The 60,948-nt window shown below is 36.7% G+C and overlaps 1 protein-coding gene across 1 annotated transcript; it reads right to left on the bottom strand.

Annotated features, from left to right (window-relative positions):
• Positions 1-1,583: 1,583 nt before the first annotated feature.
• MYPN (myopalladin) lies at positions 1,584-48,570 on the bottom strand. The gene is made up of 19 exons (XM_005153676.2): positions 47,660-48,570; positions 37,929-38,104; positions 36,742-36,793; positions 34,719-34,854; positions 33,120-33,191; positions 32,775-32,916; positions 31,816-31,839; positions 29,670-29,786; positions 28,578-28,947; positions 25,761-26,348; positions 23,299-23,446; positions 11,175-11,396; positions 10,576-10,725; positions 9,578-9,657; positions 8,954-9,080; positions 7,253-7,460; positions 6,403-6,568; positions 3,962-4,095; positions 1,584-1,792 (listed from the first exon to the last, which is right to left on the bottom strand). The coding sequence occupies exons 1-19, from the start codon at positions 48,568-48,570 to the stop codon at positions 1,623-1,625; spliced, it is 3,993 nt and encodes a 1,330-aa protein (XP_005153733.2). The 3' UTR covers positions 1,584-1,622.
• Positions 48,571-60,948: the final 12,378 nt, after the last annotated feature.

Below are 60,948 nucleotides of genomic sequence, written 5' to 3'. Positions count from 1 at the left end.
TTAGGGAACCAACAGTTGGAACCCACATAAGCTGTATTTGTAGAAAACCCAGTGAAGGACTATCTCTTTCTCAGTCTCTGCCTATATCCGGTATCCTTTTGCTCTAAAAAGAACTCATTATTTTCTTTGCATATATAATTTTTTAAAGTTACATTTTTAATTTGAAAAAATCCAGATAAGGTCTAAAATGAAACTACCTGTTAATTTTTCTTGTACTCTCTGTGACTTTGATCAGGACTTCATTGCGTTCTCTAGCCATGGTGAAAGAAGTAACTAAGAACTGCTTGAAAACAATGTCCAAGAAGAGGGATAGCAGTAATTTAAAGGTGCAGGAAATAATCTTAGTCACAGATTCTAAGTCCTGGGAGGTATTAATGCAAGTGTGTATAAGCTAAATATGTTTCTATCAATCATTAAGTGTTGTCACTTAACACCTTCTGTTGCACTTTCAATAAATTGCCTTATTTATTACTACAATCAGTTATAATAGGGTTTTTAGCCCTTTGCACATAACTGTTGCTTAACTTCATAACTTTTGTATATTAACAGAATTTTCTCTTTATAGAAGGCACCACATTTGTGATAATTTTCTTAATGATGGTGAAGATTTAAATTCCACCAGGTCATAATTCACTTTTGGTTAGTTAAAAAATGAGCTAGGTGGCAGATACATTATTTTTTTAGTCATGTTAAAAATCAGGAAAAAAGGTATTTTTAAAATGATATTAAATGGTATTTAAAATCCACAAAGCTACAAACTTGGTATCATCTGTGTTTGAAGTCAGAAAATCATTAACATTTCAAAGAAAAAATATGAAGCACATCTGGAAAACAGTTTCAGCTATGGGCTCCTGAGAACATGCTTCAGACAACAGGAATTTTGGTTTCCTATGTTAGCATCCTATGCATGTGCCCGGTCCCTTAATTTATGAATCCTTACACCGTGAGTACAGTTCATGGAATACACACACACACACACAAATATAAATATATAGAGTATACAGCTGCACCTACATTAAACACCATATTTATCTAGTCTTGAGTTCAAAAATTCAAAGATTATTGGTATAATAATATATAAAAATGAGTTACATCTTTTCCCTGTAACTTGTGCTTTGTGATTATCTGGCATGTTTTTTAGCATTACATTCAAAGTCTTGTTGTTTACACTCATTCAGGATTATTGTTGTTGTAATTGTCAATGTTTTCACTGGCAATACTCCAGCTAATCATCAGTCTTTAACATGGCTTGCTACAGTATAGTAGCTTTAATTCAAGCAGTAAAAGTGGTATTGGCTTTTAGGTGCTGAAAACTGTTTACTATGTAATTCTTAGCAAACTACACAGTACTGAATTTATTGCACGACACTCCATACCACAATTATCCTGCAGTAAAATAATATGTAAAAGTCTTGTATGATCTGTTACTTGCAACATTTGCTGCAGCAGTACGCTTAATTACAAATAAGTTGCTTGTAAACGTTGAGCATCATGACTTGTACATCTTTTTTGGTTTGGGTTTTTTTTTTCTGTTTAGGTTTGTTACCCCTTCCCTTCCCACCCCTCCCCACCCCCCATCCCCATTCTAGTATCTCTGCAGGTGTAACTGGAACAATTGTTTTTCAGAGTTCTTCACTCTCCACCACCTTTTGGGTTGGTGATGAAAACAGCATAGGGCTTTCAGTAGTTGGGAAGGAAGAAAAAATGTCAAGTCCTTGACCTGTAAGGCTTGCATACCGGCTGCCACCAGGTCGAAGCTTTATTGGTTGTGGAATTTGACGATGCCACTGAGCTGAAGCAACAGAAACAGAATAGGCTGTGTAAACCTCTCATTAAGTTAGCAATGAAACAACAGAAATCAGTGCACACAACTAAAAGCTGATTTCAACATCCTTGGACAGAGCACAGCATTGTGACTCCCTGTTTTAAGCTTTGTTTCTTCAAATATTATCATTCATGTAGTTTATATGTTGAGTAGTTTTCTTGAAGTCCACAGATGGAATTTCATCCGTTTCAGTTCAGTGATAATCATTACATGGATTTTACTAAGTCCAAAATTCAATCATTTCATCTTTGGAACCTTCTCCAAAGCTCCTGCAATCATAACTAAAACCATACTATAGCATGAAGAGAGATGAACATGGCTTTGATTTTTGGTTTTGTGCTACTCTGTCCTTCAGGGGACTTCTTGATTTTTTTTGGTGTTTTTTTTTTGTGGGGTTTTTTTTTGGTGGTATTTAATTTCAAAGTAGTAATATAGGGATTTTATTTAAAGAAGTGATCACAATTTTTATTTCCTTCCACTACTTATGACTAGTAACAAGTTTCCCAGATATTTTTAAAGATATTGAGAGAAATGTAATTCAAACACATTCAGCAATTTAAAAATTACATTCAGCATGTTCCCATATGAACAAAGACTGTTATAATTTTGTATGAATATCTAGCTACTATATAATATGTAATAGTTATAATTCTTAAAACACTTCAGAAGGGGAGATTGATATTATCAGTGCTCCTGTTTATCCATTCAAAACCTCCATGTCTGCACACAAATGGGTCAAACGTATCTGTGAGCAATTGAAATGAAGGGGTAGTTCAGGCTAAAAACTCCAAGAATAATTGGTGTTCTTGGGACCCACAGTCTGCTTCTGAAGCATTGATAGGAAATGTCTTTCCTTGCTGAATTTTAACCCTGTCTGTCTGGAAATACTTGAAAAAGAGCCTCCTTTTTTCTTGCAGCCCCCAGTTTGTTTCTGTGTAAACAATACACTCATTATTTACTGTACTTTCTCTTTGCACATGGAATTGCAAATATCAGACCACTCTTTAGATCCCCCAACCCCATCCATTCTAAAATAGCACAAAGAAAAATTATTTCTGTAACTACTTTTGGTGTATAAGGCTTGTAGAGCCATTAGAAAATATGGTTGGAAACAGGAAGCATTTCATACTTGCCATCTTTTTCCTGTTTCTACCTTGAATTCTTCGTATAAAAATTGAGTTTATATCTTGCAATATTTAGGTATCTAAGGAATTATTTTTCATTTTATGTGACCTTTTCTGGATCAGACTCTGACTAGCCCTCTCTTGAACATTACATTACTATTGTCTGTATCACCACAAGGTGGCAGAAAACTGACAGAGATGCTCTGTTGAGTTGTGATTATCTCTGATAATTGAGGTATGATTGTTTTTTTTTTTAAATAAGAAATCTAAGGTTGAAAAGATGTTTTGTTTGGTTTTGATTTTTTTTTCTGCTTTGAGGTTATAGTTATAATCCAAAAGTCTGGGGAATAGGTTTTATGTTTTATTATGTTGTTTAAGCGATCAAAGTATTCTATTGGTCTATATAAATTGTCTGAACTATTATATTTTGCATAGATACAGAGTAATCAAGTAATGTGCTGTAGTTCTTGAACTGGGCTGTGGCCTTCTGAGTCCTAAACAAACATTAGATGCGAACTAGCCTCCATTAATTAGGCATAGTTTGCATCATGCATGCCCCATAGAAGAAGGTGTCTACTGTCTTATGTGCAATTTATTGTTCCACCTCAGGTCAGAGCTGTAGCACAGGCATGTGCCAAAGGGAACAGAGCTAAGGTGCAACTTGAACACATTTATTATATTTTTAAGTGTCTAGGGAATTTGGAAGGTGGAAAATGGGAGTAGAAAATATTGTGTAAAATGCTTCTTCTGTTGGTGTTGGTTTTGGTTTGTTTGGGTTTTTTTACTTTTACTTTTCTTTTTACCTGCCTTCAAACTGATGCAGGAGAGCTAATTTGGCCATTTAGCTGTACCGTTATGCATCCTGATAACCATATTAATCTGTGATCATTGTGTGACACTAATTTCAAATCCGTGTCAAAACCAGCAATTTACAGACTAAGAACTAGATGAGAAGTGGAACCAGTCAAAGAAAATAAATTCTGATTTGCTTGATTTACTAGCCAATACCTACCGTATATGTCAAGTCTAGCAGTACAAGAGACAATACCAGCTTCATTTTTTGCAGACAAGGTATACCAGCCAGCATCTGTTTTCTTGGCAGGTTGAATGAGGAGGCAGACATAGCCTGTTGTATCTTGATGCATGCTGGGAAAGTAGTTGTTTTGGAATTAGTATTTCTCAAGAACATAGCAACTTTGAGATTTTACAATACATACATTAAACGTATATATAGATAGGTGACAGCTTCTATTCTCAGGTAGCATTCCGAGACATTTTTAGTCAGTAGATTTGTTTTCAGTATGGCCTCAGCTAATGACAAGAGTAGTTGAAATTTATTCTTCCTCCTCCCAGTTGTGCAAAGCCGTCTTGTGACAGTGTGAGCTAAATTACTCTGTGTGTTTTAATATTGGAATTTCTTATTGAACTGAATGAACTAAACCCATGCAAGGCTGCTGTGAAGTCATCTTGTATTTTTTCCTAGTTCAGAAACTAGAAGAATAATATAACAAAATACCAAGCACATTTCTAGAAAGTTGTGATATTCTTCACAACAATAACCGGAGCCACTCATAAACTTTCTTATGACACCCTTTTCCATGAGAAAATGACTGAGTGGCAGAATCCTAGATTTGTTTGGCCAACACTCTAAAAGAAACCTGCTTCATTATTCCCTCCTCTTCTTTTGCTCTTAAGTGATCTCAGACTTCCTGGCTGCAATTTCTGGGAAAAATTATTTGGTGGTATATCAGAGAACTGAGGCTCCTCTGCTCTATAGGCTGTGGATGGTTCTTATTATTAACCCAAGTGGTTCCCTCATTATTAGGGAAGAGCTGGGAGATGAGTACATTAAAATACTTAAAATGGCAGGAAGTTCTGAGATTTGAGGTTTTCTTTTCTTATGAACTAGAATGAAAAAGCAAACCAAGAATTTCAGGCTAAGAGGGCATTTTCTGCTTCCAGTAGCCCTAATGAAAAAGGGAACATTCACCATTTGCTCTCTACACTACATAATTTGCCTTATGCTGGGGGTGTACTAGTATAGAAGCTTATGGAGGTCCACACCATGATACAAAAAAGGGCTCTCAGCTTTAGGCAGGAAAATAATAGTGAGCCAAGTTAGGGACAAACAAGGACAATGCCGTCTATCATTCACATGAACCTGTGCAAAAGCACTCGAAGCCTTTGGGGGCAGGCAGCCTGGTCATAACTGGCCAAAATAGCAGAGTTGTTACAAACCTGATGTTAGCTCCTGGCTTTGTGAGGTGTGGGAGATTTCCCTTAGATATTTCTCTGCTAAGCTGAAGCAAAACCTCCTTTTCTAATATATATATTCTAATAAATATAAGATATATTTAATTTCTTTTTGTGAAAGAACTGGAAATTAGGCTTTTTAGGACAGTTATTCATTTTACATTAACTACAGTGTTTCCAATGTGTATAATCGTAATTCCTGTGAAAGTACCAGTATTTGAAATATATCCTTGAGTAATATGCTTAGAGGCAGAGGAACAGGCTACAGGCTGTAGAAGATCAGAGTCAGGTGAACTTTTTGGAGAGGGGCAGTAGTCTCTGCATGGGGACAGGGAGACCACTGAAAGATTTTCAAGTAAGCTTGAAACACACCTTGTGATAGGTGTGCATTCATAACAAGTGCTACTGTGGAGCTGGATTTCTTTACAGAAAGCCTGCAAGATATGCATGTAAAAATAGAGTACTACTTGAAGCTGATCTCAGAGATTCAGTGACTCAAAATCCAATCATTAGCTGAAGCCAAGTGAAATAAAATATTAAAAATAAGAGTTATGTTGAAGTAGAAATCTTTAAAAAAGAAATGAAAGCAATTTATTTCTCATTAATTACAGACAGAAACATTATTTGATCAGCTTTTCTTTTGCAAAACCTAAAAAATAGTGATGCATTTGAATGCAAGATCTGATCCCAAACATTGTTGTATTTTGTCAGCAGGGATCTAAGTCTTTGCCTGTGTTTGTGACTAAACTTTGTTATCAGCCTCTGTATCTGATATGCTAAACTCTCTATTTTTCCATTCTCTGGGGCATTCACAACGATGTTCTAACTGCTTTGAGTTTGAATTCATTCATAGAACTAAACTGATGAAAAAATAATTGAGAGAAAGAATAAGTTGCTAAAATGCCTTAAAATACTCTATCATAGTATCTTTAATAAGAAGCTGCATATGCTGTATCAGGCCAGTGGCCTGAAAAGTCTATCACCACTCTCCAGATCCATGGCAAATTATGCTCCATGCCTTTGTTCTCAATCAAGGAAGTAGCTATTGTTCACCTCACAGTGATGCCAGCTTTTAAAACTTTTTGTGGGTGAAAGAAGTTGCTTTAAGAACACCACCACCTGTACTTATAACACAGGTCTTCAAGGAAACAATTAGTCCAGACACAAGAAACTCCAAGCATGGGTATGATGGTGCAGTACCTCATCCTCTCTCTGTTTGATGGGATGGTCTCATTATCCTTCTTCCAGTAAAATATGGGGGGTGGCATTCCCACAACTCTGCACTCTAATCTGACAGGGTACCCTTCAGGAATACCACAGTTCTGAAGCTTCTCCAAAAACATGGGGGCTTTTTTCACTTCCTTTGCTGGAAAAGTAAAAAGAATTATTGAAAAACAGATATTTTATTGTTTGTTTCAGTTGGAAGAACATGACCAAAAATTATTCTCATGATATCAAAATAGGTTGTGAATTTTTAATGGGATATTGGAAGGAAAATGAAATACCGTGACATAGCCTCTGTAAGGTAACATAAAGAAAATAATAAACAGAACTGATGTTCATAAAGAATGTATGCATATCTAATGGATCTAAATGTACTACCATTGCAGGAAACTAATGTCAGATATATGAATTTCAATATCTCACATCTTGTAAGGCTTTGCTAAAGAATAGTATTCAGATTTGTATTTTTCTATTTAAAAACATTTTTAAACTAATAAAATCGGGACTGAAATCTAGCAGACCTCAACATGTATTATGAATTCGAGCCCTGTGCACTTTCTGGGGAGAATTTTGTTGTCTTGCCAAGGGAAGAGCTAAAGTGATGATGAGACAGAATTACAACCATCTGTTAATAACAGGAGTGCATCTATTGACTGAGCACCAGGTCTGTTTCTTTCTATCGATGAGTTTTATAGCTTTTGAACTCCTAATCTCAGTGGATTAACTATTTATTTATACTTCTCTGTAGGGAAACTAAGCAAGGTACATTTGAAGAAATACGTACAAATAACTTCATCATTGTGACTAGTTTTTCAGTTATTCTTACCTACAACAGTAAGCTCCAGACTAAATGAATTTTGTCCTGTTTTATTAGTGGCAAGGCAAGTATAAGTTCCAGCATCATTTTGTGAGAGAGGATCAATAAGAAGAGAGTGGACTCCAGTCTCTCTGACCAGCATCTTATGAGTGCCATCTGGTAGCACAGGTTTGCCGTTCAGAAGCCACGTCAGATCTGGAGTTGGTAATCCACTAACCTAATGGACAATGAAACAAACAAAGACAAATGTTAAAATGACAGACAGATTTTAGTAAAACAATAGGTAAGCCTTTTTTTTTTCTGAATGATGTCAAAGTCTAGAACAGGGTTTTGTTTGGTTGGGGTTTTTTTTATTTCTCAGCTTTTGTTTTCTGCTGATTAGTTCCAAAAGGAAGAAATCCAGAAAATAAACAAGCAAAAAATATGTGAAATGCCTACCTTTTTCTTAGTTGGAAAGGAAGATACTTGGTTATATACCAGAGTCACAAAACACTCCTGGTAATCTGCTAGTTTTCTGGATTTTTTTGTAATGCTGAATACAAAACCCCTGGACCTAAAACACTTCAGAGTTTAATAGAGATGAAGTGTTTTACACAAATTACTTTGTTTCATAAATTTGATGAAGAATGATATAGTTCTTTGTAGCTGCTAAGCTTACATGCTTTAAACCATTGTAGATTAAATATCTCTTAGAATGTTTATTAGGCTGTATTATAGTCTTAAAGATCTTTCCAATAGATAGAAGTACTTACTCATGTCTAAAATACTGCTTACCAAACAATATTCTACAAACCAGAGAAAGAGGGAAGTGGAACTTGCCTGAACGAACACTGCTGTCTTCTAGGTTTGTGCAATACCAGACATGCTTTAAAGGCTTCATTCATTCTGCAATCCTCGCAGAGCTAAGAATAACAAAATTCTTTGGCATGCTCCCTAGTAAGCTTTTAATTATAAATTAGTAGTAATGAATCCTGTTCATCTTCAAGTCATTAACTTGTGCTTCAGAGCTTCTACCCTCTTCAGGGTAAGAGGCATTCTGGAGTGTGGAAGAGGTCAGTCAGTGTCAGCACTACCACCTTTGCTGCACTACTGGGACATAGAAGTACTACTAAAATACATTGGAGCAGATGATTTTCTTAAAGCTTTCAACAACAGGATATTTCCTGCATGTACTCTAGCCTCTGACAACTCTCTTGTGTCAGGATTTGAATCTGTAAATGGAGATGTTTCTGCATCTGTGTATGCCAGGGAAGCATAAAATTAACTGGCCTCTGTTCCCTCTTTTCAGGGAGTATTAACCTTCAGTAATTCAGTCCAATACAATGGAAACATTTGTTTGAACAGAATGCAACATGCTGAATCCTCTCTTTCTCATGGTTTTATGCTATTCTGTGTTATGTTCAAGAATCTGATAATGGAGCAGAGTTCAGACTGGTAAAGGACACAGTGTACCTGTCTCGTAATTTGAACAATCTGGTAGGTAAGACTTCTGTTTCTGGGGTTGTGTTTTCTATGTTCTTCATTCCATATAGCATGTGTTGAAAAGAAATGCCATGAATCAGCTCAGATACAGTGGCAATAAGAAATAATTTTTTTAAATGTAGCATTAAAACTTTAACAGGAGGTGTTCACTCATGCATTAAAAAATGTGAAAACACCTAGAAATCTATGTACACAGACAGAGAAAGTAGAAATGAGCAGAGGATATACCTTACAATCCAACCTACAAAGTCGACCTTCATGTGCTACCATGTCACCTGGAGCTTGTAGAAAATATGGCCTGAAAAAGCGTTCTTGAACTGCCTCTTTGTCTCCTTCTGGTGCCCGAGATCGTGTTCTGCAACACAAAAATTGCATGTATGTGTTTGGAAGGCAAAGTTTTTTTCTAATGCTTAAAAAAGGAAGAAATTGTCAGAAAGGATGAACAGATAGAGGTAAATAAAAGGGTAGAAAGAAATGGACTGATTGAAATCTAATACTTGCATATTTTCCATTTAGAAAGATTACCAGATTAACTAAATCATGTAGTATCATTGGATTCCCAGGCTATCCTTCACTTCTTTTTGCCTTCTTTTGGCTGAATTTCATCTTGCTAATCCATCTGTTGCCTTTACTGCAACAGGTAAATAGAACAATACTTTACACTTAAACTTCCCTGTATTTGAAGATGACCTTTGAAAATACTACATTCTGCAAGTGACCTTTTGGGTCACTGTTGCTTCCATTTTATCATTGAGAACTGAAGTAAGAGTGCAGTGGAGTGCAGTAGTTAGTTATTTTGAACACCTTCAGTGAGAAGCATAAAGAGGATCTGAAGCATTTGTCTTTTTTTACCTGTGAGGCTGAGCTGTTGATATTCGGCCCCGAACAGGTATACTCTGAACCATCAGGTGGCCTGAACAACTGATTCTCCCCTACAGATTACAATGGAAACAGAATTAATAGTTGGTTAATAGCTCATTTTGTGTAACGTATAAATATTTATCAATCATTTTCAATGCAATAGGATTTATTTTATAAAGTAGCTGAATTATAGTATAAATACTACTTTTTCAAAGCAAATGCTATTATCATGTGGTGGAGTGCAAGTGAGGCAGGGGTTTCTTTGCGTGTCTAGAGCAGCGTGTTTCTCAGCCTTTTCAAGGCTATAGCAACATATTTAGCAGTGGTGCTATGTAAGCCAGCCTGAGCAGTGTCTGTCCCTCCTTGTCCATTCCTGCCACTGTTTCTCCACAGGGACTAGCATACATGTTCGTGCAGTCACACAGAAACTGGAAAGTAGTTGGGCTGAAATATAATTCAACAAAAAAGGAAAAATTCAAACTGGAACAAGTTGCCTGATTTACTTAAGTGTACTGGTAAATAAACAACTAAGTTAACACATAGGGTGAAGGAGAATGGTATTAGGATATGAGACTATTTGCAGATCCACATTTTTGCATCCCAGGAATAGAATAGTGTTTAGTAACACTTCCAAATTTGGCGTAATTCTTTGTTTCCTCTTGCTCTATTCTTTCTGCATGATATATGTCTGTCTTCTCACCACATCTCTAAAGGTAACTCTCAGCAGCAGGAATGGTGGGGTCAGAAGATAGGACAGGAGTTACTGATGTGAAAAAATGTATTTAATGATTGTGACTGGGATGTGTAAGAATAGGGCAGTAGTTTCATCATTCTTCATTACATGGTTTCCTCTCTTAACCTCTGAAGCAATTTGATTTTTGATAGTCACAATTCAGTGTCAGACTAGGTGGCTCAATCTCTGTTCCTTTTAACATATATTATAAAAAGATGAAACAAGAATTTTTATAGTGGAAATTCAAACACCTTACTTGTGGGTTTGCAGCCATAATTGTATAGTTGCCATCATCATCATTAGTGGAAGCTTCAATATGTAAAGAACATGTTCCGTCTTCTTCTCTGTTCATTTTGAAATGCGTGTTTTTCTTTGAAATCTGCTTGCCATCCTTGAACCAGTATACCTGTAGTGATCAGACAACCCCCAGCGACTTAACACTTGCTACCTGTAGTCAGGAACTTGTGAGACAGTCCGTACATTACATCAAGGCCTGATACATGCTCAGAAGAGTATATTTTTATTTTAGAAAGTAATTAGTTTCTAAAATAAATAATATATTATTTGTTTTAGAGCTCTTTCCAGAGAGCCATATTCTTAGGAATGAGGCTTTCCAGAGGGATGTATAAAAAATAGCATTTTTACTCCTTTACCGCTAACAGTAAGAGTGACAGAGCACTGGAACAGGTTGCCCACGGGGGTTGTGGAATCTCCTACACTGGAGATATTCAAGGCCCGCCTGGACAAGTTCCTGTGTGATGTACTCTAGGTTACCCTGCTCTTGCAGGGGGGTTGGACTAGATGATCTTTCGAGGTCCCTTCCAACCCTTGGGATTCTGTGATTCTGTGACCTACCTTGGGAACAGGTATTCCAACTATTTTGCAAGTGAATGTAATTGGAGATCCTTCCATTACCCGAAAGTGCTTAAGTCTCTTATCAAATATTGGTGCTATGTATTTGCCTGTAGGGATTTCCTCGTGTTGGACTTCATCATCTGATTCATCCACAGGGGTACGTTCAAGGCGAAATTCAATTTCATTCATCAGCCTCTGCTCAAAGCTTGAAATCCTATATTCCTGTACAGTGAGAGAGGCATGGTTCTGAACAAGACAAGTTGTGTTCTGTAGTATTTGCAGTTTGCCCTTTTAGACTAATTTTAAAATCAGTGAAAACAAAAAAGCCTATATAAACTAGGACATACTAAAACAGTTTGGATTTCATCTGCTGACACAGATTCTCGTAACCTCTTAAATTTGCTGAATGTAACTAATGAAACTGAGTTTTTTCAAAGGCAGCTAAAAAATCAATCATGCAATTGCTCCACCTCCCTATGAAAAAAATACACTCTTGCACAGTGTTGATCAAAAAGGATTATTAAGATATACCACATTTTTGAGGATTTAATGTTCAAATATTAGTCATCTGCTAATTATAGAAATGAAAACTGCTATATATCTCAATTCAGAATTAAATAAGAAAAACTATACCTACAAAAAGAGAAAGCTAGGAAGAAAATGAAATATTTTTGGGTAATTTACCCTCAGGTTAAAACGTGACCAGATTTCTAGCTGATTTAACTGAGAAAGCAGAACGCACTGCATTTAAATCCTTAGAAGATTAAACAGATGATGCAAGAAACTCAGTCTATTCATACCATAAATGAGCATTTCCAGGTAGTTTGATGTGATTATGACTCTCCTCCTAACCCCATGAAGTCAGTTAGACACCTTTCTACTTAGCTGTTTTGCATGAGGATGACTTTTATCTAGACCAAGAGGCATTTGGCCAAATGTCTCTTGCTGTGACATGTGAAGCTTCAGAACAACAGCCGCCTTCAGGTTTTCACACCAAACAAATGTTTATCCTGGGAATGGTGGAGCACTACAGATACACCTGAATGGACCTCTCTGGTAGCAGGTGCTGCCTAGGTACACTAACATAGACAGCTGCAAAAATGTCTTGCTTAAATGATAATAAACTGTCTTACAGGGAAGCTTGTATTATGATACGTAGGCCTGTAGCAGTAACCAAATCAGTTTGCTCGTACCTGTATTTATGCAGTTTGCAAGTCCAGAGCTTGCATTCCTGCTTCTATTGGAGGACACTGACATCTCTGTGAGCAGGCTTGTTTTATTCTGCTGTGGCGAGCTTGGATCTTCAGAATCTCACTTTAATCTTTCAGATACTACTATTACAATGGGTTTTGTTGCTTTATTATAGGAAGGAAATGATCTGTGGCTTGAAAGATAAATACTTGAGCAATTCTGAAAGTCCAATTCTCATAATTCTAATTTTTTAAATAAAATTTTACAAACTGGTTAATAGTATATAAGGATGTAGCCTATCCTTAGATATATTCCATTTGTTGAAAAAAAAAGAACAAATTTCAGAAAAAAAATCATCTGAAATGTTATAAAAAGAGAATCAGCAATGATTCCTAATCACTGGGACTTACATCCCTGATCGTTTACTGCTGATTATTCTCTTGACCAGTAGTTTTGAAATAGTAAGGAGCAAAAATGGAGAGGCAGCATAAAATTATCACTGCCAAAATCTTCTGATTTCTTCAGGAGATCAAGGAAACAGAAGTAGCAAAAGGTTGAGAGGTTACAAGGCAGCTTTGAGAAGAAAGGGATCTGTAAGACTTGGGGGTGAGAAGAGAAAAACATAGCAGCCACAAAGTAAAAAAGGTAGAAATTGCATGGTGAAATAAATATCCTGGTAATACCTGATATTGGTACTGTAATTAAAGATGTTGAATATTGGTCTCTTAATCTAAAATGTTTATGGAGGTGTGTTGCTGTAAGGTCAGCTCTAGCAAGGTCTAGCTGTGGTGAGAAAATGCAGACAACTGAGTAGGAAGGAAAGGACTTTGATGAATGAACTCCCGTTACTGGAACCTGCGTCCTCCTTTCGCTCCTGCAGTGTCTGATGCTGCAGGGGCTGTCCCTTCTACACAGCTTTGGAGCAGTGCTGTTAATTACAGGGTAACAGGAATGTTTACAGGGAGCTTAGATCGCTCAGTCTCTCCTTCAAGATACCTTTCTTACCCTTAATGCTGTACCTCCACTCTGACAGGCACGGTCTGCTCTCTGATGCTTTCGTCAAATTACCACTGCAAATACAGCTTTGCCAAGCAGTTTTTGAGCTCGCAGGCCTGTAGAAGTGTGCAATGCATGTGCCAAAGGGTGGGAGCTAGCCACTAGGTGGTACCATCCACTTTGTTAGCTGGCTTTGTTTGCTCTATAGGCTGGCCAACAGCTAGCTGGTAGTTCGCAAACAGCCTTATAAAGTTTCATCTTGTTGAGCTTTTTTCTTTCACACAGCATGTCTCAACAAATCACTTTAATAGATCAAATTCTAATCTCAGTTAAGCCAGTGTAAAACTTGAGATTCTTGGATATCTGATCAACCAAAGCTATTATTTTTCAGTTTAGATGGTGAGAGCCAGTTTTAGTCTTCCAAAGGAAAGTTAAGCAATCAGTTTTCTACATTTGATACTGAGAAAAAGGCCTGTGTATTTTTAGGAGGGAAGAATCAAGTAAAATGAGTTCTAAGAAGCAGCCATGTAATCAAATATTTGGAGTTTTGGTTTCCTTCTACTTTGAGAGCTTTCAATAGTTTCCTTCGTGTTGTTTTAAGTAGTTAGCAGCAGAGAGCTGAATCTGTGGCAAAGAAATGACCTACTGAGAAAGGATTACTTTGGGTGTTTGTATTTTCCAGTAGGACCTGAAGCTACTGTATATGTAATTCTTTTAAGAATTAAATTGTTTTCAGGAATTTCACGTGCCTTTGGAAATGTGGAGACTAATTAGGATTAATTAAGGTAGGGCTTATCTATTTCTCTCCTTCCCTTTCCATCATCTAACAATTTGGCACATGAATAAAGGTCAGAGCAACATCGCAAGTATGGTACTGAAAGTCTCATTTCTGCCTGTTTAAACATGTTACTGTTTATTGTGTAATGAACCTCTCAAAAATTATGTAATTTCTGAACATTGGTTGTATGACAACATCATTATAAGTACAGTTTTGCATACATGTTTCCCATTTATCATATTTGAACACTTTTGAGCACTGTTACTGCCTTTGCAGAGATAAGCCATTTTTCAAGTGTTACGTATATTTAGAGGGCAGCAGGGCTGATGGATGCAGTAGGTGAAGTAACTTACAAATTGGTTTTCTCCAAAGCTAGTAGCAGTAAGTCTGTGAAGAATTTTTACTTGGAGAGGACAACTCTGAACTCAGATTAGAATAAAATGAGTAAGGATGAAAAGTGTTAAGACTTCTCATAGTCAGATATTAATCTGGAAGCAGTAGTCTTAGAAGGCTAAAAAATGGAAGGGGGCTTTTGCAAGAGCCAATAACTTTTAGATTTAAAGTACAACACAATAAAGAAAAAAGGAAAAAAGAAATAGGGGGCCTACATCTGCTCTCTCATATGAAACTGTTCAATTTGCATAATCTGTAAATCAGCAGACTATTTACTGCCCAGTGAACCTTACCAACAATTAACATCATTTTTTATGGCAGTATGTAAATCTATCACTGGACTATCTTAGTTGTATACAGTCTTGAACTTTATTGAGTTATATGCATGTTTCATTAGACCTACAAAATGTGTATGTGATGACTTTTTTCAGAATTATGTAACTAATCTCTAGATCAAGATTTTCTTTAGTTCAGTTTTGTGGTGACTGTGTCAAAAGCAGATTTTGGAAATGAAAATTGCTAATGACAAGAATAGTGTTTGAAATTAAAAAGGCAGTATTGTACTTTAAATGCATTCTCAATTGCATGTGGAAGATGAGGGAATCATTGCTTTGTCCATGAAGTGAGCATGATATGGTGCTCTCTAGCAGAGGGAAGTAATGGGGCTAAGAAGGCATTAGCATTACACTTTGAAGGTATCCTGTTACTGAGTAAGGTGTTGACTCCAGAACAAAATGCTACAGAGTGGAGTTAAAAGGCAATGAAATACTTCAAGCTAATGGGAGAGTCCAGTATTGTTTATAGTTGAGTTTAGTCAGCAGGTTTTCATAATTTTTTTTTTGCAGATTCACTGCTGTCCTAAAGAAGTTGTGGTATATAATATTAATAGTGTAAGGTTGTTGTAGTCATAATGGCCTACAGATGAAACCAAACAATGCTGATAAAGATAATTAATATATTTTATTTCCTCTACTCCATAGGTAGCATGAGGTGTCCCCGCCTATGGCAGGGGGGTTGGAAATTGATGATCCAACCCTAACTATTCTATGATACAGGTGTAAGTTCTCTAACCAAGTAACATAAATTAAACTTTAGAGCAATTATTTTCAAGCTGCAATTCACCTACTGTTTCTTGCCTCTGTTTTGGATCTGAAAAAGTGTTATGTGAGCAGTGTATAACTTTTTTCCTGACTGATGTGCTGAAGATACTAATTTCTTACAAATGTCACTTCATTAAGAAATATGGGCAGTTCTTCCTTTTCATGCATCTGCTTGCAGAAGAAAATATGATAGTGGAGGAAATGCATTTCATGGGGCCACTTTGAAGTTAATCATGGACAGGTTTTCTCTCACATTTTTTGAGTGCATGTGACTCTGAAAGTAGGTACATGCGCAGAAAAAGGTATAAAATAAAAATTGCAATTTGTCAAAACAAATGCATATTGCTGCACTACCAACACTGGGCAGTCAATTCTGGTGACTGCTTCTCTGCCAATGGAAGACACAAGAGTCACTGTGTTTCCACACAAAAACCACAGGCCCTGCTAGGAGCCATGCAGTCTGACTGCATGTTGGAATTGGCTATTTTAAGGAGTTATGATCAAAATTACATTTTAAATTAGAAAATATTGAAGCTAGGGTTCCCACAGCCCCAAAGTATTGCCTGTGTGTTGTGCTCATACTTAAGTGTTTGTCTTTCTAACTTCATTGTTTAGTGTGCATATATACACTTTATGAATTACAAGACTGAGTTAACATTGCTTTGAAAATGTTAATACCAGCACACACAGACTGAAGGTGTTATACCAAATTTCTTATAAAGAACAGGAATCTCCGAAATAAGTGGAAATACACCATTGTATAAAGAATATAACATTGGATGTTTTTCCTTGTTTTGTAGTTTATCTTCTAGGATTAGTAAGAACAGAAAATAGTTGTTAATACAGCTTTCTGAAGAACAGTCTTTATCACATAAGCTATAAACCTATTTCTGAATGTGATTACATAAGTGGAGTAGGGCAAAGTGTTTGTGGTTCAGACAAATATTTCGTAAAGTGTCACACAAAGAACAAGTAAATGTGATCTCTGGGTACAGTTTTAAAACTAGGCTGCAGTTCAGCATTCTGAGGAGACTAATGGAAAGAGTACAAAGGTTCAAGCTCTGTTGCTGGGTCAAAAATGTAGGCTTTTGGTAAGTTTCCTGGAACACAAAATTTTCACAGAAAGGAATTCACACACTTGTTTAATATAGTAGCCAGATATTTAAAATTGTTCTGTCCACCAGCTAGAAAACTGTAAAATTCATGCTTCTATCTGGAGGTGTAAATGTTCTGTACAAACTAGAATATATATATGTATAATAGTTTATGTATAATTATATCTACATATGCTGAATAGACTGTAACTTTTGAAAATTGGATAGTTCACATACAAGCATTAGTGAAAAGCAGTGGTGGTTGCATTAATATTATCAGGGTGTAGCTGGAAGGTCAAAAGACTTAAAACCAGCCAGAGAAACGCAAAGAAACGCACTGGTAAATATGTCTCAAGCAGTTGTGTACTACTTTTCTCTAGCCATTAGTATCACCTTGTAAGTGGGCTATGCAACATTATTGCCACAGAGACATGTAGCCTATTCAGCATGATTTGCAGTGTAGCTGAATCTGTTTAGCTGCCAGCTTTAGTTGCTATCAGCAGTATTCCCCTGCTTTCCTCCCGGCTCATATTCCCTGCTCATACTCATATGCTCCACATGTCCCTCCTGCATTACTGGTGATCATCCGATCCCACAGTGACGTGTTCTGCAGGAGTGAGGTAGAAGAAAGTTAACTCAAAAATGGGGGGGGGGGGGGGGGGGGGGAGAAGAGGAGTGGGGTGAGTCAAACAAGTTCTACTGGAAATGTGGAAATTTGGGGCACGTGGAGAAGTGAAATGCTTCTCTTCTGGCGAGCCTTTGCAGTGCCTTGGCAGTATTGTTGTAGGGTGCTGCTGGATGGTTATAATTTGTCCAGTATGGCAAACAAAATCTCTCAATGCAAGTCATTTTGAAGGTGCAGATTCACATCATTTTATCTCTGTGACTGATCTGTTTGACTCCATCACCATAATTTTTTGAGCACCCAACAGCAAGGCACCCTTCAAGGCAAGGCTGCATTTTATGTATGAGAAACTGAGACTTAAGGAACCTATTCAACCTGGTATGGTAACATAGAAAGTCTGTGATAGAGCAGTGAGTTGTATTGCTCTATCACAGAGCTATACAACTAGAAAAAAAAGCTTTTTTTCTCTGTGATTTCGATAAATATAATCTAGCTCCTGGGCCATTCTGCTACCTGTAACCTTTTTTAGCAAAAATGGGAATTGCATAGATTGTAGCAATTCCTGTAAGTTTCTTAGCACTTTTGGGTGTGAATATGTATTCTAAAATCCTGGGTCTGTTGAAGTTAAAACCTATCGTCTGTTGACTTTAGCATGCTAACAGCTAGTATCAACATAATCTGGCATTAGCATAGTAACCCATGGAAATTACCACAAATAGAATGGCTAGAGGAACTTTATTTGAAAGTTTATTCTCATATGCTGTATAAAAAACTTAATTCTGTTTGTCACTTGTTGCCAACTGCAGACAGATTTCCCAATGTAATCCCAGTTTTATGACTTTTATTAGATTGGCTTTTTGGCAGAGACACTCTAAATCTAGTTGACAGTTTATCTAAGAACTGACATATATTGCATCTCAGTTTCTGTTTCCAAGCTTTAACTTTCCTTGGCTTTACAGCCTAATCTCAGCTACTCTGATGGAAGTCTTCTGTTTAGTTTGGATTCTCTCTCCTTTCTCTCCCCCCTCCCATTTCAGCAGTGAGAGTCAAAAACAATAGGTCTAATGTGCATGCTTTTCTTCACTTATAAATCCCATGAAGATGTATCACTGAAGTGACTTATTTCTTGCAGATGAATTACGTTGGGCTGTCTTACATGGCACAAGACATGAATATCATGCTGTGCCTATGTAAACAAAAAACCTTGAAGATTTTAGCAAGTCATCTTTGGTACATGGCTAGACAATATTCTAAATACAGTTCAGATCTGTGATTGAGCAAGAGGAAAACAGAAACGCAAGCAAATGAGGTTTTCATCACTAAACTTCCACAGAGGTACCAGCTAGAGCAAGTGGCTTAGGAGTGTGTGTGACAGCATGAGGAGCTCAGGTTCCCTTTCCTAGGTGAAGAGTTCTGCAAGCCAAGACCCTGACCTGGAAAACCTGTCTGTACTTTGTTGTTGATTAGATCTGGGTCTTGAGACGACAGCTACAAGTGGTTGTTCATTTATTCATTCCCATGATTATCGGGAGTTCATACCTATTGATATCAAGAACTGGTAGTTTGTCTTGGTCAGGTTCTTAAATCTTTTCTCACTTCTAGTACAGAGCAAACAAGCTACTGTGAGGACTCCTTGTGACTTAATTCCCATCCTTAATCCAAAACTGCCTACATTTGCTGACCTTCGAGAGATGATGTGGTTTGGTTTTGAGCAAGATTTTTGGGGTGATTGAATTAAGTGTAATTCTTACGCTCTGGTGAACAGAGTTCTTAGTGATTCTTGGGACCTTTCTGAGGCTGACTGCTTAGTATGAGAATTGAGAGGTGATGATTCTGTCTGATCAGTGTTGCAGTGTTAGTGGCCTGTGTGATGAATTGGGTTCTGCATATGACTTTACAGGCTGTGGTTTTAATGATCTAAAAGCTTTTGGAAAAATCCTGCATCTTTTCTACTTTGAAATTTCTTCCAAAATATTTCCTAGCAAAAATAAAGAATATTCATGTAAGGGCTGTGCATAATTTTCTAAACAGCTGTAGATTTACTCTTTATCCTAAAACAAGGCAGTGATAATGCTGTTGTCTGGGTCTTACACAGGACACAACCAACCAGCATTGCCACATTATATTCTTCATAGTAAATGACACAGATATGTGAGCATAGTCTGTAGTTCTTATAACCAAAAAGCGTAAGCCAGGCCCAGGTACTTAACTCTCCTTTCCCTTATTATTGCACAGTTATTTCTTTTTCTTTATTACTGTACAGGATTTTGAGGTTTAATTATGTAATTTTTCTATTTTATATTATTTGCATAGCAAAGTTTTGAGGAGGTAATATAATTAATTTCTAAGGTTTGCCTGTAAACCTGAATTTCCTCTATTTATAGTCACATTGCTGAGGCCTGTAAAAATTTTCAAATACCAAGGTAAGAGAATCAGTTTGCATGACACGTGTATTTTTTTTTCCATCTGCCATAATCCCCCCAAATTCTCTGCCATTTTCTCCCCACGCATCTTTTTGTTTCTACATGTCATATTCTAACTAAACATTACCAAGATATTTTGCTTGTAAGGAAGATAAAAAGCCCAACAGACAAAACTAACAGGTTTTGGGAAGTGGAGGTAACACTGGCTATGCTCTTCTTTCATCAAAGGTGCAGAAGCTCAGATATTCACTGAGGTTACGAGACCCGGATGATTTCTCTTACAGCATTTTAACCTTAGTCTCCTAGAGGAAGCTCTGAGCTCTATGCTAATAAAACATTATGGGGCTGGAGTTTCGCAGATGTACTGAAACATCTACTGCAGCAAGGACAAGAATCCAGGTGTTTGTTCTAGTTCCTAGGCAGGAAAGTGATTATCTTTTTCTGTCTCAAGTCTGTTTCTTTTCTCCAACCCAAACTGAAAGAAAGAATTCTAGTAGCTTCCTCAAACAATCCTAACCATTAAGCTGAAGTGCCCTCCAAAATATCCTGCTAAAGGAAGTCCTGTTCCACACTGCCTGAAATTATTAAGTTTTATTTATTAGGTGGGAGAAGGTGAGAGAAAGGCTCAGGTCTGCTGTTAGGGGAGCTCTTCTGAAATTTCCTGATTTTTATCCTGCTAAGGGTGCTTAATTATTTGTGCAACCTGGGACAGCACCAACAGTACGCGTACTCACTGGCAAGGAGCTGTGCTGTCCTTATGGGAATTAAGAGTTGTGAACTGACAGGCCGAGGAAGAAACTAAGTCCGCTATATCCTGGGATTTGTCCTAACCTCATTCTGCAATTGTGTAGAGTGAATCCTCATTTAGTGTGTCTTCCATTTGAAAGACCTGAGCAAACCTAACTGAAGATGTTTGATTTCACTGAACCACATTTTTTTCAACACTCCTAATTGTGATGAAATTTAACCTGGCAGTATAGTATACAGCCATCTGCATGAATGACAGGTGTGGTGTGGGTTTGTTTTGGTTTGTTTTGGTTTTTTTTCTGTAAAAATGACAGCTTGTTATTGCATGTACTTGATAAAAGTTGCAGCTAGAATCTTAGCAAAATCATATTTGTATTTCTGTCAGCACTGCATGATTGTCTTAGCTGTAGAAGATCGGACTAATCATGCAACATCAGCAAAATTACCAGCTATGTTCTGATTCTGTATTTATTGTTGGTGATGAATGATGTACTGGATGAAACAGAAGGAGTACATCTGGAATATTAGATATCATGCTGAGTGTGTAATGCTGACACTTAGGAAAATCTTGACTTGTAAGCTAAACATTTTTCATATGGAAGTCAATGATAGATAATAAATAGAACACCAGAATGTAAATCACTCATGTTTTTTACTGTACTTTATATAGTAATGTAAGTCAATATCAGTGCTTTAAAGCACAGACTTGTCATCTGCAGCTTTCATTCTGGATGATCCATAGATGTTCTGCAGGTATTTTAAATGAGACCAAATGCTACTATTGAAATATGGGGTTACAATACCATTCTCTAAATAAAAATATTGCATAGGATGCATTTTATGAGAAGAAATTTTTAAAATAGCATGTAGAAAATACAAGGAAGCCAACACTTTGAGATTCTTACTGGATACTGTACTCCATTATGCAGTGTTCTCTCACAGAGGAGAGTTACATTCATGTGTATGAGAAAGTGAATAAGGAGCCCCTCCCTACCATTATAGTAACCAATTTAATGCAGATGTGCTATATATAGGATGAAAATGTCTCCTTTTTAATTCTTTGTTAACTATAAGTGGAAAAAACAGGACAAAATCAATGGGTGTGTATCCAGCATTCCAACATACTATTCTCATGATATTGACTGTTCTAAAAATGGCAAAGCAGTAGGAATTTTGGAAAATATTATGCATTCTCTATCTCTCTAAATAATCACTGCTTTCACTTAGGAGAAAACTCAGACTTGAGTTTTCTTCAGTCAGTCTGAGCAGTGGTCTTGGATGTGGAAGATTAAAATCGGAAGTGGTTAAAGGTCAGAACTGTAAGGAAAATGAGGGAACTTTTATTGAGCAATCCTAAAATTGTTTGCTAGTTTATTACCATCAGCATTCTAATTACCATAACAATTAGAGAATTTCCAGTGTTGAAATTTTTCAGTGTTTAGGGCATATAGGAATCAAGATTTTCATTTGGTCTCATAGAGAATAGCAAATAAGTATATAAATAACTTGTTCTGTCAGCAGATAACTTTGACACTAGTAGCGGTCATTGTTTCTAAAGGGGTTATCATGCAGTTAAGTCAAAAGACTGATAGGTATTTCACAGTAGCTCTCTAAATAATTTAATTTGTCTTATTACCATTGCAAGTACAAATTGTAACACTTGTGATTCATCTGCAAAACATACCGCTTGCCAGTTGTTTTACTCAAAGTGCTTTGGCAGCGTGATCTGTCAGAAAGGTCAAAAGCAAAACTAAAAAAACCAGGGATTACACTGCAGTTGTCCACAGAGGGCAGTTTGCTCCAGACACTCCATGGGTTTTTGCTTACCTTAGCATGTTCTCTGTCAGAAGGGCTAACAGACATTGTGAAAACTTCCCTTGTCAACAGCAGATCAGGGTAAGCCATTATTTGCTGCATTAAACCTGAGCTGATGGGACAGCTAGGGAGGGCTCTGGGGCCAAGGTGAGAGTACCATAATCACCTACAGACAAAACAGCTATATAGCCATCCTTGGTGTGTCCTACTGTTCTATGAAGGCAATTGAACCTGATTTACAGTGATTTCAACCTCAAAACGTAATTTCATTTTTTATTTCTTCTTTAATTTCATAGACACTGACCATATCTGGTAAATTCATTGATTCCAATTAAGAATTAACTGATTTTAGTTCCTTGAACTCTGGAAAAGGCTTCATGTTCTGCTAAACATTACTAATGCCTGAAGTTTGGTATACACCTGTAACAGGTAATTAACCTAACTTTGTTAGGTTCCTAAAAAGTCCCTGTCAACACATGTAATTTGGGAGATTTGGAAAAATAGGTTTAATGCTAAAAATTGGACACTGCATTTTAGTTCAACCAAAGTAAAAACAGAAATCTTATCTTAAACAGTTTAATTACTCCTTAATGTGTGTTAAAAATATACAGTGTATGGGTGTGTATGTGTGCAATGAGTTGAGCAACTTGTGAAGTTAAAAAATGAAATCCAATGTACAGAAGCTTCCATGAAAAGAAGGAAGTTTTACATTCCTACTGGTCTCTAACAGAGATGCTCAGAAAAATGAAAATGCCACACAGTCACAAAGTAAACTCTCTACAGCTGCAACACCCCATACTTCCTATTTAAAGCTCCAGTTTGCTGTTCCAAACCAGTACTTACTGAAAAAAGCTCACTCTGCAAAGTACTGTAGCAGCTCAAAATGCACAAACACCTTTTGTACCACAATACATGTCTTGTTCATGAGTGAAATTTATTTTAATAGCACTAGTTTTTCTTACCTGCTGACTACTTTGTTGATTAACATCCTCTCTGAAATGCAGTTTTCTTTCCAGGTCCTTCACAAGTGCAGCTTTATTTTCCCGAATAGAATCATCTGTTGCTAATGGCAGAGGCTTCAGATTTTTCTTTATTAATCCCTGGGTCGGGCTATTAAAAGAAAATTCTGATACTAACATGCAGCAACCAGTATATATTTTTTTGTCACCTGAGTAATATGAAATGTTACACTTCAGTTGTCTGGAGGAGCATGTTATTTATTTATGTAGAAGCCAAAGCACAATATGTAATTTTGGTTTTTTTTGTACTATTTTAAAGGTGCATCCTATTCCCCTGGCAGTAAGAATTAAGGACACACATGTGAAAGAGAATAAGCATTGTAGTACTATAATAAGCATCTAAGATCCATTTGTATTTATACTGGAATAATGATGTCACAATTAATGCTAAAGAAATGTGTATAGGTGTTACTTTAGGTGTACAATTTGTATATTTTCCTGAGTGAGGCAAAAATTGTAAAGTTAATACAATTTCTCATCGATCTTTATCACCTTCATTAATCATTTATTCTTCCCATGAACTTCTACGTCTTTCATTTCTCTCACCCTTTTATGGCCCCTAACACGAGCAGTTCTTTTTATTTTATAGATGTAGTCTGTTTAATTTTAATAAGATTTGAAAACTGTTAAACTCTTAAATAAGACATAATAACTCTTAAATCAGTAGAGTGACAGTGCACTCCTGAAGCACAGCAGCAGCACACTGCTGAAGAGTGTGCAGCATTCTAGTAGTTTACCAGGAGCTGGATCTTAATAAGAGGGGGTCTAGGTAAAGGGCATAACTGATGATTGCTGTGCAAGATGTTCTTCCTTTTGTTCTTCTGCAGACATGGTGATCTCACTGCTCTTGTAGCAAGAATTATTGCACTTGATAATGCCAAAGAAGGAAACTTAAACTTCAGGAGATATTTATGGATTAACACAAATACTCTTCAGTTTCCTACCTCATCTTTTCTGCCCTCACTTTGACTCTCTCCCATGCAGAGATCTAAATTTGAATTTCAGCATGATGAGCTCTAGTTATGTGGGAATTCATCTCTGGGCTGGGACCCAGGAAAAGTGAAATGAAGAAAACAAATATTTAACTACATACTGTAAGGATGTATTTGCTAATGCATGTACAGCAGTTAGACAATGTAAAGCACTTTGCAAGGGTTAAATGTCATTAATGCAAAGAGAATAGTGCTTGTGCATTTGTGCACCAGCTCTGAAGAGGAGGTAGGAGAGCAGATAAGCAGTTGCAGTTGGTTTCTGCTTGCTCTTGCAATACTGTGAAAGCAGGCCCAGGGCTTGAGTTGGCTATAGTTAAAGCCTTCACTGTGAACGTTGTAACTTTATTACATATGCCTGCCCATGGTGCCAGGGACATGAAGGTCTCCAGGCATGTACTACAGGGTGATGGTGATCAGGTGGTTGTGCTGGGCAACGAGGAAGTCTGTGAGTATGAGTGCAATAGTGATTTGAAGGCAGGATTTCTTGGCACAAGGAGTGGTGAATGTTATGTACACAGGAACACATTTTCTAATTAGAGATCAGTTGACGTACTATCAGCAGGATAGTTAGGAGATCGTGACTTACTTATGGCTGTCACTACCTGGAAGTATACCATCAGTAAAAGGAGGAAATATCCATAACTTTGTGCAGAATTTGGAGTTCTATGGATAAAAAGTTGTATCAATCTACTCATGCTAGCCATGCTAACACACGGTTTACATGGTCCACAAAAGGGATGATAATTTCAACTCTACTAGTAAAGAAGGACCTTTCCAGAACATCATCATCCTTATTTGCTTGTATGGTGGTAGCCATTTCATCACAGAAATCATACTATCAATTAAAATATTTATGTGAAACTAACTCTCCTGAGATTTTCTGGTGGACTTTAAACATAGAAAATATTGCAACCAGACAAATACCTTTACATAGGTTACTTCTTAGACTTACCTGGACTAAAAAGTAACTTAGATTATGAGGTACCTTTTACAACTTCACTTGTTGCTTACAGTAGATAAGAATGTTTTTATAGCTCATACAGTCAAATAGTCTTAGAGTGACCTACCCTGCAAACTTATGAAATCTCTTTTCTCTCATTAGTACAGTCTTATGAATCTCTGAGCCCCCAGATTCTGGTATATATCTGTTTATAAACTCACATTTCTCTATGTTGAATTTATCTTACCCTTGACATATTTTATTATAGAAGCTACTGCCCCTTTCTTTGTTAATGTAAAGTTTAGATTAAAGGACCAGAATATACAAATAACTTGCATTTCGATTTTATGAATGACTTGCATTTCAGTAAACTCCCCACTGAACCCTTGAACAGAAATATGTCCTAGTTTCCTTTATGTATATTTTTTGTCCCTGCTTCCTTATCCTTTATGCTTATTGTTTATGCTACTTACATGGTTGGTGTAGTTCTGGGTAGTCCCATAGCATTGGTTGATGGCATAGTAGGAAGTGAAGGAAGAACAGCACTTAGGAAAGCTACTGGATTCTGAATCCGGCCAGTTGGGGAGATAGGAGCAGGAGTCACACTTTGTGGCTGAAATTGTTTTACACTTGATGTAGAAAGGGTTAATGGAGGCACCATGGATTCTTTAGGGCTTGGTAGAGACTGTTCGGTTTTGCTTGTAAACCCTCCTGAAGACATTGATTGGGCAGGTGGAGGATTTCCTGTGAAATTTTCTTTGTTATTTGTCCTTTGAATTCCTTGAGGGATGTTGCTGAATGTTGTAACTAAGAAGCTAGAAGAGGAGCTGGTAGATGGTGTGGTTTGTGATGGTGAGAGTTGCTTAGGTTGGATACAGCTGTATGCTTGAGAAGCAGAAGCATTGCTTTGCTTGTATGTAGTCGAGGTTGACTGTTGATGAAGTGAAGTAGCAGAATTCAGTAAAGCTGGGTTGAATGACAACTCTCTTGCAGATGCCTGATGCACCTGCTGTTGTTCAAGCAAGACCTGGTTGTGGAGCTGTTTTAACTGGCTCTGATCACTGCATAGAAAATAAAGATGAACAAAATTGGTCATGAGCCCTGAATGTGCTGGCTAGCTACAGTTCCATATGTGAATTGTGATACAGTAAGAGGTATGGGAAACTGCAACATGACATATTCTCTAACATTATGAGTAAAGCATAATATTAGTTTGCTACTGAAACAAACTTTTATTTCTTCTTCCATTCTTTGCCAGAGTCACAAAATTATTTTCTATGAAAATGATTTGACTGAAGACGTTTCTTACATTTTTATACATGAATCGTAGAATCATTGAATGGTTTGGGTTGGAAGGAACCTTAAAATCATATAGCTCCACCCCCCTGCCATGGGCAGGGACACCTCACACTAGACCAGGTTGCGCAAAGCCCCATCCAGCCTGGCCTTGAGCACTTTCAGTGGTGGGGCATCCACAGCTTCTCTGGGCAATCTGTGCCAGTTTCTCACCAACCCCATAGTGAAGAATTTCTTCCTAATATCTAATCTAAATCTACCCTCTTTCAGTTTAAAGCCATCACTACATGCCTTTGCAAAAAATATTAAAGGAACAGCATTGTCATACACTGTTCTGTGTCACTTTAGTACCTCTCTGCTTGTGTAACTAAGAGAAGGATTTGATTTATTGGATTTTATATGAGCATTTGTAAGGCAGATTGCAGTTACTTAGCTCTTATTAAAGTGGGTTCTGAAACCAGCATTTTGGCTAATGAAGCTTCGTAATAATCCACCGAAAGAGATATTACCAATGTAGTTTAAGGTGGTGTTGGCATTTGATTACAGGCAGGAGTACAATTCAGAATACTTGCATTTAATGCAGTTGTTATTTCCTAGATACTATTTACTGTATATGTCTTCAGGGCTTTTTTTACTTTGCAACTAAGGAAAATTATTTTGCCTTGTCCAGGGGTTAATTTAGTTATTGAGTATGTGGAAATAGAGCATATGAAAAGCAGGCTAACTTTTCCTCCTTGAAAACCAAAACCAAAATAGAGAATATGGAAAATTATAGTGTAATAAATTGTTGAATATGAAATAACTATTGTTAAATAGTGAAAAATGTGAAAGCAGAGACCAACCACAACTGGTACTGATAAACCAAATACATGACGTCAAGAGAAATTCTTTTAAAGAATTATTGTTTTGAGAATGTACTAAACAAAAAACACATTGAAGATAAATATGACAATGTAAAGCTTTCCAAAAGTAGCATTTTAGAGACTTAGAAGTTGTGCAATCCTGATTTTGTGTACTGCATATGTACATGTGATAATAATGCACTCCTTTGTTATGTTGGGCAGGGTGGGGGGGGGGAGGAGAAATTCTGTTTTATGCAAGCACTGGACAATTTAAATACTGCTTCTTTTCCCCTCTTAAACACACCATAGCTCTGAAAGAGTACAGAGCTGTGAACATGGGCTTAGCAAATTAAGAAAATAGGTCTCAAAGTTATTCCTGTGCTATATGGCATATAAGTTCTGTCTTGTAATGTTTATGCTATGATATTACAACCCTACTTAAAAGTACCAGTCAATTACTTTATAAAGTCCTTCCTGAGCCTTAAGGGAGAAATGAAATTAAGGGCTCTGCATATTTTTTGTTAAACTAGATTTGGGACATTCCAAAATGCTAAAAAGATATTTCTTAATAAGCTGTGTGTGAATTTCGTAAATTGTCCTATGAGAAAACTACACTGCTTAAAATTTCCCCTTGAGCTCACAGTGCACCAATCATGCAGGGCTTTTTAGATCAAGGGTTTTCACATTATCAAGCATTTCCAAGTATTTATCTGTTATGTTTAAACATGAAAGTCATGAGGTCTTGGGTCTACAGTAGCTAGCTGGCAGCTACCCTATGCTATGTGTAAGCCTGGCAAAATTGCATACCCAGAATTGAGTGAGATACATTTGAAAAAACTGCTTTTATTTTACCCAAATAAAATCCATGTTGTCCATCTTTTGTTTGCAGCAGAAAACTTTGTGAAATTAAATAAAATTTCAAAGGGAAAACATTTCTCTTTCAAAACTGGGGAACAGTTTTCACAAGAGTGATAGACCAAAAAAATCTAGTTCTGTTTTCTATGCTCTATGTTTTTAAGGCCAGCACCAAGTGATAGCGACTGTCTTTTTGTTCTGCATTTGAATTTGCTGCTCTAGTGCAATAGTGTGGTGTTCTATGAATACTAAATGATATCAGTGATGCACCTGAGACTTAGAAGCCCTTTTACTTACAGCTTTGGTTTAGCCAGTACTGGGGGGGGTTCCTTAGATGGTGATGTTGGCTCTGGTATTTTCATTGGCTGTCCATTTATCCTCTCTTGGAAATAGTTGGGTCTGTTTTGGTTTGTAATGCCAGGTCCATCCTCTGATGATGATTCACTTCCTTTATCATCTTCAGGCAGCTTGAAGTGCACCCGGAGACCTATCTTGGAACTCGATCTGGGTTCGTTGTGGTTCACAAGAACACCTTCAAGTTTAGGTTTGGGGGTTTGATTTGCTACATGATAGGAAGGAGTACATGGGGGAGGTTGATGTTCAGCAGCAATTAAGTTGATTGAGCTCATTGTGTGAAGGGTAGCAGCATTACTACTGTCTTCAGATGCTGAAATAGTAAATATCAAACTTCTGGTGATATGTAAAACCCATAAATTATAGTGAAATGAAATAAAAAAAGTTACAGTTAAAAAAACTCACTGTCATGTCCTTCCAGCTGTTGGACTGAGTTGTTTCACCTCATTTGTTTAGCAACAAGTTTCCTTAACAAAGGAATATTGTAAAGGTGGGGGGAAAAGACACACAGTTCTAGTTTGGAAGATCCAGCAGTGGTCTTCAGCCATGTGTCCTGTGAATTCCACTAGCATCTTTTCAGAGAATTCTCTAACTTTTTAGTTGTGAAAACCACTGTCAGAATTTGAGCTGAATTGGAGTTAGCAGCACGCTATTCTTTTTTATATACTGTAATTTGCTCACTTAACTGCATAGTGCCTTGGCAGCTTAAATCATGTAGGCAGTATGAAAGAATCTGTCCTGAGGTTTCCTCCTTTGGGCTCTGCACCAAAGGGTTACTGAAACAGTTATCTAGACAATAAACAGAGATTCCAGAAATGGCTATTGCCCAGATCTTGAGGTCAGCAAGAGCTGTGTTTTTGGAAGGTCTGTGTGAGATTCCTTCCCTAATGTCCTTTGTTCCTTCACATTTCTAATTGCGGAAGGGCACTTTGAAAAGGTATAGCAATTTCTATGTACAATAAGCAGCCTGGACTGCACAGGGAAGCAGCCTGTTCTGCTTGTATTAGCAAGCAAAAGACTAAAACAAACTCTTACCTTTGACAGTTAAATGAGCTATACTAGATACTGTGCCATATTTATTGCTTGCAGTACAGGTAAAACTTCCAGAATCTTCTGAAAATACTTCAGCGATAACAAGAGTACAAATTTCCTCTGCAAATCATTAGAACAGCATTGTTACTTGAAGTGAACATGCATTGAACAAACACATAAAGCCTTGACTACCCCATGGGACATTTCCTTAAGTTTTCCACCTTGCTTAATTTGATTTTAGTTTCATCAGTATTATCAATTTTGGCAGCCTTTGTGTGCAGCAGCTGTTACCAGCATTGTCTGTAGCAACTTGTATGCTCTGTGCTGCAGCATGCCCAACAAAGTGAAGAACAGGTGTCAGCAGTGTTTGGAAAACATAAGAAAATGTTTTCCTAACCACATGAAGTGCAGACTTTCTCTCTGAAGAACTTAAAATTTAATTTGGAGAAATACAGTGTATTCTATATTCACAACTCACTAAATTATATGTATTTTCACCTCTGCAAATTGAAAGATTATTTATAACTAAGTGGGAACAATTCAAGAGGAGTCATTCTGGAAGGTGAAGAAATGTAAAATCTACATGTATAGGCTGGCATTTTCCAAAAGTACCAGTGCAGATTTGCAAGTAGAGGGCATTGTGCTAATTGTGCTTCTAGAAAGCTGCATTTTCATTTCTTTGTGAAGAAGATTAATGGCCACCAAAAATGTGCTATCGAAATTGTACTAGAAGAAGTTAAATTCCATCTTGAAAAGTCAGTCTGGGGCAGGATCTGACATGTCCTGTCTGACCAGGATCTGACATGTCTGGGCAGCAACACCAGCTAGTAATTACCTGTGGTGATGGGATTTTAAATCTTTTGTTTGATTGGGTAGCTGAGATGGGGAGGAAAAATAGCATTGGAAGTGTATTGAAATGTGGGTTGATAGCATTTCTTCTGCTAACCAGTGACTGTTTTGCTACCATTTTGCAATAAACTTTCCTAAAACCCGACAGGATTAATATCTCATGAGTATTTCTGTGGAAGACCATACCACACTTAAGCTTGATTGTTTCATGTCATCACTGAGGAAAACTTAATAGCAACAAAGAGGTTATTTGCTAACAACTATAGGAGTTTATAGTTTAAACTATAGTTTATTATAGCACCAGGATTTTAGAACTAGTTTAAGGTGTTATAGTATCTAGTTTACATACTTGCATTTGCCAACCACTGCATGCATGGAAATGCAGATTCCTTCTGAATCAACAGCAGGTAATGAGGCAGTGACAACTGCACCTAATTGATTACCCTCTAAAAACTGCTTCACATTACTCAGCAGTGATGCCACTGGACAGTAAAGGAACAGCATTGGTGGGTTCTAGTAGAAGCTCCATTTATTCATTCCTAGGTCTTGGAAAGAGACATTGCAGAGAGAGGAAGCTGCATTCAAGACTTTTCTGGGGGCAAAAATCTTTTAATAGGGCAAGGAGAAGAGTTACAGAAGTTTATATTCCATGGGAATTAATTAATATAATTCCACAGAAAAAAAATCATTTGGTAATTTTCTGTCTTAAGAGGGGCAGAGTGATTGTCTCATGGAGAAGCAGTAAAAGTCTGTAAGGCTCCTTTGCTCAAAATATGCAGAGTAGCCTACATGCTGCTCTGATCCACGAAATTAGCAAGCCCAGTCACTTTTATAGGATTTGCTGATATAAGGGGGAGGAACATCTGATGTGATACTCTCATATTACACTAGTAGAGAGCAAAGGGAATGGCTGACATGGCTAAATGTCTTATGCAATGTTCCCTAACTGGTAAACTAGATAAAAATAGCTCAGTCCTACATCATCTGGTGTACTTACGAACCTCAGATGTACAGGGGAACCTCATCCATTAATTTTGTTAATCTTCAGCTCATAAGGTGGCAACATTTAGATTCTAAGTTAGAACTGGGTCAAAGCAGAATGGAAGCATTATTTTCTTAAAAAATTATAGAATTAAATTATATGTTTATGGAACAGTCTAGAATGACATGTATCTTACAAGTAGCTATAGAATGTTGGAGAAGGAAGAAATTATGTTAATTAAATAGTGGAGTTTAATTAGTATTTTGTGAATATACACTTGTATAATCAAAAAAGTATGAGCTTTTTGATGATCCTCACCTGGTTCAGCCATAGATCTTGGTTCTAAAGAGAAGAAGAGCAGAATTAGTAGATTGAGTTACTACTTCTTTATGCCAATAATTTTTCTTAAACACTAAATACAAAGCTTGATCTTTTCAATAAGATGAAATACTCCTTTTGATGCAGTTTTCTAAGGGGTGGTGGAAACAGCCAGGCCTTGTACTCAAATGTATGTCAAATCCACTGAACAATATGAACACTTATGAACATTTTTGAGAATTTATGAATAGGAAATAAATTCTGGAATAAGCTTTTTTTTGCAATCTTAGTACTACTTTATTGTGTCTTGAAGACAATTTCTGAAACTATTACACATATGAAAACAAGTTATGATAAAATATATTTTCCTATAGGTTTACTTTTGTGTGGTATGTAAGGAATTTTTATTGAGTTTTAGCAATTTTAGCATTACAGTGACTTATGAGAAAACCGCAGATTTTTTGATTGCACTTAAAAATTAAAGTAGAAGTGTATGTTTACAACATAACATCTATCGCACACATACATATGGAAGGATGCTAATATGTACATCAGGTTACTTTTCTGGATAAATAAGCAATCCCCTGCCCGTAATCTCTATTACAATAGCACTTAACTATAAGATGAGGGAATTATGGGTAATGGAGCGCTACATAAATGGTGCAAAACCAAAAACAAACACTGAAAGTAAGTCTGGAATAGAAAAGGACGTTGAAGTGGCAAAGGGATCAAAGCAGAAAGAAAACGAACTCAGTAGTTTGGAGAATCTCAGACAAATACTACCTGTGAGTATGCTGTTTAATTCATCCAGTTTTGGCTTCTAGAACCCAGATATATTGCTATAAGTATGGCTTATATAGCTCTTACCATTGTAGTGAGAAATTCAAAGTGTTGCTATTAGCAGTTTCGTTGCTTGCCTGTATTTCATTAGACACAGTATTTCAACACAAGGAACGTACTTTTCTGTAATATCCTAAAATCTGGAGAATCTTCTATCAGTGTTCCTTCTCTATACCATTCAACCTTTGGGGAAGGAGCTCCTTTCACCCGACATTCAAAGACCACAAGCTGCCCCTCAGAAGCTGAAATATCCTGTAACATCTAATAGAGAAAACAAATAGTCAGTAAAAGTCTTATTGGTCTGGAAGTAATACTGATTTCAGTGAGATTTCATAAAGCCACTCAATCCTTGAATGGCTTAAGAAATGTATAATTCCTTTTTTAATCTTTGTTAGAAAATTTTAATTACCTCTCAATACAATTAATTGGCCTCTAGTTTTCAAATATGTCATAGAACAAATTACCTTTGTAAACACAGGAGCAGCAATTATAGGTCTTCCATCCAGTCCTTGCAAATAGTTAGTGGGGCTTTGAGCCTGCAGATTGCAAAACATCATATGATGATATTTAGGTGTATAGTGGTTATTTTCCCATATACAGAAGAAATGTGCTTTTGGAATGACACAGGAGATTTTGGTGGGTGAAGTCTAAAGCAAAATATTTAATGAAATGAGAAAACATTGCTCTGTTGTAGGCAACTGCCAATGATCTTCCTTAATGGGATACTGCCTGAGTAACAATGCTCTTATCGCCTTACTGAGTTAGTCATGGCAAGGAAAACTTCACTGCAACGTAACATCTTTCCTTAATACTTCAGTAAGGCAGATCTATGTAGGCTGCTTGGTGGTAGTCTCCTTTTAAAATTTCTTACTTGGAAAATATCTATGGAAATTAATAAGGAAAAAGTTCAGTCAAGTCGTGTGTGACTAATCCTTTGCCAAAACCAAATAATTTCAGAGGTGGAATATGGCCCTATTGAGCCTACTCAGTGAAACCAGAATGAAATTAGCCTCCTGGAAAACATCCTTATATGACTTGGTTAATAGAGTTTTCCATTTTAGTGAAATAGAATCTGCCCCAGAACAGCAGAATTAGTGCTTCAGTATCTCAGGAAACAGCCAAATTCTATAGATGGTGTCTTATAGACCAACAAAATTAAAAATTGTGATTTTTGAGGTAACCACTACTCTGGACTTAGGCAGCCTCTGTCAAAATGGCATAATGTCACTAGGGCTTAGTTCTGTTCTCTGTGTAGTAAAAAAATACATGGACGTTGCTTCACCTATTCAGTATCTGTTTACTGGTTACCACCTAATTCTAGTCTGTAAACATTGAAAAGGCAGTGTAAAATGCCTCAGTTTTATTTTTAAGGAGATACGGGTCTCCCTTCCATTAGGAAAGAATGCACAGTTACGAATATTCTGATAGTTTGAAGCAAAAAAGACTCTGTATGCATGCTAACATTAATTAGAAACTCTTTGATATGGATATTAAAATGTTATGTGTAAATAGCATATCTACATATAAAGTAAATGTAGTAGGGAAATCATTCCGCTTAAAATAAGTTTCATTGAAAGAAAATTATTTCAGGTGAGTTCTTGAGAGAGAAAAAAAGTTATGGGAAACTTTTAGGAAAGGTACAGGAAAAAGTTATAGGCTGCCACTATTGAAAGTGAATGAGTCAGTCTGCAATGAGGCCAGTGAGCTGAGTTACACATCCAAGTGCCCTTAATGGCATGCAGTCTCTGACCTGCTGGAGTGCACACAGATTCCCACTGCTGGCTGAGCTAGCAGCAGCTGCTCCTCCTGCTCATTGCTGCAGAGATGCCTGTAACCTGGGGGTGAAAGATTCCCTTCCCTGCACCAGATGCTAAAGGTTAGCTAGTAGGCAGAACATGTCTTCTGTGTATGCAACTACTGTATGGCGGTAAAGTTCAAAGATGAAGTTCATCAGCAAAGCAAAAACTAGAAAATTTGTGGATTCTGAGTCACAAGCTGGAGAAGAAACACCTTTGTAAGAGCTTGCTTTTGGTGTTTGAAATTCACCATATTGTCTGCCCTACCTGATTAACTGGTGTTGACACAGACTGGATAGGTACAGACACAGCAGATGGTGCTTTGGAGGTCTCTAGATGCTTTGTTGCAGTTCTAGCAGCAGGAGATGCTTCATTCAAGAAGGTGTCAGCTGGCTTTGGTTTGCTGTGGAATATTAACCAAAAACAAATTGTCTAATTGAAACCTAGAGCTGCGTGTGTCCCCCTTATTTATGTCTGTCCCAGTTATATGTCGACCCAGCTTCACTTCCAGGATTGAATTCCAATTGATCTAAACTGGTATGTACTCCTAGGTAAACTGTATAAGAATCAGGCTACTTATCTTGCCACTCTAATCTCTCATACTTAGTTCAGTTACACTGAGTATAACAAATGGCCTGGATTAACTCATTTATGGCTTAAAAGCTACTGTTACCAGCTCTGAGCAGCATGAAAGCAGCGCTAGTTTCTCAGAGGACACTACTAGTTTCTCTTGCTCCCTGAACTTGTATGCAGATTTGGGCCTATAAGGTAATGAAAATATCATGGTCTACTAGGATACAGATTCAATAATTTACTGCTGTTTTACAGTTTTTTGACCAACATATCATGCAACTTTGGAGATGTACCGGTTGTCATGTCTTCACTTCTTCTAGGTTATCGCTCTATGGGAGTAAACAAGTTGACCCTATTTTTTTTTTAAACTGGTGAATGAAATAATGCAGATAATGGAGAGATTGTCTTTTTACTCAGTTTGAGCATTGACTGCTCTGAGTACCACAGGTCCCCACAGGAAAGCCATCCTTGAAACCAGAGGAAGCCTTACTCAGGGTGATCATACAGTTACAGTGATCACTGATTTCTCTTTTAAAATTATGAATTTTTTTCACCTGTTCTCATTTAAAATTCCCTTTAATTGCAGGTATTCAGATTCATGTGACAACAGCTGGAAGCTAAGCAAATATAAAGACACTCTGATTTATACCAAAACTGTTATTTTGTAATTCTACCATCTGAGGACATCCCGTTATAATGTCAGAGCAGCAATTATTTTCCCCTAAGAATTACTTCACAATTTAATGAGGTAAGCAACTTAGAGATGTCATCAAGTGATCAAGATCCTAGTCAACATTATATTAACACCTTATGAGATGAATAAGAAGAAACAGTATGCCAGAGAAGCCTGGTAAAGTCTGAGCTAAAATTATGAAAACCTTAGCAATTCATCCAAAAGTATAACCCCCATTAATAAATAATGGGAAAAAAAAGGGCAAGTCTATTCAATTAAAATTTCCTCTTTATATAGCACTGGTTCCTATTGAGGCTGAATTAGTGCATACAAAGGAGTTCAGAATAAAAAACTGATTATTTTAGTTTTCAACCAGCCTGAGTGCCTTTGAATTCACAGTACTTTGATTCTGAAAGATTGGATCAGGTTCTAAATGCACGGGGAATGGATTTCATTTAGGAAAAACATAATTATTTCCCAGGCTTTAGATTACATCTGACACCTTTTCTTTATTTTTATAATTAACTAGTCTTTTATGCCATCATTTCAGTTTGCATTAGTTCATATGTGTTAATTTCTTTATCTTAAATCTAAATAATGCATGTATAGCCATCTTCTGCCAAAAACTTCATGATATACCATACTTTAATTTAAGAAATCTTACTTTTAAATTGGATACCTAAATCAGTGTTTAAGATGGGTCTGAATTTTAAAATGCCATCAAATGGCATCTGTTTTAGTACATTAATTTTAGTAGTTTAATCTTTCAGGTAACATATTTCTCTTTATGTTTATACTTTATATTAAAGTTTCAATTCTTAAGCTAAAGTTGAAGACACACAAGCAAATGTGTAGATGTTCCATACTATTTTGAAGCAAGCAAGCAAACACACAAATAAAATGCAACCCAAACAATCCAAGCAAATCTCAAATACAAGCCTAATGTGTTGGAAGTTGCAAAATATTAATGGAAACTTAAATATCTGTGCTTGTGGGGTTTTTAAACTGTAAGAGATATGGAAGATGTAATTGATTTCAACTTACTGATCCATTTCGTCTTTGATTATTTCACCTTCAGAGTCAGAAGAAGAGACTCCTGTGATAAAGAAAAAAACCCAAACACTTAGCAGAGGAGTTTTGGGAGTTTATCTATGAATGATACAAACCTTTATTCATATTTCCTCTAGCACATTCTAAGGGTGTATTTTATAAAGCTAAGCCAAAATGGAAGATAACATTGCAGTGGAAATGAACCAACATTGCATACTGTACAAGACAAAGAACTGCTATTGACATAAAGCAAATTTGGGATAAAGTATGAATGAAATGAGGAATACAGCATCCAAGAGTGAATGCATACTTTGGTTTCCCCAGATTCTCTTTAAAATGACACCAGTAGGTCTTAGTCTGTAATTTTTGTTGTGAATCGCATAAGACTTTTTTTTTTTCCTCTACTGGCTTCCAAAAAAAAAGGGGATGTGGGTGGAAGGGAGGGGAATATAGCTGTTGCAATGAAACTAGTGCCTTGTAGCACAGTTTGGAGAAGATACTAGCTCAGTTTACTAACAGCTGCCTCACTGAGACATTTTATACTTCTGATTCAGCTTTCACTGCATTTGTAATTTGCATTTTCTCTCCTGTTCCTGCCAGTGAGCATCACCATCAGTCATGGCTTCCATCCAACATCCTCTGAGTTAGGTAAAAACAGGCCTTGGCCCCAGTCTCAAGCAGTAGTAAATCCCTGCCAAGCACAGACATTTATAGCATCTATTGTGCAAGTAAAATATCAAATTGCTGGCATATTTACTTTGGTTACAAGGTCCGAATAATAACTTAGGATGAAGCTATCCTATATTCAATTTTGGATAATTACTGTAGGGAAAAGATATTAGAAAGAATTAGATACAAATTTAAATTTTTATCTTTCTGTAGGGTATGACACAAAAAATATAAGTTGGCATCAGAATCTGAATATTTCTAGACTTTAATCTTGCACTGAGATATAGAAAGTGTCTGGGGAACAAAACAATAAAATTACATATAAAGGGCAGTCACTCATCTGAAGGTTATTTTACAGAGAAATAGTAAAGACATTAATAACTATGAAGCATTGACTCCCTGCTGTGTATTTTTTGACAAATCTATTTACGCAGTTAACATACAAAACACACAATTATATCTCAATCCTGTATGATCAATTTAAACAATTTCTGCAACAATTCTATCATTACCTTCTATATAAATCTCTGCAGAGGTAGAGTCTGTTCCATAGATGTTTGAAGCAAAGCACGAATAACGTCCTGTATCCTCCTCAAAAGCTTCAACAATAACCAATGAGTGTTGATCACCTGTCTGGATTATTTGAATGTCTGGTGAGTTTTCAAGCTCCTTCCCTTCACAGTACCACCTGCAAGGCAAAATACACAGTTTATCAATACAATCAACTTGACAAATAGAATGACATTGTTCAAAGTCTTTCTGACGATAAAATGGGTGGTTGTTAGCCTGAAGATTCTAACAGAGTATTGCAGGTAAGTATAGAATCAATAGTCATAGGAATAAATTTTTTTTGTTTTTCATAATATTCAAGTACAGTAAATAATAGAGCTCATTTCTTGGCAGTATTTAAACATGCCAACAAACTAATTTATATAAATGATTCTAGCACATATTTTTCTTGATACACAGATTTCAGTATTAGAGTAGAAGAGCTGTGAATTTGGAATGCTGTCAGTTCAGCTCTGAATTTCTCTTGGTGTACATTCAGATATGTGTTGTGGCAAACAAATTCCCCTCAAACTTGTGATTCCAAAGTTCATGTTCATTCAGAATGTGACTAAAATTTACTATAATATTGTTCTCTGTTTTATTGCATATTCAAGACAATCTGCTTTTTATAAAAGATAGAATAAGTGTATCACAAGGAAAAATAAGTGATTTATTACAACATAGAGGCATTTTCTTACAAGGACATGGGCAGTGAGACAGCTGGACCTTGAATTCTTTTCTGCATCATACTGCTGTTTTTCTCTGTTAAACCCAGTTACACATCCAAGAATATACTCGGCCCTTTAGAGACTTCATGCTTTCATCTGAGACATTTCTATGTGCCTCAGTGTTCAGAAGGGTTATTTCAGTAGAAAATACAGGAATCCAAGCAAAAGTAAAAGCCGCACCTAAAAAGCACCAAATGACAGTAGCCATCACTCAATCTGAGAGCTAGGAGGAGAGGAGAGCAGGCCTGATTGCTATTGCTTGTTAATATGAAGGCAGAACAGAAAGAGAAAAAGCAGGTGGGTTTGAAGAACCAGATTCAAATTTAGTAAGACAATCTAGGTTTTATAGAGAAGCTGTAGTACTGTGTATAAGGATCCAGAATTAAATGTTTAGGATAATACTCAGAAATATCTGTATAATTTTTGATAATTAGCTGAATTTGAAGAACAAACTAAGGTGCATTTGTGTTTTCACTATAACCTTTCTCATAAACATAGATAGATACAAAACTGCACCAAAATATTTGCATTTTCTGTTTATTGTTGCTTTCTTAACTATGTATGGTTGATTAATGCATCTTGGGCTTTGTGGGTGGGAACTGTCACACTGACATTCTTTATTTAATTGACCTTTTAAAAAGAATAATTGTTTCATCCATCTTTATATAAGTACCTGCCAGTTTCTGAGTGCATACAAATGCTATTAATTCAATGGCAAATATTTACTGTTACATATCACACAAAATAAGATTAGTTGTAAAAAGGATAAAAATATATTTCTGAGGAATAATTTATAATAATTCATATTTTGTGGCTCATAATACAAGGTGCTTCAATACATTTTCATCTTAGATAATTTGGGAAAACATTAATAAATAAATTTGTTTAACCATTCAGATGAATTCACCTCTTGGAAGCAAAACTTTTTATAAAAGTTTGTGCTACAAATTGAACATGAAGAAAAGCCCAAATTAACATCTTAGGGGAAAAAAAATAAAAATCTGTAAGACAGTCCATACCAGTGGAAAACCAGAATTTGATAGAAATGCCATGTAGAATTCAAAAAAGAGCCACAAATAGACTGCGAGGTATGAAGGGGTACAAATCTAGAATTTAAATGCTGATTACATAGCAAAGAAGGAAACCATGTACTATTTGTGCACCATTAGTCCTAGCCATCCAACATGGCTTTCTTAAAGTAGACAGGGTATTCCCCAGTCCACTTTGAGTTGCACACTAGTGTAATCTGTAGCCGTACAGTCAACTGACTTGAATATGCAGCTTGGAAAGCGTACAGATCTGCCTGTTACTGAGGGAGACTCCTGCACTATGGAATGAATCATGCTGCTTAACACAATTTCCCCTTTTAGAAAGGCAAACCTTTGTAGCTAGAAAGCTAGAACGTGGTTCATGTCTACATCTGCTTGCTTATCCTCTTTTACAAGCCTCCTTTGTAACAAGAATTGAAAATGTGTCTAAGAAAAGTACTTTTATAAATTTAACATTTCTGATTGCAAGAGACAGTCATTTGGTAAATATCATCATGTTAAAAGAGGATGCCAGTAGGGTGTAAAATGTCCCAACTCTCTTCCCTGACATTTCACAGCTAAGTACAGTTTACTAAAATACATCCACATCCTTCTTGCAGGGTTTTACCACCGAGAAACTGGCACCACTTTATGTGGAGAGCTTCCACCAATGTCACTAATTTCTCTTCCGTTTGAACCTTAGGGCTCTGATAGACCAGCTTTTTCAGATGTGGCAGCAGTGCTTTAAAATGCTAAAATCCTGATGCTGACTTCTTTGCTGAAGGTTTCTCACTCTGAAGAGAGGATGTCTGATTCAAACGTGTTCCCAGGCCCAGCTGCCCCAGTCTTAGTCTAATGAAAATGGGTTTGAACCAGGACATTGGATACGTGAATTTCAGGTAACTGAACTATACAAATTCTCCTATTTATCACTCTTGTTAATAACCATAGAAGAAGAGATTGGACAGTTAGGAAGCTACAGATGCATTTAAATTGCCACGGGTGCTTGCAGGAACTCAATGTGAGCCACAACATTGAGAATGTATACCTCTATCCCTTTGAAGTTTGTCATTTGCTAGGTTATCTACCACTCTGGTGGGCAAAATGAGAAGGTACTTTCTGTCAGTGGACAATCTGCCTAGGGCAACACTTTACTTCAGGATAGCTTTCAGCAGCCATTCATGCTGCTTCTCAGACCTCAATAGAACTTGTTTAAGGTGCTTCACAATACAGTTGTAAACAGTGTTTTGGATATTAACCAAACGCATACAGCATGCACTATCTTTGGAAATTTAAGAGATAGCTGTCATCATACAAAAGGGAGTAATAACATCAGTATATACCCTAGGATGCCAGGTGAGGTAGCACATGTAAAAAGATAAATAAGAATTTACTGGGTGTTCAGACTACAAGTCCACCTAACCCAGCATGCTGACTTGACAGTGGCAAAAAGCAGACACATATGAAAGAGTATAAAAATGGAGCAAATATATACATACATATGTATGTATATTAATATACTTATCCTAGACTATCTAACCATTCTCCTTATCTTTTTTGTCTTTGTATCTTGTATCTTTATCTTTTATCTTCCATTCTCTATCTTTTTTAGAAGCTGTGAAGCAGCACTTAAAAATAATTTTTAAAAGATGAAATCAGTGGTCTTAAAATTATTATTTGCAAACTACTTCTTTTTTAAAGTATTTCACTATCACAGTACCGTTGCCATTATTTTCTAGTAGATTGTATGAATCTTCATTAACATTTAGCATGCAAATCCTGCTTTTTATTTGTGTTATCTTTATTTTTAAATAATTGTTTTACACTTCTATTTAGAGTACATTTCTTTTAAAAATAATTATTCTTCCAGCTTCTGATTGAGCTGTAGTGTTCATATTCCATCATAGTCTAGTCAGAAACCTTTCAGATCCTCTAATACAAACCTCTTCAGACAGAAGGAAGACTAAGCAACTATTTTAGACTTTGCCCACAATGACTTGCCCAAACCTGGTATTTTCCCCCACTAATAATTAGATACAGGGGAGCTTTTTTGCCTGTCTCCACAGACGTGCATATCACATTTGCTTTTCTGTACAGTCATGTCCTTATAAACATGTAGATGCAGATACCATAGCTGGTAGTGGGGTCCTTGGAAACCAGAACAGAAACATCTAATGCCTGGGATAAAGGAATAACTCTACCACAAGTAAGCAGAAGAAAACGTTAGCAGTCCCAGTGAAGAAGTATGGATATCTGCATTACAGGGCTGACTGAAAATGTCCTTTGAAATTGATTAGTGCCAGTTTTAAATTCCAGACCAGGAAATTACATAGGATTACTGTTATCCCAAAGGGAGATTTTTACTTATTTATGTATTTATTATATGTTCTTAGGATTCCTGTTATCCCAAAGGGGGATTTCCAGTTATTTATTTGTTTGTTTGTTTATTTATTATATGTATTATATGGTTTATTCTTATGTTGCTTTCAAGATTTGCAATTGATAATAATTGAAAATGGTCACATTTTCAGGAGAGAAGTTGTAGGACTACAAGCATAAATTTGGTATGTGAATGTACAAGTTGCTTTTAGGTGTTTAATACATACAGGCAACTGTGTGCTTTGGGAGGTGAATCATGGGACTTACTCATGTCTTTTTATATACCTACTGCATGCCTTCTTCTAATGTAGCCTTGGTTTAGCATGTTAGCTTTAGCAGATATGAAAAACTATTCAAGAGAATACCCATGTTCTAGAATTTTATCTAATTTTCTGCAGCACCTTTTCAGAACATTAACTTATATAGTATGGCGATATTCTGGTTTTGTGTTTATTCAAATGTGGCTCCTCACTCAAGTGACACATAAAGCAAAACACATTACACAAAATGCTGTATACAATCACTATAAGATGTAATAACTCTTTGTGTTACTAGTGGTCATCTTTTCCAGCTAACCTTTGTGTGTCTGTGTGAAGATAAGTCTGTATTGCATGGCTGTGTGAGGCACAATTCTAATTTTTTATAAGCAAATTTAAAAACACCATGTAAGCTATTTATCTTAATTATTTTAGTAGTATGTCAGTAGTATATTCCTTTAGTAGTATATTCCTTTACTTGACTTAAACAGATAGTGGAGCAAGATTGAGTTAATTCTTTTCTTTGCAGTTATTTTTTCCTTTGACTAGTTAAAAATTTGCAACATAAGTGATTTAATAATTCAGGAATAAACTTCTGTTTCAAACATTTGTTTAGTTCTTCTATGCAGTGCATTCTTTAGTCACTATTTTCATCATAAAGTTATTTTGAGATTAAGCTGAGAAAAAGAGCATTCTCCATGTATGCTACCTCTTTGAAATGCTTATAAATGAAAAACAATTCTCTTTTGTGAAATTAAGTTTTATGTAAATCTTCGGCATGGCCATATTTACTCTTTGCTTATTAACATTTTATTTTATTCTAACCATCCAAACATTGTACGTGTTAGCAATGAAATGTCAGTTCCAAGGGGAGTTCTGACATTGAGATACGTGGCATGACTGAAGTAGCAATGCTGTCTGTCACTGACATTTCATTCCTGCCATGAATTGTAATGATAGCTTCATCATACAAGGCAGGTTCACATTAAGCACAAGCAGTGTCATCCGCTGTGCCAAATTAATCCTAGGTCTTAATCTATTGACTTGACTGGAGTTGCGTGTAAGAGGTTTGGCTCTCTAGGTTTTGAGCACTTAACAGATACATGTTTTTCTTTGGCAGCCAGGAAGAAAAAAGTCTTAATCAACCTTACATGGCTTCAGAGTCACTAAAAATCTGTGATTAGTTACAGCTCCAGTCTCCTTAAACAACGCAGCACTAAAATGAATTTTTTTAAGCTTTGTATGCCTATGTTAAAGAATGTTTTCATGGAAACCGTGTGACATACAGCCTGTTTTTAGAACTTCAAATCCTCATGACACTTTCAGGATAGCTGTGTATGCCAAACTATGCAATGTGATTCATAAGTAAAATTAACCTAAGAGTGATGTGCCAAACAGTTTGGAAAAATGTAGGCACCTTTGAACTTGAGGGAATAAGGAGTGCTCTCCTCACAGAGGGGAGTGAATGTCACACCTATCATTATTCATACAGAAACAAAGTTGTTGAAGGAAGCATGAGAAAGAGGGCATCAAAGCCTTTAACAGTTTGGAAATACGAAGAAATACTTCTCTTAAATGCTTACTTCTAACCTGCAGTATAGTCAAAGTAAAAAATCAATAAACTTAGTAGTGCTCTTTAGTTGCATGCTAAAGTTTGAGTTAGCTAGAGGCCCATATACTAAGTGTCAGTCTTTGTCACTTCTGACACTGCATTCAGCTGATGATCCTGAAAAAGGGGTAACATTTAATTTAAGCTTCATTCTAGATAGGTGGGTTTAACGAGCTTCCTCTAACATGAGTGTGTTACATTAAGGCTGTTATCTTAAGAAACAATTGGACAGGTCTGTCTGTATTCAGCCAAGCAGGATTAGTTTTCCATATCCATATTCATATTTCAAATTCATTTCCTGGTTTCTTCTCTTGCTCCAACATCCAATTCTCTGTCCCTCAGTGAGCCCTTGTATAGTCCAGACAATTACCTACCAAGCGTGTAGATTATAATGCTGTATCATTGCCAATGATATTTGGACCCTGATCCATCATGAATGACAGTCCTTCCCATTCCTGTGATCTCCTTCTTTCTAAATTTCCTGTCTCTGATTTTTCGCTTATAATTCCCACTACATTTGTTTAACCATCAGATTGCTCCTAGTGTTGACTGAGAAACTATGTTACAGAGCTTGTTGAATCATGTTCTTATTTTGCAATACCCTGGGTTCCCACAGTACCGCTTCTACATAGTGAGTACACTTTGGTGGAGTTGAAAGAATCTTGAATGAACAGGACAGAAGTTAACACACAAGTATGATCAGGAAAGTGTTAAAGCAGCTAACATTGTCAGCTTTCTGCTTAATACAGTAGGTACATACACACACAAGGAGTATGTAAATACAGTAGGTACATACACACACAAGGAGTATGTATGTGCTGCATAAATCACAACTTATCCCCTTGTGTTTTATCTCTTGTTAGTTTAAATTGTAAAACTGAAAAATGAGCCCAGTCTTTTTCTTGAGCTTGACTACTTGGGACTGATTTCCCCTATGGGACTTCTTTTTCCTTATCCCTACTATCTGTGGCCTTGGAGCATGTAAGTTCTGGGTTTCTGTGTTAGTTCCTCTGAGACCCTGATCTGACTACAAGCATGAGTCAGTAAACTAGGGTGGTGTTTCTGTTTGGAGCAGTACTGTGCCTGGCAGCAGTGTATTGTTGTTGGAAATGTTTGATGGACACTTATTCTATAAAGTGTAATAGTTCCTCTACTGACTGGCATTCACATAAGTAACTTTTTTTATTATTTAAAATTAACAAAATCAAATATTGAAACAGAAGTTTCAGTTGAAAACCGTCAGTTTTGTTGGGATAAAAGAAGGCTCAAGTTACAAAGATATCTGTCATCCAATTCTGTGGAATGAAGCAGTCCCTGTACTGGGTGCATAGGCATCCTGGCCATCCCTGGTTACTACATGGGATGACTCATTGTTCCTAGGTTCTCTGATCTGCTTTTGCAAGGCTTCAGTGACTTTATAGTGTCAACTTCTAATTCAGATAGCTGTTAAATGCCTAAACTTTGATGGCATGAACACCTTGTCAGTTTTACGTGTGTGTCAATGGCATGAGCATGATGTGCTGTTATAAAGATGGTGTTGTGGCATTTTTGAGAAATATATAAAATTAGCACTGTGCACTGTAGTATATGTCTATAAACAAGCAATTCAGTGTTCACCTTTTCTGAATACAAAGTAAGTCAGATTGAGTTTGTGTACAGGTCTATATACTAAAAGAATATTATTTCAGTGGTTTCCTTTGTATTATAAACTATGAATGATGAGGAATCCTACTGCTATTTTTAATATAAAAAAGATTTATCAAGGCATGTGCCTGGAGAAATAAGTCTCAAAGAGTTTATAAGCAAGAGAAGTCTTCAGAGAGTGTTGCATTATAATATGTAGGGGATGATGATATTTCCTGTCTGGTTTCAGTCAAGCCCCTCCTCCCCCCAGTTTCTGGCTCTGTTTTCCATTTTGATCAAGTTCCTCTATGAATTTAAGGGTTGAACACAATGCAACAATTATAATGACAGAAGCTCCCCCAAGGGAATGCCTCAAAATTGTTAATCAAAGCAGTGAGTTTAGACATGATGCATAGTCGAAAGCATGTTTTTCCCAAACAAGGTATTTCCCCTAGCTTTAGAACAGATTCCTCTTCTATAAACATTTAGCCTTTGAAAGTTTACATTCATGTCATGGACAAGAGACCTTGCACGGCACTGTGGTTCAGGGTCTTGTTAGGGACATGTTACTACTGAAGGCACTAGAGGGGCAAAATGGTCTGGCAGTTACAGTTCAGGGATCCTGTGAACTGGGTAACTTCTTGTCTTCCTGACAAGGCTGTCAATAACACGAGGATTCATTTGTAGGTCCTTGATCCTATGCACTTAATGGTACATTGTAAAAGCTTCTTCCTTCTGAAAAATTAGCAGCTGGTGTGCTGGAGTGGAAGACAAAGATTCTTGACCACAAAAATCTTTGGAGCTTCCATTTTTGGATGTTAAGATTGTTTTCATTTGATGATTGTGCTTATTAGTATAGTAAGAAAGATGATAAAAGTTGTTGACTGCAGTAGAAATGGTTGTAGTGCTATATTCAGCATTGTCTAAGTATATAAGGAAGACAATAAGCTGACAATTGGAAAAAGTGGACCATCTGTGAAGCTCTGAGTGCTTTAATTAGATACTGAAGATGCAAATAGTTCTTCTCAATATTTAGAAGAGCAACACAGATTTCTAAAATTCCTATAAAAGGATCAGCAACCATCTAGACTAAGGGTGTCTATTTACGATACTTAAGATATTAGGGTGCAAGTATTTATAGTATGTCTTTAAAAGATGACTAGAGTTTTCCTTCCTATTGGATTGGTACAGTCCCAGCAAAGGAAATACAATTCCACCACTCTAAATGGGAGGTAAATTTGACTAATGAGCTGTATATGAACAACTTTAGATTTAGAAATGCTGGTGAGAGATAAGAATTTTCAAGGTAAACTTATAAGGTATAATAATCCGTTTCTCACTCCACTGATGTCATTGATGAATAAAGTGTAGCTTTTTCACATTTCGTATCACCTCTGGTGATCTTTAAAAATGTTACTTTTTAAACATTCAAAATCCTCATAGATATAGGTGAAAACTAAAGCATCAGAATTATCAGGCTAGTCACACAACATCAATCAGTTAACAGTGGTGCCTTACACTTGATAAAACAGAATATTTTTTTCTAAGGTCACAACAGAATCATTGTCAGAATCTGAATTAGAACTGACCTGCTTCTGGTTACTTATATAATATCTTCAATGAACTCCTTTCCTCTCTGATCATGCACAGATTATTTTAGTTTATGGGATCCCGTGTTCACTCATCTCAAACACCTAATGCTGTCTCAAGGTATCACGGCTATTTGTGGTTTTAGCCAGTTTGTGCAATCAATCTTGATTTCCAGAAAGATAACTAACATTTCTCACTAAGGAGTTAGCACTTTGCTTTACTTATGGAAGTACAGTATTTAAAAACAGTTCTTTAAAATTCAAAGAAAGTAATGTGTCCCCAGATATATTGTCTTAAAATATAAGCAACCTTCTGTATGATTTAAAGAAAGCAATTTGTTTTCTTATTCAATTTTAACAAACAAGATCAAGAGACTTCTCCTACAGAATACTGAAATGTATACATCAAAATATCTGGAAAAAGTAAGGCATTCACCTACTGTTACAGAAATACAAAATTACAAGTGCAGAGTACGTTTACCTGACTTCAGGTGCTGGGATCCCTACCACAATGCAGTCCAATTGCACTTTGGTTCCTTCAGGAACTTCCCTGCTCTTCAATTTTTGAGTAAAGCGTGGTGGTTGTCCAATAGGCTCATCAGAATATATAGATGCAGATTCTGACTCTGTTTTTAGCTCTGTGTTTGTTAATTGATTGATGGATTCCAAGTTTGCCACCTGATGATCATCTGTTTGTTCAGGTGTTTTCTCTGTTTTGTTTTCCAGGTCTTGAGGTATTGGAATGGAAAGCCTTTCTCTGTTTACTGATGTGCTAGATAGGCTAGAGCTACCTTTTTTACTCCTGTAGTTTTTGCACGTTCGGGGTCTTATTCTTTCAGAGTTATGAGCTTTGAAAAGTGATGAGAGCTCCTGAATAAAATCTGCAGCCTTGTTTAGAAATTCCTTTTTTGATTCAGATTCAGAAGGGAGGTGGTGTTTCTTTAGATCTTGAGAGTTCCCTTTGGAACCCTTTGAATTTTTGATGTAGTCCTCATGAAAGTTTGAGTGCAAGCCATTGTCTGCTGTTTTCAAAGCTGGAGAATGGGCCATTTGTTTGTATTTTCCTGTGTTTTTCAGCTGATCTGGGGGATGCTGTGAACGTGCCTGAAGCTCATCTTGTTTAGTTTCCAATGGATTCTGATCAATAGCTTGTCTTGCCAGGTTTACACTTTCATTTAGTTCTTCTTGGCTCAAAAAGGCAGAGAGATCTGGAAGGTCATCTTGGGCAGCCACCTCATCTAGATCACTGGAAGTGTTGCCATAGTGGAAGTTATGAGAAGCTGTTTCTGATCTGCTTCTTTCAGTCTTCCCTTGATGTTTAGTTTCAGCTAAGTAACTCTCTCTCAGAAGTTGAGATATTGAAGTCGAGGATTCTGAACTGTCGTCTTGCATGCTGCCAATAAGAAGGACAAATAGCACCACACCTTATCACTAGCAAATTTTTTTGGTTGCACACAATTACAGGTTTCTGAAAAGCAGAACACAGCATTTTCAAAGTGCACCTGTGTGCTGAATATTAACTTGTAAGCATGGCCTTGTTTTAAAGGCCTGCTTCTGTATACTGACAGATACTATTGCCTTTAATCAGTAAAATTAATCTTTTATCACTTTATACTGTTGGTAGACCACACAGGTAAAGCAATTGCCAGTGCAGTAGTTTATACTTTGTTTCAGCCAAAATTGCAACTACAGAACTAAGTTTCAATATCAAATCTTTATCATTGCTGACATGTGTTTCTTAGCTAAATGACTAAATGCTGGGTATTTCAAGGACTGAAAACTGTGGGAGAATAACAGTGCTTTTAAATTAAGTAAATTTAGTTTGAAAGACACTGAAGTAGTAAGTAAATGAACCCTCAGAATCACTTGGGGGATCAGAAGAGGAAGAAGAAGGGGAGAGAAGAACAAAAATATTCTATAATGACAATTTTTCATTTAAAATTCTTGAAAATGATGCATTATAGGAAGGAATAATGATGCAATAATGATGCTAATGTTCCATACCTTCTTAAATGAAACATGATTTCCAATTATCTATTCAAAGTAAACAGATTTATGTCATTGCTTGACATAATTCTCGATAATATAAACATCATTTATACTACAGGTCTTTGAAAACTATTATCTTAGGTCATCCTGGTTCTGAAAAAATGTACCACATGAGAAGACAGTATTGGAAAGTCCATACTTAACCTGCATGACTGATAAGCAAAGCTAAAGTATCCCTTATGATACTTCAGTAAGTACTTCTGCATAATAGTCGCCCTTTTATTTCCATAAGAGTCATTATGAATGTAGAGGGTTCAGACATCGTATGAACACACTCAGTGTAACTTAAATATGAAGATGTAACACAAATACTCTTCACAACCTTTCAGAGCGCCAGTTCCTCACAGATACTGAAGCAAGTGCATGACTGTTTACTAGATCTGTCCCTCAAAATATGTAGGTGCACAGTATCTCTCTCATACTTCATTTATTCCCTGGCAAGTCTTGCTGTGATGCTTTCAAATATTTCTAACCCAAGGTGGCTGATGTGTTGCACTGCAGAAGGTTCTGTTCCTGTTGTGGCATCAAGAGAAGGGACCATGCATTCCCTTACCTCAGCCATTTCCATTTATAGCCTTATGTAACAGCTGAAGCTGCCAAGAAAGAGAAGAAAAATAAAATAGGTTTTCCTGCTGTGTAAAGCTTTCTTCTCTGATAGTGGGACACTTGTCTCTGGATAAGGGCTTGTAAAAAACAAATGAAGTTGCAATATCTTGTATTGCTGCAGTATTTCTTCCTGGAATGTGATTGACAGCCCTTCTTCATTATTTACAAAAAGGAAAGTTTCAGTTTAAACTGTTTATATTCTTCAGTGAATGAACATACAGCTATCATATTATGATATGAATTTTGAGACCTTAACCCTTATGCCTGAGGCACAATTTGTTATATTGAAATTCTTTTTCTTATGTAAATACTTGGCATTTAGATTTATTTATTTTAATTTGGTAATATAAACCAAGCATAATCAGCAAGACAATAAATGCACCCAATCAAAATATTGGTAAGTTTGTGCCTGTACAAAAAAAATGACAAATAGAGCGCCATATAAATTATATGCTTCTAAGCACCTCGTCAATTGAATACTTGGCATTAAATTATCTGGCACAGTGTTTCAGTGAAGCTGTGCCACACAAGAGAACATTGATTTGGGAAGCCACATGAGATAATGTTGTAAGCTGTTTCATGACTGGATAGAGTGTGTAATTTAACCTCTTAAGAGAACAAAGAGGTCTCCATGAGACTTGAAGTTCCCACTCTGTGAATACTACTTCTGCTTGCTCAGCTTTTACTTCTTAAGCAGCTGTGTGACCTTACTGAAGCTGAATGTGTTTAAGGAGTTACATTATCTTATGTGTTGATAGCATACTATGTGCTGTAAAGGTCACAGCTAAAGCTACAGCTTCAACTCCTAAGAGTTTAAATACATTCTAACATGAGAAGTTTACAGACTGGAATACAAATCTCACACATTAATAAACTGTAGACCTTGAATATAGCTGTAACATAGGACAAGTTTGGTATAGACCTTCTCCTCATGTGCCATCTTGTACCTACTTAAAAACAAGAAAAAAAGCAGAGCCATAGATAGACAGCTCTTTTCTCTGCACCATCCAGCTGGTTTGCAAAAAGAGAACAGTGTATGCTTTTAGTGGGATGTTATAGGAGGTACAGTCTCTCAGAATAATCTCTGGAGGGATGCAGCTCCATGCTAACCTCTCTACCTGTGTCTTTGGCTAAATTGTAACATCCATCTGTATGTATCTTCATGTAGCTTAAGATGCTACAGTGGAAGGTTTTATGTGGTTACAGAAGTATGTGTTTTGCAGGTTTGCAAAGTTTAGCTTGCTACATTTCTTGGCCACTTCTTCTGAAACATTTCAGGATGGCACATCTTTTAATCTCAATGTTTGCAAAGGTCATCAGAGCTGAAAAAAGACAATGAAGGTCTTTAGAGAACACTGGGCCATCCAAGGAGGAAAAGCAGGTAGGGAAATAATACTGTGTGATCAAAACCTGCTAAAGTTAAGTTGAAGAACTCCTGCAATAATTTTATTGGGTAAGTATATGAATATCATTTAACTGTGACTAGTCAGGGTTTTATTTTCCTCTGTTCTACAGATATTGTGCTATATTTTAATAGAGGTTGTTAATCACAGCACAGATTTTCCGTGGATAAACATAGTAAAGATGTTAAGGGGACTTTTTGATTGCTGTTATAACTGATGTATGGCTACTGCTGCTTCTGTTTGGAAAAATAAGTAGAATCGGGCCCTCTTCTGTAAGTAAAACCTCTGACAGTCCAGCTTCTGCCCTTAGATATATTACAGGATAGACTGGAGCGACTTCACTTAAACTGCTCAGGGTTTACTTGCAGCTGTGAACAGAATTACTAACTCTCACTTCACAGCACCTCTATTTGTAAATGCCACACAGGTAACTTTTTTAAGCAGTTTTCAGATAAAATGCAAAGTTTTCCTATACAAACTTGAAGTTTAAACCTTGACAAGTGTTACCTATAAAAGAAAGTTACCTTCTGAAAAGAAGGGTTTGAAAAACAGAGAGGAAGGGAAGAAAGGGAAGGAAAAGGGAAGAAAGAAGGAGAAAAAAAGTAAATACGGAACAACCAGTATTTAAAAATTTTGGGAAAATTTAATTATTTTTAATAAATTACTAATGCCTTGGGAATTGAGTGGACTGGGGCATTAACTGGTAAAATCACTTCTAACTCCTCTGAAACTGAAATGGCTATCTGGATTTTCATTAGGAATGGAATACAGAATTATCTATACAGTTATGTGTATATTTAGTTTAAGATCGTATGCTGAAGTGAAAATAATTTAAATTTACTGAGATATAATTTAACATGTGGATATTGTATGCACATGAAGTAGATAATATCTACCCATAAGCAAGTTATTTGAAGCTGAAATATGTAAGAGTCTAGATGTCTGTAGCAGATGATCTATCTGGACTTAATTTTGTAGTTATGTTAGTCTCCTCTAACCCAGCTCTTTTTCTCCCGTCTGGAGGGATTCTCCATTTCACCCACAGGCATTTGAATGAGAGTCAAAGAGTACAAATGTTATAGCCTCGAAGTACCTGTTTTGCTTTGACAAACTTTAAGGAGTCTTAGGAGTACCTATTTTGCAAGCATACATTGATATTTGTCCTCCTGGTGCTCGAAATGTGAAAAGGTGAAATGTGTTTTTCATTACCACTGTATTTTGACCCTCATGGCTCTTCCCTTTCCTGCTGACAGCATAATCACACAGCCCACAAAAGAAAAAAAAAGAAAAGGTTAGAATTCATAATCTCAGAAATAGGATGGGATATTTTCTCTCCAAGTCATTCTGCAGAAGACACTGGAAGTGGCCTCTGTGCAATTGGAGTTATGCCATGGCCTGTGACCTGAGTGTTACAGTAGTAGGCACCGTAAGCAGCATGAAATATTGAACTGTTCTTCAAGGAAAAAGCACATTCAAAGCTCTTTAACTTTTTCAGCATTTCCTGTATACTATCCTATAGTGAAAAGACATTTTTTCTTTTTTACTCTGATCACAAAATATCTTTTTTGTAATTAATATTATTGCTTAGTAGTTCTGAAAATGAGAACTGAGACCTTTTCTTACCCAAGTCTCAAGTTCTCTTTGCCTCCTCAGTGAATCTCCTTGAACTGCAAGGTAAACAATATCTTGAAGAAAAACCATATGAAATCAAACTGAAACTGAAATAAATTTAAGCTGTCTTTAAATTAGAAGGTTAAAAAAGAAAACAGGCAATGGCTGTCTTAGAGGCTTGCCTGGGACACTTCTCCATCCTCCTCTCCTGTGAAGGCCAGGCCTCAGATGTCAGGACAAACTCTGACTGTAGTACTTAAAGTGCTGGTAATTTAGAATAAGTTTTAATGATTCAAATAATGTATGTAGTCCAGTTTCCTTCAAGGATTTCCCATATGAGGAAGAGTTTAATAAAAGGCCCCAAAAGATACAGCAGAGGTCCACAATTTGGTACTGAATGTACATACAAAAGTCCTCAATGGAAAATATAGCTAACAGGCAATAATATTCATTTATCGTGGTTCAAATACAGGGACAGCACTCTGCAAGCCTTTTGCTGACTGTGACCCAAATGATTTAAATTAGGTCGTTTCTATTATTCCTGATAGCAGTATGTGTGAGCAGTGCAGAAATACACAAATGCAAGCAGTTGAGGACTACTGTGAAGTTTTAGTTTGAAACTGAAGCTACAGCTTACTTCTTGCTGTTAAAAAGTGGTTTATGTATTGCATGGGCTCAATCTAGACTGACAAATTAGTGGATAAGGTACTGTAATGAGAATTTGCACAATTTAAAATGGTGAGCAAGTCTACCTGTTCATGGAAGTGGCACCAATGTTAAGGCAATCGTACATATTTATATGAAGACTGGACAACTAACTGCTTGTGTAGCTAGACTGAAGAAGCACAAACTGGACAAAGAAAAGCCCTGAAAAGCAGGGGTATGCAAGCAACATGCCATTTGCACATCTTTTTGTCTGTTAATTTCAAATCTATAGGCTGCTTTTTTTTTTTTAATGATACTCAGTTTTCATACAAATACTTTTTCCTAATGAAAAAGGGAACTCAAGCCTTAAATTAGACACAAAGAAATCTGGCTTGCATTTCTCACCTCAAGGTTTTTCAAGTTGTGCCTTTCTTTTTTCAGGCTCTCCTGTATTTGTGTCTTTTTGTCTGCTCTTCTGTCTTTTCTGTGCCTTTTTATCAGTCTTCCCTAAAAACACTGTAACACAAAAGCCTTCATATTTGATTCATATTTTCAAACTATAGTGTTGAGATGAGAATTGCATTAGGCAAAATTAATCTTCCCATCCTCATAAAATATTATTGTTTATAGAAACAAGTACTAAACCACTGAAGTTTGAAACAAAAAACTAAACTGGTTTATGGTTTTGTTGTGGGTTGTTTTTGTTTTTCTCAGTGATTTAGACTACAATTTGCATTTCATTGTCTAATTGCTGTTATGCTACTTAACAAAAGATCTTAGTGTTACATTTATGTGCAAATATACCTAGATTGCTATTTCTTAGCAGCTGTTGATAAGAAACATTCCTTTAGTACCACAGCAAGAACTACTGTAAAACCTCTTAAGAATGCATAGGAATAACAAACCAACAGAGAGCACACAGTTCTCCTTTGTCTTTGGTAGTATGTCAGATGCAAAACCTAACTCCTGAATTGACTATATATAATTTCTGATACATAAATATCATTCTGCTCAGCTACCCGAACTAACGCACTTCCTATTGCTGTTTAATTTTGTTAGCCATTTCTGAAGGAAAAGGAAAAACAAAAAGAAATAAATATCCTGACCTTAGGAACCTTCAGGAGGTGTTGGAGAGGGAGAAGAGCAGAGCTGAAGTTTGTGAGATTGTTCCATTAACATTTGCTGACTTTGTTTCCACTCTTCACAAATATAAACCTCATGACCAAACCAAAACTACTGAAAAGTAATCAGTGTCTTTAGCATTATTTGTATAATGTACTATTGATGTAAACCCAAGAGCTACTCTGTTCTCTTGTCAATTGTTGACATATTATTTTGTAAAACGTAAGACAGGCTTCTGATTACTGCTTCATGTTGCAATATATTGGGCCAAACATTTGCTACTGACAGTCAAATACTTTTGTGAGAGAGAGAAAGAGAGCGAGGGAGATAGTGAGAGCTCAAGGGTGAGAGCTATGCCCTTCTAGCAGGACTGTTTCTGCAGCTGTTGTGTTCATTAATCCAGCGAACAGATCTCCCAGCACTAAATATAGCCAGTGGGGTCATTTTACACGACAAAATAAATAAATAAATAGAAAGTATTTAACTATGGGGTCACGTTAAGTTAGGTTTGATTTTGCTTAAGAAGGAAATCCAAATTATGGCATCATGGTTTAAGGCTGAATACCAGAATGTAAATGTTTCAGAATGTGGAAAGAAAATAAGCAGGAAGAAGAATACAAGGAACTTTTCAGGTTGTTACAATCTTCTGTTGACTCTTTGGAGGAGTCAAGACTGGCTCCAAGAGATTTGAGAACCCCACCAGTGCTATTCAAGCCCTTTAAATGCTGCAGAATATCGTTTCTCTTTCACTGCAATACATATGCCTCAGCATAATTTAAGCCAGTCAGTATAAAAAGTACTTCTTCTCTATGTCTTAACAGCAATAATTAGCATTCAAATATACATGCTCATCAAACCCTTTGCACCTGCACTGCAAAATCAAAATGTAGACTGATCTAAAGTTGAGGGATTACCTTTTTCAATTCCTCCAGATGTTGCTGCCCAACTCTGGCAGTTAGTAGCGATGACAATTATCCAGAAGTATGAGAGTAAAATTAAGGAAACGAGGGAATTCTTGGAGTCCTCAGGAACACAAGCAGCTACAAGTCCATACAGTGAAGGAAGTTAACCTTCGTTATTATAAGGATGGCTGTAAGAAGCTGGACAACCTGTCACCACCGGAGCAATAGCATTTGTCAGTTTGCAGGTCCCAAGTTATTTTGAGCAGCGTAAACCATGTGCCCGCGGAGCATTCCACCTCATTGGACAGGGAATCCACTGCTCTGACAGCACCTATGGGCACCGAGTGCCTTCGCCTCACTCATGAAATGTCCCCTATAGATGCTTATGTGGATTTTGCTGATTCATCCAAGAGGCACTGTAGTGGCATTGCATTACTCCTGCCAGCCAGTTTAGACTTCAGCCTTGTAAAATTAGTTATTGCTATTGTCTTTATGTTTCAGTCAGAACTTGAAGAGTACAGTCACTGGGAAACCCATCCGCTGGCAACAGTGTAAAGGTTTTGCAGCTGCAAAGGCAACCTCAGCAAAGGCAAGTGATTTAATATAAAAACATTCCTGATTTCTTTGAAATGTTTGATTTAATAAATACAGTGCAACAATGCAGAAATCCTTAAGGATGGCCTGTAACTACAAATCCTCAAAAAAAAAAAAAATAGAGCTTCTGAACTTGTTATTGAATGCACGGAGATAAACTGTTGAGGAAAAGTAATTTAAACAGGCAAGTGAAACTGAGCTGTAAATAAAAGTGAGGTATAAACCTAGGTAGAATAATTTCAAAATACTTTAAGCCATACGTAGAGAAACCCTATTCCTACACAGAATTGAATTTTGTAAAACTGAGATAACTGGTTAAAACTTTGGGTGACTGAAACCTACCACATCACTTGGAAAATGTGAATTTCTTTTCTCCTCATCCAGTACACCAGCAGCAGAAAATAATCTCTAATTCTAAGCAGTTCAGCTTATCAAAAATGCTGCTTGATTGTTGGTATTTTATTAAAAATGCTCATCATAATTCTGTTTTTAAAAGATTACTAGAATGTTTTGCATTTATTATGGAGAATCCATATATAGCCCTTTACACAGCTAATAATGTTATTAGCTGGCTTTTTGACCTCCTCCCAATTCTATCAAAATATTGTCAGGTGAGCACCTTTGCTAGGAATGTGGTTCTCATGTAGGGTATAGCTCTTCAGAAAGAAGTTTTATGAGGCATAACAGTAACGAAAAATCAGAGGTAAATGTAATTCTTTTACAAAAAGTTTCCTGATGTGTTGGAGGTTTCTCTCCCTTTTTGGAAAGTATTTGGTTTAGTCCCAGCTGGCAACAAAACACCACAGAACCATTTACTCACTCCCCACAGTGGGATGGGGGAAGAGAATCAGAAGAATAAAACTTGTGGGTTGAGATAAAGTCAGTTTAATAAATAAAGCAAAAGCTGTGTATGCAGGCAGAGCAAAACAAGGAATTCATTCACTACTGCCCATCAACAGGCAGATGCTCAGCCACCCCAGGGAAAGCAGGGCTCCATTGACTCCATCATACGTAACAGTTACTTGGGGAGATAAATGCCATCACATTGAACATCTCCACCTTCCTTCTTCTTCCCCTAGCTTTATATGCTGAGCATGACAACATATGGGACAGAATATCCTCAGGTCAGGTGGGATCAGCTGTCCCAGTTGTGTTCCCTCCCAACATCTTGTGCACCCCCAGCCTTCTCACTGATGGGTTGGATTGAGGAGCAGAAAAGGCCTTTACAATGTAAGCACTGCTCAGCAGTAGAGAAAACATCCTTGCATAATTAACACTGTTTCCAGCAGAAATCCAGAACATAGCCCCAAGCAAGCAAATATTAAAAAATATAATAGCTCCATTCCAGCCAAACTCAGCACAAATATCATTGCCAGAATAGCTTGGGAGCATTAGGTTGTGGTATGGCTTCTTCAGTTATACAGAAAAGTTGTATAGTGAAGTCAGCCCTTCTTTTAGGGACAAGTTAGACATTTTATGGCATGGCTGATGTTTAATGTAACTTTATACCCAGAACAGAAATCTTATGTATTCTTCATAATATCTGTAACAGTAGATGTGAGCCATACAGTGCTGACAGGAACTGCATGTTGATATTGTACCACACTCTGCTGTGGCTTGGACATTACAATATCTGTAGGCTACAAAGTCTGAAGCCTGAAAATAAAGCCTGATATGTCTGATAGAATAACTGCAAATCTATGTGGACTTCTGCTGAGATGCAGTTATTATAAAATGTGCATGGAGTCTTGCTGAGCTATGAACTGTTGTTCGTGCATGATATGCAAAATTAAGCAATTCAAATTGACTATTCAACTGCTTAAAAAAACAAACAAAACTTTTCCACTTTAAGAAGGAGTTTTATATAAGATGCTAGAATTGCAAAACCATTGAATAATCTGTACAACAAATGAGCGGAGTTATACAGAAAGTACAGAATAGAGAAACCATAAAGGTTATGAGCCTTTACTGTGGCAAACAGATTGACCATTGTAACAGCAAGTGGTACAAAGACAAAACATCCAGGAACCGCAAGAAGTTAGAGCATACACAGTAAATGTGCTGTGTCTTGCAGAGCTGTCATCTTGATAGAGCAACATCAGAGAATTTCAGATTCACTAGCTTGCAAGTAACAGCATAAAGTCCAGAGGAACTGGACTTTAGAACTGTTGTTCCTCTGTCTACTCTTTTAGAAGACAGTAAATAAAGGCTTTTGACTGCTGAGCACTAAAAAGCTCACTTCAACCTTCAGAGATAGGACAGAGACAGGACTAGAAAGACTGGGAGCCAGCTAAGGAGCGGTACACAGGCTCAGGCAGTCCAAGAAAAAATAAAAACCTGCACTAAGCTGAACATTAACAGTGTAACTCACAGGAAAGAGGACATCAGTTCCAGAAATAAAACTTTGCTGGCAACATGTTTTAACAGCTGGTTTGTGAAGTGACTCTGATTTTAATTAAGCTCAACTGAACTACACCAAGCCACTTTCAGATCAGCTCCAGTCAGTTTACACACAGCAGCTATTTGTGTGCCTGTGGGGAGATCCAAGTAGTGAGAGTTTCTCCTCTGTAAGGGCAAGTATGTAAAGTTACTGCAGCTCAGCTGATGCTTCCTAACCCATTCAACCACTATAACTGGATCTGAAAATGTAAATTTATCAATTATTTAATTGTGTACAGTGGACACACCAGTTAAGAAACATGTTCAGAGTCAGAAAGAGGTGCTGAAGTCACAGAGACCTAAGAAGCACAAGTCAGAGAGCGCACCACAATTATGCTTCCTTCAAGAGCTGAACAGTCACTGCCAGCTATGGAGAGTTCCCTCCCCTGTATAACCAGAACTGCTACTGGTCCTTGCAGCCTGTCCCATGTTTCAGGTAAGCATCTGTGATCTGAAAGCTATCTTTGTCTGCAAGAGTAACTTCTGATACTTCCTCACATGGCAATGTCTCTGGGAATGAAAGCTCATTCTGATGTCCTCTAGCATTTGTTGTGTCATTATTTCAGAACGTAACAGTGGTCGGTGTGTTTTTTCTGGGATGTTAGTGCCATCAGTGTCTACATGAGCAAGAATTTCCTGGTTTACACCTCTCAATCTCTTGCCTTAATTTTTAAACCAATAAAATGAGTTTGCAGTGTGATTAAAGATATGGGCAATGTTGTGCATGTCACAGGTTATGATTCTATACTAGAAGTATTGGCTGATGGGCAAATACAGATTTACATTGCCATGTCTGCCCCTGCAAGGGACAGGCAAGAGTGCTAAGGCAGATCCAGAGAGAGTTGATATATTCAATATATCACATTGGCAAAACCCCCAACCATTACATAATAATATGATTTGGATACTTTCTATTAATATAATTATGCAGTGCATCTGTTAGCATGAGCCTTCTAGGTGTTGTGTGATTGTAATTCAGATTCTAATTTTAGAAGTGGAGACATATCAGAAGGGTGAAAGAAATAAATGGTAGCTCTTTTCTGTAGACAGCAGAAATTGTAAAGTTGAAAGATTCCTTCAGTGCCTATTTCTTTTTCAAGCAGTCCAAAACAGGCTTTATCATATAACAGGGCAGCGTTCATGTGAGGGTTGCCTGAGTGTTACTACAGAATTTTTCAGTCTCCTTAATTATTTGGATGAAATTTACTAGTAGTTTATGAGGCCTGATGCTGTTTCCAATGAAATAAGTTATTGTTCTGTCACTAACATCAATGGGAGAGGACTCAGACTTTTCTAATAATATAACAAGTTAGTTATAACCATAGTATTGAAAGCAGTCTTTCAGTCATTCACACAGAGCCACAGTCTCTTGTATTGTCCTCATCCAGTTTCATTCAATGTTCTATGTATTTTCTTTTCAAAATGAATCAATAGGTAAAAATATACCATTATTTTGCTTTATTGCAGTAGAAATTGTAGAGGGTACAACTGAAAATTGTTATAAAGATTTCTATAAAACACAGAGCTAATCCCCAGAACATGAATTGATGTTATGGGTGGCGACTGTAAAAACACATCTGTAAAAGTCCCTTTTTTGTAATAAATTTTACTGAATTGTAAAAGTGTAGATCCTTTAAGATGGATTCCCTGCCTAAAAACCATGGAGGACACTGTGTCCTTATTTTAAGTTACAATTTTTTATTTTTCTTGTGCAATATTATCCATTGTAAAGTGCTATCTTGTATAATATTAGCCTTTCAGAGAATTTGGTCAACTTGCAAAGATGCCTGTAATACAAAATAATTTAGTAAAAAGTGTCTGTTCACAACCATTTTACTGTTCCCTGTATAGTTAATGTTTTATTAGGTTCTCCTACATTCTTCCTTTTGTAAAGGGATTTTTATTTATTTTATTTTTTTAAGTTGGGACAGCTAAACGACATTGTGCAAGCAGCTAGGTTGTTTAGTTTGCTAGTATTCAAATTTTAAAGTGGATATTTTCCCTTTATGGTTCAAATATAAAGTGCATGAGCTCTACCTGGAAGTGCTCACATGGCTGAGTAGGATCCCCATGAAGTTCCCACCATGTCTGGGTGCAGCATTGGCTCACATCAGCCTTCTTTCTGGGGTCAGTGCTAGCAGACTTCAATGATTTGCAGAGCACACAGCAAGTATTAATATATAGAGACTGGCAGTTGCCCAAAGAAGCAGAATTTTGATGAAACCTGTTATATAAGATTATTAAAAAAATAATTAAAAAATCAGATACAGAAAAAACTGAGATAATACTAATGAAGTAATACTATAAAATGTAATAGATATAGCACTATAAAATCCAATGACTTGGTGGAGACTATGTCTGGTAATCAATAGAAACACAAGTTCAGAAATCAGTGGATT

Source organism: Melopsittacus undulatus, chromosome 4 (genome assembly GCF_012275295.1).
Source record: "Melopsittacus undulatus isolate bMelUnd1 chromosome 4, bMelUnd1.mat.Z, whole genome shotgun sequence".
In the NCBI taxonomy this organism is placed as follows: Eukaryota; Metazoa; Chordata; class Aves; order Psittaciformes; family Psittaculidae; genus Melopsittacus; species Melopsittacus undulatus.
The sequence above is the reverse complement of the archived record's forward strand: the minus strand, read 5'-3'. Positions and strand labels throughout refer to the sequence as shown.

What these genes read in the sequence shown, in the direction of transcription:
- MYPN (XM_005153676.2), bottom strand. Translation starts at nt 48,570, where the DNA reads ATGCAAGACGACAGTTCAGAATCCTCGACTTCAATATCTCAACTTCTG. An exon ending in TCAACAGCTCAGCCTCACAG is followed by an intron (nt 9,081 to 9,577) that starts GTAAAAAAAGAC and finishes TTTGTGTTGCAG; the next exon opens with AACACGATCTCGGGCACCAG. An exon ending in TCAAACAGAGAGAGGATGAG is followed by an intron (nt 4,096 to 6,402) that starts GTACTGCACCAT and finishes CTACTTTCCCAG; the next exon opens with CATGCATCAAGATACAACAG.